The sequence below is a fragment of the Myotis daubentonii genome, chromosome 8 (assembly GCF_963259705.1).
Source record: "Myotis daubentonii chromosome 8, mMyoDau2.1, whole genome shotgun sequence".
Classification (NCBI taxonomy): Eukaryota; Metazoa; Chordata; class Mammalia; order Chiroptera; family Vespertilionidae; genus Myotis; species Myotis daubentonii.
Genome location: NC_081847.1, coordinates 39,013,018 through 39,085,106, shown reverse-complemented (window position 1 = coordinate 39,085,106; position 72,089 = coordinate 39,013,018). Strand labels below are relative to the sequence as shown.

The 72,089-nt window shown below is 46.9% G+C and overlaps 1 long non-coding RNA gene across 1 annotated transcript; it reads left to right on the top strand.

The window, feature by feature from the left end:
• Nucleotides 1-44,558: 44,558 nt before the first annotated feature.
• On the top strand, nt 44,559-66,913 carry LOC132239601 (uncharacterized). Its single transcript, XR_009454078.1, has 3 exons — nt 44,559-44,784; nt 46,295-46,460; nt 66,583-66,913. It is a non-coding gene; the product is annotated as an uncharacterized LOC132239601 (long non-coding RNA).
• The last annotated feature ends 5,176 nt before the right edge of the window (nt 66,914-72,089 follow it).

Below are 72,089 nucleotides of genomic sequence, written 5' to 3'. Positions count from 1 at the left end.
TGGGGAGGGGGCAGGCAGAGATTAACCAAAGAATTTATATGCATAATCCATGGACACAGACAGTGGTGTGGTGAAGGCCTTGGGTGGGGGGGAGGGGGTGGAAGAACCAGGTGGAAGTAGGCAATGGGGGAGGGGGAGAAATGGGGGACATCTGTAATAGTTTCATCACTAAAGATAAATTTTTTAAAAATCATTTTTTAAAAAAAGGGCTCCACAATTTGGCATCCTCCTGTGGCAGCAAGTAGCTGTGAGACACCTCCCCTCACTGGATCTGTTTCCCCATTTATAAAATGAAATGGTTGGACTAGATAATCCTTGAGTTCCTTTCTAGCTCTAGCATCTCCCTCAGATGCCCTGGTGCCTAGGGCAGTAATTGGGCAGGGAACATGATGACCCCAGGATCTTGGAGCATGGAGAAGTCATGGTGGTGGCTGCAGAACTCTTGAAGATGAATTTGGCAGGAACTGGCTGAGATGTTTTTCTACTGATGGTAAAATGTCCTGGCAGAGTCTGTACAGGTAGGTTGATGCAGGTGAGGGGTGGGATTGGGATCTCCCCCTCTTATGATCTCTGAGTAATGTTTCCTTGCAGAAACAGAATCCTCCAGGACTGATCAGTACCAACTAGATTCAGCCATTCATATCAGCAAAGTAGTTGAACCATCTTTCTACACACTGTCTTGGCAGGGCTTCCAGAAATGCCTCCCTGTATTCATTGTCACTGCCTGAAAGCATACTTTCCCAAAGCTTTCCAGTTCCCTGTCCAGGTGGCAAGTTCTCTGAGAAGGCTGTGGCCCTGACTCCATAATCAGCCAGGAATAGTTTCGTTCAGAATCAGAGCCATGAGGGGAAGACTTGTCCAAAATTGGGGCTCTGGCTATTGAAATAAAAATAATAATTTATTTTCAACATCATCTGAGAACACACACCCAAATTCAAAAGCTCTTTTAAAAGGTCAGTGAAGAGCTATGTTTCCATTAAAAACCAGGGAGGAAAGGAAGTGGATATTTAACAAGTATTTGAATAGGGAGTGTCCACTAAGCTAAAAAGCAACAAAATGACATCAAGAAAGCAGTGACAAACCAATTTGACTACATCAAAACTAAATATTTACAATGTCAAACAGAACCAAATATCACCAACAGAACCAAAAAGCAGAGTGGGTGAACTATTTGCAGATCCATAATGTATAAAAGGACAAATGCAAAACCTTAACAGTAAAAACACAACTAATAAGTATGTAGTTCATCTAAATAGTCTACAGAAGCGGAAATCGAATTGACTAAAAATTTTTTGAAAAATAATTTTATTAATAACTGAAGATCAACAATGAAAAACAATAAGTTTTCTACCAACAAATTAGGGGGGGAAAGTTTAAGAATACACAATGTTGATGAGGATACAATGGAATGGGCACTATTACTTAGTCATAGTGCTAGGTATTAAAAAATGATAATGCCCTGGCCGGCGTGGCTCAGTGGTTAGTGTTAGCCTGCACACCAGAGGGTCAAGAGTTCCATCTCTAGTCAAGGGCATGTACCTGAGTTACAGATTCAATTCTCGATCTCAGTCGGGGTGCAAATGGGAGACAATGATGTCCCCCCCCCTTTCGCGCGCGCATACACGCACCTCCTTTCCCCCCTCCCCCCTCCCTTGTACTCTCTCAAAGTCAATGGGAAAAATATCCTCAGGTGAGCATTAATAACTATATATGAAGATAAATATATATATATATGAAGATAAATAAGATGTAGTGCCCGCTCTTAGGCATGCAGTCAAAGAGGTAAGAAAGACACAGACAGATACTAAAATTACTATGTGTCGTAAGAAGATGGCCAGAGATACAGGACATGGGCAAAGCATGAAGTTTGTGTGAAGTTTTATGGGAGCATCCAGGGGTGTTCCTAGAGAGGTGCCTGGATAAGTAGTTTTCAGGTATAGGGCAGAGACACAAGTGAGAAGCATCATGGATGAATTTGTAGACAGTTCAGGATTGCCAAAACATGAAGTAAGAGGCAGGGATGAAGAAGGTTTGTCCTCATCACAGTGTCAAGTTTGTCTAATTGAAGAGTTTTGTCTTTTTCCTTTTGACAATGGAACCACTGAAGCATTTTGAGCAGGCAGGTGCTGTCGGAAGATTTCTGTTTTAGCGTAATTATTCTGGTTGCTTGAAGACATTTGGAGATTCAAAGGCCAATGAGAAAATGATTGCTTTGGTCCAGGTAGAGAAGGCAAGACCTGAATTAGGGTGGAAGCCAAGAGGATGGTGAGAAGGTAAAATTAGAAGAACCTGCTGACCAAGGATGCCTTCTCTGTTTCTATCTTGGGTGACTGGGAGAATACCCAGGAAAAAGAACAGGCTTTGGAGTGTGGCTGGAGGAAGATTAGTGAGCCCAATTTTGGACAAGTTGAGTAAAAGGTGGGCATCCAAGTGGATGTAGGTAGAGAGTTTGGATCCAGCAGGAAATTTGAACAAAAGATTTAGGTTGTGACTAAGAGTGATTATAGCCATGGGCTTTGGTGAGGTGGTCCTAAGAGAATTCAGCAGCTGAGAAGAGAAAGGGGGTCTGGACAGAGAACCTCTTCCCATTTAAGGGATGGATAGAAAGAAAGAAAAACCCACAGAGGCAAAAAAGGAAGTCACAGATGGAAAAGCACCTAGAGCCTGTGTAACATGGAAACCCAGGGATATGGAGCTATTCCAGGAAAGAATAATATGAAGACAAAAGAGAAAAGCCAGTTAGATAAGGACTGAGAGCCTACCAGATGGAGCAATTGGGGGCTGGGGGTAGGGGGGGGGCGGGGGGGGGGTGTTGCTAAATCCTCACCTGAACATGAGGTGGCAGAGGAAAATGAGAGTGAAAGGGGAGGGAAAGCCAGGCAGCATGGCCACCTGTCCTGGGGAGTTTGGGATAACTGGGGAGAAGTTGCTAGTTATGATTTGAGTGAAGGAGAATTTCTGAGCTGCATTAAGAGGAAATAAGGATAGACATGATAGAAGAGAGAGTGAAAGTGCTGTCACCTAAAGTTTTCCTGTCTGCATAAATCAGAGGCAAGATCAAAGGACATGGGGGTAAGGAGGGAAAACGTTCACTGGTGACAGTGACTAGGGCTATTGTCAAGCTGGAAGTAATATGCCAGTTTGGAGCTCACAAAGGAAGTGTGGGCATCTCCCAAGGGGGGGTGGATGGAGAACTAAGGATGAGCTTAAAGGAGAAGGTGCAGTTTGTGGAGTAGGGCCAGACTCCAAGCTAACTGGCATTTTAGGGATGGATGCAGAAAGAGGATACTGCTAAGGAGACTGAGCAGAAAGGGCCAGAGGAGAACAAAAAGTGGGCATACTAGAAGCCCAGGAAAAGGAATTTTCAGAGGTCAGGGTGGCCACTGGTGGGCCAGATGCACAGAGTCGGGGAAGCAAGGGCATCTCCTGGATCTGGTCTTTGGGAATCTTTGCCACAACAACTTTGAGGGAGGGGTCAGAAGCCCACCTGAGTGGGGGATGGTATGGCTAAGAAAGCAGAAGGGAAAAGGGGGGACTTTGAGGGGACAGTGGGGTCAGAAAAGGTGCTTTTTCTTACACACTGACATTTGAAGGGAGGAGGGCTCTGTAAACCCAAGTTTGAAGAGCAAGAATAGGTAATGAAAGGAGCCCTAGAGCGCTGGGATTAAGTGCAGAAGTGAAGGGATTAGTTGTGTTGGTGGAAATGGACAAAATTGATTCAGGTACATTTTACAAGTCACCTGATCTCTATGTTCTTCTGGAGGCTTTTTCTCTGCCCTCTGGGTACTTAACTACAGCTCTAATTAGCAGTAGTTTTATCCTGCCTGTGTCCAGGGCCATGTCTTATTCATTCTTTGTACCTTTCGGCACCTAGCAACAGGCAGCTAGCTAGGTAGAGGCAGGATAATTACTTTCTGCTTGAAATCAAATGTTTGAAATAGTGGTTCAGAATTTTTTTTACCACAGAGATTTTGTAACAATTCCCAGGGAAACAATGAACAAGGGGGAAGGAAAAGTCAAGGTTGAGGCTGTCTGGATGTAAGGCTATCAGGACTTCAGGAAATATATTCTGCACTCCAGTGTGGACATAGCTCTTTATACTAGTAGTTTACATGGTGGGGTCATGACCATTATCTCATCTGATCATCCTAACCCCATCCTCCCACACCAAGTGGGTTACCATTAGCCCCATCTCCCAGGTTAGGAAGCTAAGGCCCAGAGAGGCAGATTAGAGGAAGAGAATGATGGGCAATGAAGTAGAAGAGGATTGGGGCACAATCTTAAATGCTACATTCAGGGTACCTGGTAGTGTCTCCTAAACCAGTGGTCGCCAACTTTTCGGACCTCGTGGACCACCAATGGTCCGCGGACCACCAGTTGGTGACTGCTGTCTTAGACATCAAATAATTCTATTTCTGTCATATTTGGACAGAACTCAAAATCAGGAGAGAGCCTTGGTCTAACTGGCTGAGCTCGGGCCTCATGCCACCCCCTGAGGACCTGGATGATGAGAGGCATAACTTGGAGGAAGAGCCTCTGTTGCTTCTGTGTGCGAGCAGTCTCATCCCAGCACAGCCACATAAAACAGGGAACAGGAAATTTCCCTAAAGTGTTACAAGAGGCATTAGGGAAGAATAAGGGATACTAGAAAGCCCAAATCCCCAGACATCCATTATAAGAGCTAGCCCAGAGGCAGGGAGGAGCAGTGTCCAGATAGGAGAGTGAGAGGCCTGAACTAGACCAGTGGAGATGGAGAGAAATAGGTCAGAAATTTGTAGTAGTTAAAAAACAGAAATAATTGGTGAATGATTCGCCATTAGGATATGAGAGAGGGTAATGACAAGGATGACTTGGATGACTGACAGGGTGAATGGTGGGGAGGCCCCTGGGATGGGGAACACAGGCAGCATGGGGAGCCAGTTTGAGGGGCAAGACAGTGGACTTAGATACAGCCAAGTGGTTTGGGTCACAGCCAGGTAGAGCCCAGCAGACTATTGGATCCACATCTAGAGGTCAAGAAGAGATTTGACCAGAAGTACCAGCCTAGAGCCATGCCCACTCAAAGAGTAATGGGAACCTTGAGAATGAGTGAGATCACCAGAGAGAGAATGGGATAGGGCCCTGGGCAGAATCCTGATTTACAGTGACATTTGAAGAACCAATCAAGGTGTGGGCAGGCAACTAAGGAGAAAGATGTGGCAAACAACTAGGAGAGTGGGTTGCCATGGCGACCAAGGTAGTGAAGAGTTTCAAGAAGAAAGTAATCAACACTGTCAAATGCAGCAGAGCAGAGAATTCCAATAAGACAGAATTTTCTACTTTGGATTTGATACTTAATAAACTTTTGGTGACCTAAATAAGAGCATTTTGGGGGAGTGATCGGGCATAGGCTGGAATAATGTTGAGATATTAGGGGGAGGTGAATCCACCACCAAGAGTCCTTTGAAAAGTCTGGAAGAAAGACTTCATGATGTGAGGGATGGGGTGGGAGGTTGAGCATAGGAGGCAGACATCAACTCCAACAAGTGATATGCATTCTTTAGTGACCAAAAGTTTATTCATTCCGTATTTTCTAACTTAGCACCTATTGTGTGCCTAACACTATGGATACTTGGGTAAATGAATTAAAGTAGACAGAATCCCTGTTCTCATGGAGCTTGCTTGGTTTAGGGGAGAAACACATGCATCAGATAATCACATAAACGTACCATTTCCAACATCGATAGGCACTCTGAAGGAAAGACACTAAGTGCTGGAGGTGTACAATAGGAGGACCTGCCCTAGGCTGACTCCAGGAGGCTCCCCTGAGGAGGTGACACTTGAACCAGCTTGTTAAGAAGGGGAAGGAGTTAATGGGACAGAGCAAATTGGGGGAAAGCACTCTGGGCAGACGGAACAGCCCAGAGTGAGGTGAAACCAGAGAGGCAAGCAGTGCTAGCTGTACAGAGATATGGAGATATACATAAGGAAAGCTGGGTTGAGACCTACCCTAGTATATCACTATAACCTGAGACTGGCTGTTCTATGGAGAAGTCATTAGGGCAGCATAGAGATGGAGACCAGTTAAGAAGCTTATGTCATTGTAGTGGCCAGGATCTGGACACAGTCAACATATTCTGATTAATCTTGGTGCTGGATGGAATGAAGAGGGACAGTGAGAGGAGGAGGTATTCAGGGTGACCCCTGAGTTTCTGGTGTGCCTTACTGGTGAGGTGGCAGTGCCATTCTCAGAACTGGGGAGCCCTAGAAAGGGACTGTGTCTATGAGGCAGCCCCCAAGTCTACCCCAGGGTGGTAGACAGCTGAGACTCATCCAAACGGAGGTAGGGAGGGAAGTGGCTGAATGCATAGATGCGGAGTACAGAGTGAGAAATTGCAGAGACTGGTTCAGAGCTCCTGAGGAATCCTGGGTGGAAATGTGAACTGAAGTGATGTCAGGTTTCTGGAGCATTCTGGGGCTGTGAGGACTGCTGAGGAAGAAGCCAGAACCTAGCCCAGGAAGCACCAACATTTGGGGACTATAAAAGGAAGAAAAAAACACCTTCCTAGGTTACTAAAAAGAAAGGGCCAGAGTGGTCTTTCAGTAGAAAGCTGAAATGGACAGCAGAGGGTATGTGCAGAGAGGTCACGGGACAAGGGCTGATTGGTGAGCCCCTCCAATGTGCAACTGCACAATCAACATGATGCCCCTGGAATTGGACAGCCTGGTGGCGGTGCTGATTGGCACCTCCCAGCGCCTATGAGAGACCTCTGGGGACCTTTACCAGAGGCAGCTTGGGAGAAGTATTGACTAAGGAGAATAAAGAGGAAGGAGCAAAGTCTAGGGCTTTTTATTTTTTAATCTTCACCCGAGGATATGTTTTTTGATTTTATTTTTTATTATTATTGTTAAATCCTCACCTGAAGATATGTTTCTGTTGGTTTTAAGAGAGAGGTAGAGAGAGAGAGAGAGGGAGAGAGAGGAACATTAATATGAGAGAAACATCCATTGGTTGCCTCCCATACTTGCCCCAACTGGGATTGAACCCACAACTTGGTTATGTGCCTTGACCAGGAATCAAACCTGCACCCTTTTGGGCTAGGACTTTTTAATTTTAATCTTACAGGAAAGAACAGCGCTGGCATATGAATATTCTGAGGGATGTGAGCCCGAGCGACAAAGCGATTATGGATGGAGACAATTAGTGAAATGAGCTCCCAAAGGACTGGGATCAAGTGTTGAGGTGGATAAGTTAGTTTAGGGCAATAATGTGTATTTGACTGGAAGGGGCAAAATTAAATTATTTACCTTTTAGAGAGTAATTCGATCTTCATATTCTTTTGGGAGCTTTTCTCTGACCTGTGTACTTACTACAGTGCTAATTAGCACCAGTTTTCTCCCGCCTCATGGCTGGAATCAGGTCTTAACTATTTTTTGTGTTTCTCAGCACCTAGCAACAAGCAGTAAGCACTTTGGGTGCTGAATCGGTATTTTCTGCCCTGGAATCAAATATCTGAAGTCAACATTAAAACTTTGGACCAAAAAGAATGTGTGACAATTCTTCAGAATGCAGTAAAGAAGAAAGACTTGGGATAATAAGTCATGGGTGGCGGGGGCTTGGGTGGGTGAGTGGAGAAAAAGTAGAGTTGGCTTCTCTCATCCTTGTAATCTCTGCCACTTCTGTGTTCTGTTTACACTCCCCATCTCATATGAACTTCACATCCCCCCACAAGACACAGCATTGCCCCATTTCATAGAGGAAACGGAAACCAGAGAAGGAAGTGCCTTGCTGACATGCAGCTTAAGTGGCAGGAGCTGGGTTCAGCACTCAGTCCAACCAGTATCACAATCCCCCTTCCCAGGACCAGGTTGAGCTCAAGAGGAAGAGAGACCTGCCGGGTCCAGGTGGAGATATTCCACAGGCACTTGCAGGAGGTTGGAAGTACAGTCCGACTGGAGACCTACCAGATATTAAAGCATCCTTTCAAACCACAGTGCTGGAATCTGCAGAACTGGCATCGGAGCAGGCTGCGCTCTTGTTAAGAAGCTTCCCCATCATGTGAATGATATATTCTATATTTGCATCTAAAATTCCTAAATTTTAATAAAATGTTTAAGTCCTTAATCCATCTGAAATGTATTTCCTTGTATGATGTGACACAGAGGTCTAATTTGGTCTTTTTCCAAATGGATAACCAGTAAGCACTATTTATTGTCCCCACCCCATTTTTTTCTCCCAGTTCCCTATGTCTAGACTCTATTCAGATCTGTGGATCTATTTGTCTACTACTAGGCCAATACCAGATTTTAATGAGCATAGCTTTATCTTGCTACCCAATATGGTAAATACCTCTCTCTTCCTGGCTCTTTATTCTTTTATAAATTAACCTTGGTCATATTACACATTTACTTTTTCACATACATTTTAGAATCAGCTTGTCAGAATACCATGAAAAAAAACAAAAACCTCCTGGTGGAATTTTGAGTGGGATTGCATTGAAGGGAGAAATAACATCTTCAGGATATCAGTTCTTCCCATCTATAAACATGGTATCTGTCTCCATTTAATCAGTCTTATTTGTTTGGTTTGGTTTTTAATGACTTTTAATAATGGTTGGTCGCTTTTGTCACATTTCTTAATAGATTTATGCCTGTGTACCCACCTTATCAATTTTGTTGCTTCTGTGAGTGGAAAAAGGTTTTTTTCTTTTTGTTTTCCAAGTTTTAATCAGTTTATTAATCATGATGCTTTATTCACAAGCACAAAATAAATGTACTTTGTCCCTGGGCACACAAATGAGAACACAGTACACATGTAAAGTAGAGCTAATTGGCTGGAAATGAATTAGAACTTGTGAATTAAATTTTAATTATACAAGTAATACATGAATATATTTCCTTATACATAAAATTAGAGCCTTACAGATAAAGAGGTTTCTTCTGACCTCCCACACCACCTCCTCAGGCCCCTCCCCCCATTCAGAGGTAGTTGTTCTTAGGCTTTTGCTGTTTACCCAAAATGTTTTCCTCTGCCCATTGAAACACATCTTTTATTCTCTTTGTGTGTGTGTTTGTTTGCACAGACATGGTGTGTACACGCTGGAGGTGTTGCTCTCAGCTTAGTGCACCCTACGGGACCCTGGTATAGCCTGCCAAACAGTACAGTGCTCCTTGCAGCTGGCAACTGGCGGCCATAACCGATACACCACGTTTGACTTCCTTGCTTCCTACGGATTGACTATTAAAATGTTCCCAGTGTCACTACATTAAGACGAAGCCGTTAAGCGCTTCCTTGGACATTGCCTGTTTGCATACATTCAAGTGTTTCTCTGAGAAATACTTAGAAGAGGAATTGATATGTCATAGGTATACACATCTTAAATTCTACTAGAGACTGCTAAAATGTTCTTCGAAGTGCCATAGTAATGGAATTTCCTGCTAGCAATGTGTGAGAGTGTCCATTTACCCAGGCCATCTCCAAATTCTACATTTTTAACCAGTCTGATGAGTGAAAAATAATATCTTGCTTTAGTTTGCATTTTCTGAATATACCTGCAAGGCTGAAATCTTCATGTGCGTACTATCTATTTATATTTCCTCCTCTGGATTGCTTGTCCATACCCTTTACCTACTTTTTAAAGATTTTTTGGTCTTTGTGCTATTGATTTTTAGGAGTTCTTTATGCATTTTGAATACTAATACCTTGTTATGTATATTACAAATGTTTTCTTACATTGATTCGTGTAATTTAATTGTATCTTTTATCTTAGAGAAATTTTACGTTTTAATAGATAAAAGACTGATAAATTTACAGTCTTATTTAAGAAAGCCTTCCCTATATCAAGGTCAAAAACATTTCTGTGTTTTCTTCTCTAAAATTTATAGTTTGCATACATGTATATATTTAAGCCTTTATTCTATATATAAAATAAACTCTATACACATGAATCTTAGGATCTAACTTTAATCCCTCCCTACCTCTCTAAAGATAGGTAATTGTTCCAACACCACTTATGGAATAATATATTATTTATCCACTGGTTTAAAATTGCTACCTTTGCCTGACAGTAAATGCCAATGCGAGTCTATGTCAGAGCTCTTTCTGGTCCACTAATCTATTTGTCTACTCCCGAGCTTGATAATATGCTCTGCTAACAGGCGAGACAAATCCCACCCTCTTTGTTGTTTTTGCTAAATTGCTTTGGTCATCCTTGCATGTTTGTCCCACTGCATGAATTTTAAAATCAGCCTGTCAAGTTCGAGAAAAATTTCTGCTAGGGTTTTAATTGGGATTACATTGAGTTTATGGATAACTTTGAAGAAAATTGGCATCTTTGTCATACTGAGTCTCCCTACCAATGCACATTGCTATATTTCTCAGTTCCAGTCAGCGTTTTTATCTCTCAGGGGTGTTTTGTGATTTTCTGTGGTCAAAGTCTTGTGCATTTCCTGATAAATGTGTTTCTAGGGTTATTATAGGTTCTGCTGTCAACTGAGAATAGGTCTCCCTCTCCCCTTATTTGCCTGGTCCTTGTTCCTTCATATTCCATTGCAACCCATTTGCTAATAATCCCTGTACCTGATTTGCAGACATACACGCAAAGTAAACGTTCTTTCTCCCTGAGCACAAACATTCAGGCACAGCCAAACAGAGAGCCGGTGGAGTTGGCTGAAAACAAATTAGAATCTTTTCCAATTATACTTTAATCAAACAAGTAAAGGGTGAATGCATTCACCTTATTAAAAGTAGAACAATATGAATATAGCTAAAGTTTTTTTTGGCCACCTGAGATCCTGGTTCCTTCCCCTTCCACAGAGGTGGCTGCTGGTTCAGTTTTATGTATCACCCTCCACACAGTACTGATGGAGGCATTTCAAATAAATAATACCGCATCATAGGTATTGTACTATATCCTGCATTTTTTCATTCAATCTTATATTTTTGAGATCTACAATGTTAGTGATATAGCAGCTCTTATTCCCGCCTTATAATAACTGTTAGTACCCCTTCACATGGCTGTACCCTGTGTTCCCTTTATTAGCATGCACAGACCCTGAGGGGTTTTCCCCTTATTATGAAGAATGCTGCTGGGAACAGCCTCTTGAAATGTTTCTATGAGATAGGTACTGAGAGTGAAATCTGGCCTCTCTGTTGTCCACTGTTTTAGTTTTATTAGACATGGCCCAGGTTGGCTTCTGAAGTGGCTGTGCCAATTAAAACTCCTTCCACAAGTAACTATAAATTCATATGTTTTCCAGATCATCGCCAGCTTTTAAGGTTTATAGCTCAAATGGGTAAAAAAAAAAAAAATGCTTTCTTCTTGGTTTAATTTATATTTTTCTAAGTGACTGGTCATTATGTGTTGTCCTCACAGGTTTCTGGCCATTTATATTTCCCCGTTGGGATCATCTGTGCATATCCTTTGTCCATATTTTTTCTGAGTTACCTTTTTTTATTGATTTATGGGAATTCTTTATATTTCCTTAATACTCATTCCCTGTCCACTCTATGCATTGAACATAATTCTCTACTATTCTGAACCTTGTCTTTTAACTGAACAGTATCTTTTATTATAGAACTTTTAATTTTTATGTCAAATGTAGAGTCTTGCCTTAAAAAGGCCCTCTGTTAACTAAGATCACAACCATTTTTTCTATATTTTTTTCTAAAGCTTACATAGTTCTCTTTCTTGTATTTATATTTGGCATTATTTTACAGTTTTCACATTTAAGATTTTACTGTATATGAAGCTTATTTTTAATGTGATATTGGTGTTTAATTTTCATAAATATCAAAATTGATAACCAATTTTTTTCAATGTCACTTATTGTATAATCCATCATTTCTGTGATTTCAAATTGCTACCTTTGCCTGACAGTAAATGCCAATGCGGGTCTATGTCAGAGCTCTTTCTGGTCCACTAATCTATTTGTCTACTCCCGAGCTTGATAATATGCTCTGCTAACAGGCGAGACAAATCCCACCCTCTTTGTTGTTTTTGCTAAATTGCTTTGGTCATCCTTGCATGTTTGTCCCACTGCATGAATTTTAAAATCAGCCTGTCAAGTTCGAGAATAATTTCTGCTAGGGTTTTAATTGGGATTACATTGAGTTTATGGATAACTTTGAAGAAAATTGGCATCTTTGTCATACTGAGTCTCCCTACCAATGCACATTGCTATATTTCTCAGTTCCAGTCAGCGTTTTTATCTCTCAGGGGTGTTTTGTGATTTTCTGTGGTCAAAGTCTTGTGCATTTCCTGATAAATGTGTTTCTAGGATTATTATAGGTTTTGCTGTCAACTGAGAATAGGTCTCCCTCTCCCCTTATTTGCCTGGTCCTTGTTCCTTCATATTCCATTGCAACCCATTTGCTAATAATCCCTGTACCTGATTTGCAGACATACACGCAAAGTAAACATTCTTTCTCCCTGAGCACAAACATTCAGGCACAGCCAAACAGAGAGCCGGTGGAGTTGGCTGAAAACAAATTAGAATCTTTTCCAATTATACTTTAATCAAACAAGTAAAGGGTGAATGCATTCTCCTTATTAAAAGTAGAACAATGTGAATATAGCTAAAGTTGCCTTTAGCCATTCTCTGAAGTCTGAGTTTCCCACCCTGTCCACAGTTTTGTCTCCTTCCATAGTATTAATGTAGGTATTTTGAATGAATCATCCCACTTTATAGGGACTTTAGTGTGAGCTGCATTTTTCACTTATTTTTTTATTTTAAGATATACTCATATTGATACAAATGGCTCTTGCCCAATCCTTTATTAGCTGCATTGTATTTATTCCCATGAATGTACCTCATTTCCTCTTCCCCAAGATCTACAGACATTAAGTTGCTTCCTTTTCTCTCCTCTATAAGCAGCACTGTAGGAAAACCGCCTGCACATGCCTCCACTGTTTTTCTAGGCTAGTGATTCAGAAATGGAATTTGGGGTCTCATGCTTTCCACATTTTTAGTTTTAACAAATATTACTAAAGTATCCTCCTTAATTTATGTACCATTTAAATTTCCAGCCAGAGGGTATGAGAAGGTTCTAATCTCCATACCATAAGCAGTTGTTTTAAATATTTGCCAATCTGATAGATGAAAAATTGGATCATTTAAAAAATGTATAATACCTGTTTGCTAGTGAGATTTTAATATGTGTATGACATTTGTATTTTCTCTTTCTGAATTATCTGTTCTTCTTCTTTTTTTTTTCCATTTAACTCTGTAGGATCTTTTGTTAGACAAGTTATCAATTTTGACATAATCAAATGTAGCAATCTTTTCCTCCATTCCCTTTATTTATATATCCTATTGTAGGCCTTTTTTACTCCTAAGGCTTAAATATATTCTGTATTCTTTTCTGATAATTTTGTTTTTATTTAGGTCTTTAATGCATCTGCAATATATTTTATGATTGAAATAAGATATGATCTAACCTTTCTCCAAACATAGAGCTGATAATTGCAGCACAGTAGATTGACTAGTACGTTCTTTCTCCATTGAGCTGAAGTGCTAGGGAGGTCTGAGGCCCCTGTTCTGTTTCATCGGTTTATATATTCCTGTCTGTACCAGACTATTTTATTTGCTATAACTTTATACCATTTTGGTATCATTAAATAAAATGCTCCATTTCATTGTGCTTCCTTTCCAATGATCTAATCTAACTATTACTGCACATTAAGTCCTCCACATGAATTTTAAAACTTGCCTGTCAAGTTCTGTGAATTTAAAGATCAATTTGGGGAAAATTGAATCAATACAATACTGAGCCTTTCAACTTATGGATACCGTGGAGCCCTACATTTATTCTGATCATCTAGTGTGTCTTTCAGCCACATATTACAGTTTTCTCCATAAAGAAGCTATCAGTTTCCTAATGGGTTTGTTCCTCTAGTTTGTATTGTGATTATGAAGGAGTTCTCTTCTCACCCCCTTTCTTGTTTTGCTTTTGCTTGTTACATTTTTCTAAATCTACTTACTAATTACTGTATTTCATTCATATACACACACAAAGTAAATGTTCTTTCTCCCTGGGCACAAACATGCCAGCACTGCCAGACACACAGAGCTGGCATAATTGGCTGAAAATGAATGGGAATTTTTTCAAATTAAAGTTTAATGATACCAGTGAAACATGAATATATTCTCCTTTTTAAAAACTAGAACATTGCAGATGAAGCTCAAGTCCCTTTTGGCCACCCACTGCCGCCCCATTTCCTTCTTTCTCCCGAGAGGTAGCCACTGTAATGGGCTCAGTGTGCACTTTTCTAAACTTTCTAAAAACTTGTAAATACATGGATAGGTACCCACAGGAAATAGATGGAATAGTTGTCTCAAATAATGATAATTTTGTCTTTTCCTTTCCAGTTTTCATTTATATTCAATTTTTGTATTTGCCTGGATTTGATTATCGTTTCAGCATAGAATGTCAGTATTATCACCCATTACAACATGAAAGTAAAGATACAGAAGTTGGGAGATACCAATGTAGGGAGGGGGTAGGAGGGCTGATGAGAATGGTAGTGGGGAGGCAAGAGCCTCTGTGAACACCAGTGGAACAGGAGTGAAGAGACAAGATGTCTTAAAATTAAACAGATAAATAGTTGAGGTACTTTAAAACTGTGTTGGGAGAAGCAGGAATGGAGGGACGTAGTTTCCAAGTGACCTAAAGCCTATCTGCCACGTGGGAGGGACATCAGTGGATCTCAGGAACTAGATAGAGGGTATAGCAGATGCTGTTCAGAGAACTCTTGTGACCCAATTTTGACTAGGATCTCATAAGGGGACATCTTCAGGCAGCACTTTCCTCCTGATTAAAGAAATAACCTGGGAGCTTTCTTGGCCCTGCCTCTTCCTTTCTGCTTAGGTGAAAACGTGACGCTTGGAGCTTTGACAGCCACCGTGTGACCAGGAGGGGAAGGCCGGAGATGCAGCTCTCTGCTGACCCAGAGCCTAGACACCTGAAACCACCGACTTCTGGACTTATCATTCTTTGAAATAAATAAACATTCTTACTGCTTAAGCCACTCTGAAGTGTTCTGTTAAATGCTAGTAAAAGCATTCCATCCAATACAAGGAATCTAAGATCTTCTTAGAGCTGGGGAGGTGACCTCAGGAACTCTGGGGTGACAGTTTGGGGGTGGGGAGAAGGCATAGATGGCTAGTCTTCATCAAACTTCTTCTGTCCTCTTGGATTTTTAAAAACTATATGTATGAGGCTTCCTGTCAAGATGGTGGCATAGGTAAATGCCATACTCGTATCTTCCCACAACCGTATCAAAATTATAAGTAAGCTTCTTCATTCAGAACTTCCTATAATCTAGCTGAATGGAAGTTCTACAATTAGGGATTTAAAGAAGAAACCATAACCCTGGCCAGTGTTGGAGCATAGGCAACCAATCAGTGTGTCTCTGTTACATAGATGTTTCTCTGTCTCTCTTCCATGCACTCTAAAAATCAATGAAAAAGTATTCTCAGGTGAAGATTAACAAACAAAAAGAAACCATATCAAGACTGGTAGGAGAAGCAGAGACATGGAATGGGCAGATAAAAATTGGTAGAATTATCTAGGCTGGAGAGGTCTCCACTGAGAAGTGATGGGTCCTAGTCCCACACTAGGTCCCCAGCCCAGGGTTCCAGTGCCAGGAAGAGAAGTCCCCATAACTTGGTTATAAAAACCAGGGGGATTGTGAAGGCTGCTGGAGTCCCAGGCAGTTCCTCTTAAGGGTCCATGCATGGACTTACTCAGACTCACTTCCTCTGATCTCCAGTGATGGGGCAGCAGCTCAAAAAGCCCCAAGGATATATAGGGAGGAACTGAATTGTCTGGCATCAGGGCAAGAGCTGGAGGGGCAACTTTATGCCAGACTGGTAGAGGCCATTGTTCCTTTTTCTGAGACACCCCCCTGCCACACGCACACACAGCTGGAAGGTGGGCACTATATCTGAGACTCCATCAACCTGGCTCACACTGTTTGCCCCACCCTGGTGATTCCTTGCCCCAACCTATTTGGAGATCCACCCAAACTGTTTTCAGTGGCTTTTCCATATGAATGGCCTATTTTGGCTCATATTTCAGACTCTCCTAAAATCTTTCAAGCAACAGCTGGCCTCAGATTGCCCCATACCTCATGTTAAGTGGCCCCAGGCCTGGCACTAGCAGCAGCCGGCCTTGGTTCACAACATGGCCTTACCTGGGCACCTTCAAGCCCAACACTAGTGGCAGCCATCTGCAGATCACTCTGGAGCTCATTCAAGATGCCCCAGAGCAGAACACGATAGTGGCTGACTTTAGCCTGCACCTTCTGGGAGGCCCCAGAGCCAGCACACCCAGTGGACAGCTTCAGACACATTGAAGTACCACACAACCATCTCCACAAGAGACACACTCAAGATGTGTGGTGGTTTGTTATATAGCATTATCATGATTGTAGTCATCTGATGCAAAGACTCTGTTTGACTGACTCAGCAGGCACCAGAGCCCTGCTCTGTGAGGCGGACCCCTGCACAGCTGATCCTCCATGGTCAATGATCACAGCCAGTCCTTGCATCTGATTGGCGTGGGGTAAATCCCTCCCATTGACTTGCCAACAGCAATCCAGGCTCAACTACAAGATGAGGGTGTATAGTCCTACCCGGTTTGGCTCAGTGGATAGAGCATTGGCCTATGGACTGAAGGGTCCCAGATTCGATTCTGATCAAGGGCACATGCTCGGGTTGGAGGCTCGATCCCCAGTAGGGGGTGGGCAGGAGGCAGCCGATCAATGATTCCCTCTCATTGATGTTTGTATCTCTCCCTCTCCCTTCCTCTCTGAAATCAATAAAAATATTTTTTTAAAAAAAGGGGAAGGTGTACACAGCCCACCTGGGGGGTTCACTTCAAGTGCCCTGCTTGAGTGATCAGGGAGGCTGTGCCACTGTACTCTACAGAATACCTACTACATAAGGCCACTATACCAAGCCAGGAGATGTAGCAGCTCTACCTAATACATAGAAACAAATACAGGGAGATTGCCAAAATGAGGAGACAAAGAAAGATGTCCCAAATAAAAGAACAGAACTAAATTCCAGAAAAAGACTAAACAAAATGGAGACAAGCAACCTATAGATGCAGAGTTCAAAACACTAGTTATACCAATGCATAATGAACTTAATGAGAACTTCAACTGCATAAAAAAAGGACATGGAAACCATAAAAAAAAGAGCCAGTCAGAAATGAAGGATATACTAACTGAAATGAATAATAATTTTCAGGGAATCAACAATTGAGTAGATGAGGCCAAGAATCAAATTAGTGATTTGGAATATAAGGAAGCAAAAAACACCCAATCAGAGCAGCAAAAAGAAAGAAAAAAAATGAGGGTAGTGCAAGGAACCTCTGGGATAACATTAAGCATACCAACATTTCCATCATGGGGTTGTCAGAAGGAAAAGAGAGAAGGCAAGAAATCGAAAACCTATTTGAAAAAATAATGACAGTAAAGTTCCCTAACCTGGTAAAGGAAATAGACATATGAGCCCAGGAAGTGCAGAGAATCCCAAACAAGAGGAACCCAAAAGAGGCCCACACCAAGACACTTAATAATTAAAATGTCAAAGGTTAAAGACAAAGAGATAATCTTAAAAACTGTAAGAGAAAAGCAGTTAGTTATCTACAGGGAGCTTCCATAAGACATTCAGCTAATTTATCAACAGAAATTTTGTGGGTCAAAAAGGATTGGCATGAAATATTCAAAGTGATGAAAAGCAAGGACCTACAACCAAGATTACTCTACTCAGCAAAGCTATCATTTAGAATTCAAGGACATCTAAGAGCTTCCTAGACAAGAAAAAGCTAAAGTAGTTCATCATCACCAAACCAGTATTACATGAAATGTTAAAGGGTCTTCTTTAAGAAGAAGGGGGAAAAATGGATTAAAATATGAACAATAAGATGGCAATAAATACATAACTATCAACAATTGAATCTAAAAAACAAAATAAACAAGCAGAACAGAAACAAACTTATACATATAAGATGCAGAGAACATTTTGTAGTTGCCAGATGGAATGATCAGGGTTGGGAGATGGGAAAAGTTGAAGAGATTTAGAAGTACAAATTGGTAGTTACAAAATAGTAATGAGGCATAAAGTACAGCATGGGAATGTAGTCAATAATCTAAACTAATAAAAGGGTAATATGCTAATTAGACTGGATATCTTCCAGGTGACCTTCCAGACGTCCTACTGGACAAAGCCATGGTGGTGGGACTGATCAGAGGCAGTTAGGGGCTATCAGGCCTGCAGGAGAGAGCCGTTAGGGCAGTGGTTCTCAATCTTGGCTGCACATTAGAATCACCTGGGAGTCTTTTTAAAATCCTGATTTCTGGGCCTCATCCTCCAGAAATTCTGTTTCTTTGTTACTAATGTTGTGGCTCCACCCCATAACAAAGAAACAGAATTTCTGGAGGATGAGGCCCAGAAATCAGGATTTTACAAAGATTCTTAGGTGATTCTAATGTGCAGCCAAGGTTGAGAACCACTGCGTTAGGGGGATCAGGCCAGCAGGAGAGCAGTTAGGGTGATTAGGCTGGAAGGCAGAGGTGGTTAGGAGCCAGCAGTCCCGAATTTCAAGAAGGATATCTGACAGGTCATGGATTGGAGAGGGTGCAGGCCGGGCTGAGGGGAACCCCCCCACCCCCATGTATGAATTTTGTGCACCGGGCCTCTAGTATTCTAATAATTATGTGTGGTGTCAGATGGGTATGAGATTTATTGGGATGATCACTTAGTGAGCTGTATAATGTCTAATCACTGGGGTGTACACCTGAAACTAATATAATATGGTATGTCAACTGTAAATAATTTTTTTAAGCCAACCCAAATTGGACCCAGGGCCAGAAGGCTGGCCCAGAAAAATCCAGCTAGATCAGCCAAGCCCCAGCCAACCTCAAAACTCATGAGCTGAATAGATGCTTTCTGTATATGCTGCAAGATGTGTCGTTGTTTGTTATGCAGAATTATCATGATCATAGTCATCTGATGCACAGGCTTTGTGTTTGACAATCTTTTGGAAGGTTGCAAACTTGAGTTTAGTTAGGAGACCAGAGATCACATTTTTAAATAACTCTAGTGCAATAACAAGGTATCTAAGTTGTTGGGACAAAAATATTTCCTCAGAGAGCCAAAGATCATTTTAAAGGAGAATACCCCTCTCTCTGTTTCCAAGGAGTGCCTTTATCTTTTAGTGACAAACTCATAGTTCTGGAAGGATTTCTTCTTGATCCCATCCAGTGATGATTATGACAGAAAATAGTCTCTTTGTCTGGATACACATTGAAGGGAAGTTTGGTTAAAAATAAGTGTGTTAAGAAATGAATAGACCAATACAATAAATTGTTGAAAAAACTAAATAAATAGATAAACAAATAAATAAATACTATATATTACATGGAAAATTGGTCTTTTAAAAAGCAATTCTGATAAGTATATCAAGATGTGAACAGTGATTGCCTCTGGGTACTTTAGGTACTTTACAATTACCTACAATGGTCACAAATTGTCTTTACAATTTAAAAAAAAAGAAAAGCCAAACACCCAGGTTCTTAGGAGATGACCTATGACAGAGGTAAGTTTTGAGCTGAGAGTTTAGAAGAGACTGCCAGGTGAAATCCTAAATGGGCTTGGATTCAAAGAACTTGAGAGTCGGGAGGGGAAAGGGAGCAGGGAGAGCTGGCCTGTATCTCATCTCTTACCTGATCCTGAGGCCAGCAACATCCACAGGGTGTTAGGGACAACGGTGAGTCCAGCGTGTGTGGGGCACACAGGGCTGAGGGCATGGATGCAGCAGGAGATGGAGCAGTGACAAGTCAGGCTGGCCAGTACCTGCAGGGCGTGTGTGTCATGCCAAGTAGTTTCCTAAGGGTAATGAGGAACCAGTGCTTAAGCAGGGAGACAGGTGTGATCACATTCTCACTTAGTCACTTTTCTTTGCCAACAAAAGAAGCTCAACTCAAATCAGCTCAGTCAGAAAGAGAGCTTGGTTGGCTTCCATAACCAAACCACAGGCCAGGCTAGGTGGACCTCCAGGCCCCCTGGGGCCAGGGCTTGACAGGCAGACCCACTCTCCCTCATTTCTATGCCTCCACACCCTGCTGCATACCAGCCTCACTCTCAGGTTTGTGGCCAAACAGAGACCAAGGTGTGAGTACCAGAGTTGGGTTAAGCTGTTTCACTAAAGTCAGTGCTTCTTGCTACTCACTATTTTGGCTGATTTCTCTGCCCTCAGTGTCCTCATCTGTGAAACAAGGGGAGTAGCAGCTCCAGCCTTAGAGTGTTGTCACGGTTAAAGGAGATAACGCCTGTAAAATGCTCAGCTCAGGGCCTGACATGTAGTAAGTGCTCCAGTGATGTTCATTATGAGCTCTCTGTTCCCAAGTCAAAAAATCTGGGGAAGGACTCAGCCTAAGTCAGGGATCTCATTACCCCAGTCCAATCAGTGATGGACAATAAGATGGATTATGTAATAGGAGAATTCCATTCAAAACAGGTAGGTTGAAGTGCAGAATGATTTTCCAGGGGAGTTGGCACTGGTCTAGGTCAGTGGTCGGCAAACTGCGGCCCCTTGAGTGTGGCTCTTCCACAAAATACCACTTGCGGGCACGCACGTACAGTGCAATTGAAACTTCATGGCCACACTCAAGGGGCCAAAGAGCCGCATGTGGTTCGCGAGCCGCAGTTTGCCGACCACTGGGCTAGGTAAAGAAAATAATGGATGTATCATGTTATCCCTCTGGCTGCCTGTAGAAAAGGGTTTGAAAAGGGCCCCACAAGCCTGGAAGGAGGAATACCTAAGAGGTCACCACAGTTGTCCAGGTGAGAAGTGATGCACAGCTGAGCTAAACAGCAGTGTGGATAGAGAGGAGATGGATTCAAGAGAAATTCTTGAGGTAGACATATGGGGCATGAGAGATGAGAGAATGAAAGGTTGAAGATGGCCCCAGGTTGCTGGCCCAGAAGCTACCCTAAACAGAGCCTTGCCAAAATATAGCTTCTTGTTTCTCCATACTCTCACTCTTATCACCACTGCCACTCATTTCTGTTCAGTCGCACAAATTTAATGTCAGTTCAAGGTAAATGCAGCCACATATGGACTTTTCCTGTCTGGCCTGAGTACGGTAGATTCTTTTGTTGTTGTTAATCCTCACCCAAGGATACTTTTCCATTGACTTTTAGAGAGAGTGGAAGGGAGGGGGAGAGTCAGAGAGAGAGAGAAATCAATGTGAAAGACACGCATCTACTGGTTACTTCCCTCGCTCACCCCTTGCAGCTGAGGTGCATGCCCTTGACCGGAATCAAACCTGGGACCCTTTCGTCCATGAGCTGACGCTCTACCCACTGAGCCAAACCGGCTAGGACTGTCCTAAGTAGATTCTTGGTCCACTTCCAGCTTCTCTATTTCCCGCTGGTCCTTTTCTCACTGAGGGTGGTCTGTGTTCTGGGTTCTCCTATTTTGCCCTGGCACCAGGGTTTAGATCTGACCCTGATCATCAGGATCTACTAGTGTCCACTGAGATAAAACACCCGGGGCTGAATCCTTGTCCTGACCTCAAAGCATTTCGAACTCCACCAGTTACACTCACCCACTTCCCTATACCCTCACCATCAGTACTTTGATATGGGTGCACACAGGACCCTGAAGAACACCCACAGGCTCATCTGTCAGACATCTCCTCCCAGCAGGGCTCTCAACCTCTCAAGGCCAACCTGGGAGGTTTTGGTCTCTTGGGGAACACCGTAAGAGATCTAGTATATACTATTAGTTATGTCTCCATATGACTCCCCTTCTCCCACTAGCTGGTCAAGACAGAGTCTGCATTCTTCCCTATTTACTGCTCATGGCATCAATTTCAAGTTCTGAGTTCCTTGGGTTCTTTTCCCTTTACAAAAGGTCAGCAACCACAACCAAACTCCCTGTAGGATTCAAGAAACTATTTTGAAACTATTGGCTGTCTTACTCATTACATTCATGCTACAACAATACCAACCATTTCCCAAAGCTCTGACTGAATCAGGAGAGAGTGACGATGATAGCTAGCCTCCAAAGATAGTCACCATCTATTCCACCACCATCACCACCACCCCCCACCTTATTGTATACACATACTACTCCTCACGTCAGGAGGTGGAGTTTACTTACCCTCCCCATGAATCTGGGCTGGCCTTAGTGACTTTCTTGGCCAATAGAATGTAGAATGTAACAGAAGGGACATCTGGGACTTGTGAGACTCGGTCATCAGCAGCTTTGTAGCTTCTGCACAAGCCTCTCAAAGCATTCACTCTTGCAACACAGCTGCCATGCTGTGAAAAGTCCAATCCAAGTGGTAGATCCACATGTGGGCACACTAGTGAACAACCTCCCTGAGCTCCCAGCTGACTGCCAGCTATGTTAATCAACCTTCTTGAGCAGGAAGCCCAGTGGAGCCTTCAATGAGTCAAGCCCAGCTGCCATCTGACTGCAATTGTTTGAGACTTTAAACAAGAACCGCCCAGCTGACCCCTGTCAAACCCCAGAACCATGAAAAGTAATAAATTGTGTTTTTAAGCCACTAAAGTTTATGGTCATTTGTTATACAAAACAGTGATGGGCAAGTTAGTGGGCAGGGCACATTGAATAATATATAAAATATTATCCTACTACACGACATTTTAGTACACCATAAAGTATAGTCTGGTAAGTGCAATAATGGAACATAGAGATGCACAGAGCTTTCCAGAGGAGGAGAGCACTGACTTGGAATGAGGAGGAGAGCACTGGTCTGACCTGGAATGAGCAAGGTTGAGGAACTGGAAGGACAATGAGCAAAGCCCAGGAAGTGAGGCTTGAGGGCATTTGGTGTTTCTGGAATATGAGAGGAGGGAATGGGAAGAGTGTCACCGAAGAAGAGGACCGAGATCAGGCCCTCCATACTACAGTCAGTGGGTGCTATTGAAAGTTTTTACACCAGTGACATGTCCAATTTGTGGTTTGGGAAAACCACTGTAGTAGCCAGTGTGATGGCTAGATTTGGAAGTTTACAGTCTCTAGGGAGGGAGACCAATTAAGATACTATGGTCCAGATAAGATAGGATTAGGTCTGACCTGGAGCAATGAAAGGGGGTTGGCCAGAAATCTTTAGAAAATAAAGTAAAAAATGTTTGATGATTATTGGCTGTTGGGGTGGGAGTGAGGGTAGAGCCAAGGGTGAGTCGTGTGTGTGTGTGTGTGTGTGTGTGTGTGTGTGTGTGTGTGTGTGTCAGAGGGAGGGGGGGCAGGAAATTCAGTGGTTGGTGAGGAACACAGCGTGGGGGCCAGTTTGAGGGTGGTAACAATGAACCCAGTCTTGGATGGATAGAGCTGAAGGGCCTGGGGGCACAGCTATGTAATGCCCAGTAGGCAACTGTGTCCCACAGCCTGAGGCCCAGGAAGAGATGTGACTGGAGGGGCCAATCCAGGGATAGAAAGGAATGGGAACCCCCAAGGAAAATGCATAGAGAGAATGGGAGAGGGCTTGAACAGAATCCTGAATTACAGCGACATTTGAGGGGCTGATTAAGGTGTGGGCGGGCGACAAAGGAGGGAGAGGGAGCCGGGAAAGACCAGAGAGATGAGACAAACAACTTGGAGAGGGGGTTGCCATGGCAACCAAGGTAGTGAAGAGTTTCAAGGAGAAAGTAATCAACGCTGCTATATGGCCCGAATCTCAGAAAAATACAAAGCAAAGTCCTTTGAATTTAGCAATCAGGAGGCTATTATGAATCTTGGCAGGGGGGAGGGGGGAGGAGGTAAAAGCTAGTTTGCAGGAGGCAGTAGAGTGAATGGGTGTAGGAGACACAGACCCCTCCTTAGAGAAGGTGGGTGACTAGGGGAGGAGTTGGATGGCAGGGAGAAAAATGTGGGTGATCAAGGGAGGATTTTTTAAAACAAGAGACCCTAGAATTTTCTCATCTTGAAAGAGGGCACCAGCAGAGAGGGAGAGGATGAAAAAAGGAACAATGTGTGAGCTGGGATCCATCCTCTGAGTCCAGTTGCAAGGAAACACGTGGCTATGATTGCAGACGTCTCAAGTGAAGCGGGCAAGACAGAAAAGATTCCCTTGTGATGCCCTTTCCAGGCCTGAAAACCTTGTGGAGAAGGTTGTCTACACTGTCAAATTCTGCAGGGTGGTTGACACTGATAAGAAAGTGAAAAGGTACATTGAATTGAGTAGCTAGAAGGTCATTTGATGCCTGTTCAGATATTGTGCACTGGCTCCTTCAAAGCCATTCTCCATCTTTCTCCATCCTGTTCTGTGCCCTGGGTGGCTGACCTTTACATCACTCAGTCTCCTTGCCCTCTGGTTTTAGTTGAGTTTGACCAGTAAAGGAGCCAGCAGGAGAGTAGAGGAGGGAGGAGAGTGAGGTTCCCCTGGCTGTCTTCCTATGTGCTGTGGATCGGCACTAACTGCATTCCTTACTATGGCCACAGGTGGGGTCCCTTTCTTAAAGCCACAGCTTTCTCCTGAGGAGCTGAAAACACACACCCTCTTCTCATCTCTTCAGTCCTAGAAGTGGTGATGGCTTTAAACTGTTGCTCACCCCTGGGTCCTTCATCTTTTCTGGAACCCCTCACCACTCTGGCTGCTCTGTGGGGTTATATTATTGGTGGGAAGAATGGATTTAAGGAGACCCTTCACCCGAATAGTTCTTTCATTAAATTAGTTTCAGTTAATTTTTTTGAGTACACCACTCTCTTTCTCATCAGGATCCTGACTGAATCAGTGAACTTGTTTCATCTAAGCACTGGGACCAACAAGTAAGAGGTACACAATGCTGGGCCCAAACAGACCTGGTCTCTGCCCATATAAGCTGCCAGGCCAGCAAAACAGCCAGATATTTATCAAGAGAATAAAGAAGTCCATAATTTTAAACTCTGATAGGTGCCATAGAGAAATCTTCCTAGGCCAAAAAGGTAACATTTGAGAGGAGTGGAAGTTGACTAGGAATGAGGAGAGTATTGCCCATAAGGAAACAGCTCGTGTGAAGCTCCGTGGTGGGAGGGTGGTGCATTCCAGAAACCAAAAGGCCATGATGGCTGCAAAACTTATTGGTAAGAACAATTTTGACACAAGTGACAGAGAATTCAGCTGAAAAACATTTAAACAGTAAGAAATTTATTATGAAAAGTCCCAGGAGAGGCTGTTCCTCTTTCAGTTCTCCCGATCATTAGCATATGGGCTCCTACCCCCATCATCACAAGATGGCTGCAGACACTCCAGGCATTGTATCCATCATACAATGATGGATCCAGAGATGGATAAAAGGAAGTGATTCTTTCTTATACTTCTTTTTAAGGACTAAGAAACCTTCCACAAAAGACCCCACCACCTCTCATTGGTCAGATTTGTATCAAATGCTCACTCATAAAACCAATCACTGGCAAGAGAAGTGAACCTGACCACTGTGACTCAATAGATCAATCTATGTCACTTGGAGAGTGGCTTCTGTTAGCAAGAACCAAAGAGAAAAGACTTGGCAGGAACCATGTCTGGTGGAAGGAATGTGATGTATAATGAGGCTGAATTGATCAAAGTTGATCTTTCTTTAAGAGCCATTGAATGGGTTTAAGTAGGAGGTGGGCATTAAAAGGATACATATTCTGGGGGGGGGAACACTTTGGCTGCTCTGTGAGGTTAGATTATTGGTGGGAATAATGGATTTAAGGAGACCAATTATCAGGTAACTGCAGTGGACCAATCATAAGATGATGTAGACTAAACTACTGATGATGACGGTTAGAAGGTAGATCAACCAACTTCAAAACAGATGTGGCAGGTGAAGTAGGAGGAGGTTGTAGGGTGACTATCAAGTGTCTCTCACTATAGCATATTGTCATTTTCCTAAATAAGAAATACCAGATGAGGACAAATTTGGGAAAGGAAGTTTAGGAATTTGAATAAAAACAGATAGTGAAGTGAAGGGAGAAAAACAAACTAGGAGTTTCATTTGGATCATGTTGTTGAGATATCTGAGATGTTGGTAGATGGTTGACCATCGGGTTCTGGAGCTCGGAGCAGAGCTCTGGACTGCAAATAGGAGAGTGTTCATTAGAGAAAGATTAGTGTGTTGGTCTAGAGCTCAAAGGCAGTTAGGACGGGACTCTCTATTTGGGGAATCAGCCCCCAGGAGGTAGGCAAAGCTTAGGGGAAAGGTGCACAGTGAAAGAAGAGGCCAGAGACCAATGAACATGGGAAGCAGAGTCTGAGAAAGAGGAGAAGACAAGGGAAGTGGGATCTCAGAGGTCCACGGAAGAGCATTTCCAGAAATCAGAGTGGCCACTGGTGCACAGGAGTCAGGGGAAGTGAGGAAATCTCCTGGATCTGGTCTTTGGGGACCTTTGCCGCAGCAACTTTGAGGGAATGAGGCAGAAGCCGATCTGGGTGGGGAGAATAAGGGGTCTGACTGGGAAAGCAGGAGGGAAAGGGGTACCTGGAGGAGGGGACAGTGGGGAAAACACTATTTCTTACATGCCGACATTTGAATGGAGGAGGGCTACATAAGCCTGAGTTTCAGAGTTTGAAGAGCAAGAACAGGTAATGAAAGGAGCCCTCGAGTGGTGGGATTAAGTGTAGAGGTGAAGGGATTAGCTGTGTTGGTGGAAAGGAACAAAATTGATTCATGTACATTTTACAAGTCACCTGATCTCCATGTTCTTCTGGAGGCTTTTTCTCTGCCCTCTGGGTACTTAACTACAGCTCTAATTAGCAGTAGTTTTATCCTGCCTGTGTCCGGGGCCGTGTCTTATTCATTCTTTGGACCTTTCGGCACCTAGCAACAGGCAGCGAGCTAGGTAGAGGCAGGATAATTACTTTCTGCTTGAAATCAAATGTTTGAAATGGAGGTTCAGAAAATGTTCTTTTAATCAAAAGCACAATGTGGGAACTCTGAGGGAGTGAAATTACAGGCAAAAGAAGCTGTTAGGATAGGTGAGGATGGAAGGGTTGTGGGTTTGGAAATGTTACCAGATAGTTTCATGGCTTGGCATCAGGAGATGTGCTCAAAGAATGTGCACAGGAGTAGCGTGGGACTTCTCCTACCAATGCTGGCCTAACTCTTCATAGGTGACAGTGCTGCCCACTGGGCCTGGCGCCATTCCCCCACCCCTTGTTCACCGCTGCCATTCTTTTCAACAACCCCCTATTGCCCAATCCAAAGGATGCTTTTCTCTCCTTACACTCATTGGGCCCCATGGCAGCATTTAACACAGCTGACCACTCCCTCCTGAAAGCATCTCTCCTTGGCCTCCATGACACCAAGATTTCCCAGTTAACCTCTACCCTCACTGGCCACTCCTCCACCCACCATGTAGGTGTTGGGTTCCCTCAAGACAAGATTCCTGTCTGAGCCCTTTCCATCTTCCTCTGTATTTTCACCCTGGGTGGTCACTAATGACTAGTTATGTCCCCCTGCCCCTGCCCTCTCTAGGTTGGCATGCCCAATTTTCCAGCTAACAGCTCTACTTGAATGTCTTTCATGGACATCCCAAACTTCCCAGAGCCAATCAGAATGCTAACTTCTCAAAACTTTTACTGCCCTCTTGTCTTTCCTTTTCTGCAAAAGAACCAACCTTCAACTCAATTTCCCAAACCTGGCCCTTGAGAGTCATCTTTGAGTCTTTCCTGCCCTCACCCCTCCCACCCAAATCCAGGGAATCCTGGCACTTCTGTCTCCAGAATCTGGCCCTTCCCTTACCCTACTGCCACCGCCTGGTTCCAGCCACTTCCCATCTCCCATCTCCTTACCACAATAGCCTCACAGCTTTCACACAGCAGTGGAGACTTCTTAAAACATAAATAGGATCGTGTCATTTTCATCCATATCACCAGCCTTCAGGACTTCCTATTGCTCTGAGAACAATATCCAGTGTCTTTCTCAAGGCTCCCCTGATCTGTCTGTCTGCCTTTTAATTCCCCTTGGATGCTCCAACTCCTGTCCCCTGGCCACAAGCTAATGCTTTCAGTTCCACAAGCTCATTCCTCTCTTACAGCCTTTGCTCATGTTGCTCCTCATCCCAGGAAAGCTCTCCCTACCACCCAACCCTCCTCAGCCTTTTAGCCTTAAACGTCCCTCAGAGAGGGTCTCCCCAGATACCTGTCCAGAGCAGGGTCCCTCCTCATTCCTTCCTCAACATTCTGTTCATTTCCCTCACAGGTTTTGTAATAACTTTTTGGAGTTGCCACTTTTCTCTGGTTTGAAGGGATTCCCCCTAGAAGAACCCCCACTCTTACTCTTCTGGAAGCTCCGTGAGGCCATTTCTTCAGAGACCACTTCTTCCCTGACCACTCTGGTATTCCTTCACTTCGCACACATTAGCTGATGTTCTCTACCTCATTTGGTCATGGAAACCCCATTTTACAGGAGGGGAAACTGAGGTGTCCGGAGATACAGTGTCCGGCTGGCGGGGGCAGTGGTCAAGCCCAGATCTCCTGACCCTCTCTCCAGATTTCAAGGCTGTACCCACCCCTCGCCTGCCCCTATGGAGCTCATTGATACGATTGGACTTCCTGGGAGAATAGCTAGAAAAGTGTGTACATGTGGGAGCTGTAGGACACCCCAGGTGAGAGACCAGAAGGAAGTTGGATGTGGAAGACAGATGCTTGGCAACCAGTCTGGCATGAAATAGAGATCTCAAGGGCTCTAATCCTAATTAAGATATTGCATTTTAATATAAAACAAAATAACATACATACTTTTGAAAAAAGAAAGACATCTCAATGCAGTAGAATATGAAGCTCTAATGCAGATCCCCAGAATATCAGCCCTTGTGGCCTCTGAGGAGCCATCACAAATGAATGAGCAATGGAAGGATTTGGGAAACAAAAAGCAATTTTTACCTCCTTTTATGCTAACCACCGAAATCAATGCTAGGTCATTTAAAGAGTTCAATGTAAAACAAACAAACCAAAAAGCAGCAGACTACTAACTAGAAAAAAAGATGGGGATGATTTATCATCCAAACTGTGATTGAGAGCGGCCATTGTAGCTTTCACAGCAATAGAGAGAATTATAATGGTGAATACAAATATAATTGACTGTGGGAAATGTAAAGCTTCTCTGTGTGGAAAGTTCACATAAATTAAACATTCACAGAGGCAGTAAGAATTTTCATAATGAAATGTTGGGGCAATAAAAGGAGGTAAGAGTCCATCTATGAAAGATGAGGTTCAAAATGCAAATTCAGTTGCAAATGTTGAACTTGTCATAATAAACTAGATGCAAATTGGAATGGAGAGATGCCACTTTGGGCCCTCGAAAGAGTGCTACAAACGGAGAGGCTGGCAGCCCTGGGGGCATGGGACCTCTCCTGCCCAGCTGGCACGACTGTCAAGTGGCAAAGCCTTTCCAGAAGGCAATTTGGGTAAGACGGTGAAGAGTCCCAAAAAGGTTCATACTGTTTGACTCGGAAATTCCATTCACAGGAAGTGCATCCCAGGAAAATCATCTAAAACCTGCCCAAAGATAGGCACAGAAAGGTCTGCACTGTGGCTTTATTTCTAATAGCTAAAAAGAAAGGGAGGAAAAACACAGGAAGCTATAAAAAAAATCTCCAACTACAGAAGAATGGCTAACCAAATTATGTTTCCTTCATTAAGTGGATTATTAGGCAGCCATTGAACATTATAATTACAAAGAATGTTGACTAACACGGGGAAATGTCTAGCATATAATCAGTGTAAAAGGATGGTACAAAATAATACATATAATAAAAGCTTTTATTGTAAACAAATGCATAAAAAGGACTGAGAAGAGATGTGCTTTTCAGATGCATTTTCACGTAACACAACCGTGGGTGTTGGGATTCTTGTCAGGATTTTTCTGTTCTCCGTGCTGTTCCTCTCCATATTTTCTACAGTGTTCAGGTATCACTGTTTTTATGGTAATTTATTTCAAAAATTCAGAAGAGAACAAGAACAAAATATGCAGTACACTGACCATCCAAGATCATGTGTTACTTTTTTAACAGGAAAACCAAGAGAAAAAGAAGAAAAAAGAGGCCGATCTTACTTAGAGGAATGATACCTGCATCGGGCAAGTTTTGAAGGGAGGAGGAGGATGGGCAAGAAAGAAAACAGTCCAGCGAGAGGCAGGTTGCCTGGGTGGGCCCCTTTCAAATGACTGAGGAATGGGGAGCTTTGAGCTCCTGGGAACTAATGCCCATCATTTGAAACGCCATGCCTAGAATATGGCAAGTTTCCTTCGGACATGGATCTGATCCTGAACTCTTCAGTTCTGTGGGTAGTGTGCCTATTTCGGACCATGCTGCTTAATCACTGTTGCTTTCTCAAATGCTACTTACTAGGGCCAATCAGTCCTTTCCCTCCTCCTGTGTTCCCATCTCCTCTTCTATATGACCTTTAGAATCAGCTTATTAAGTTCCATTACAAAATCCTGGTGGGATTTTGATTACGAAGGCATTGAATTTGTACATTAATTTGGAGAGAACTGACATCCCCACAATATCGAGTCTTCAGGACCCTAACATTTCAAGGGTGGTTGATTCACCGGCTCTGATTAATGAGACTGGGAAGGAAAAGTCGTCATAGAGATGGGTTAAAAACAAGGAGAGGGTGTTGTCATGGAAACCAAGAGAGCCGAGCATTTCAAGAAGGCGAGAGTGATCAACAATATCAGACCCTGCAGAGAATTCCAATAAGACAGGGATGGAAAAACACCCACTGAAGTTGGTAATTAGGAGGTTATCGGAGCCCTCAGCAAGAGCAGTTTCAGGGGTGAGATGGAGCAGAACCCCGACCGCAGTGCCTGGGGATGATAGATAGTCAGCAAAGACGCCCAGTTTCACTGAAGTTTAAATAATTAAATTTAGATAATTAGAAAAGTTTCAAGAAGGATTGTCTTGGAGCTAGAGTGGAGTGTGAAGTCAAGAGAAAATTTTCAACTCAATTTCAAGGAATGTTTTTTTTTAACACCTTCTATGGGCTGGCCATTGGGGAGACCGTGTGAGCAAGACAGACACATCCCTGGCCACACAGAGCTAATAGTCTAAAGGGGGAAACAGACATGAAGCAAGCCATCCCATGAATAAATGGATAATCATGAAGAAGAGGTGCATGGTGCTGAGATCAGCAAGGGGACCCAGAGTCAGGGAGGGGAGATCTGCTCACGTGTCCCAGGCGGGATCTTAAAGAAAGAGTGAGTATCAACCAGGCCGAGAAGAATCAGGAAGAGCAGTCCAAGCAGAGGGAAAGCACAGACAAAGGCCCTGCAGAGTGTGATCTGGGAAGGGAAGGAGGCCAGTCCACAGGCTGGGGAGGTTTGGGGCTTTCTCCCAAGAATGAACAGGGTGGGGTGTCTTTGGAAAGTTAAAAAATGCCGATGGCAAATTCCTGTTTGCCTGTTGAAAGTATCACTCCGGCCTCTGGCGAGGAAAGGATTGTAGGGGGAGGGGGGCTGCAGGGACACCCTGGAGAGGGCAACTTCCCATCTGCCATCCAGACCAGGGCTGGGAGTGGCTTGGACTAGCACGTTGGGGGGGGGGGGGGGCGGAGTTGAAGAGAACTGAGAGGATCCAGGAGCCATTGAGAGGTCAGGTCTCCAAGACCTGGGCCTGGACTATGGAGGGGGTGAGTGAGTGCTAGTGAGCTGAGGAGGAAGACCCCAGGCATCTGTGTGGCTGGTGGTGTCTTTCCATGAGACACAGGACTCTGGAGAAGCACCAGACTTTGAACAAGAAGAACAGTCTGTTGAGTGTGCTGAGGATGGAGTCATCTGAACTTCTGGGTTCTGGAGCCCAGAGGAAAGCTCAGGCTAGAGATGGGGATTGGGAAGGCTTCAGGAGCAAGTAGGGGTGCAGGGGGTGTGGAAGCAGCTCAGGAGATGCTGATATTAAGGGATAGAGCATGGAAGACATGAGCAGAAGGTCATGCCCGGCAGAGCACCAGCGCTTAGTGAGCTGGATATGGGAAACAGGGGCTGAGAAGGAGGAACCAGAGGGGAAAAGAAAGAAAGGCTAGCTCCAGGAGCCCATGGAGGAGAGCTTCCAAAAGTCAGAGTGGCCAGTGGTGGGCCATGGGCAGGGGTGTCGGGGGTGGGTACTGTGAAGCTGGCCTTTGGGAACCTTTGCCAGTTTTTTGCAGGAGGGTGTGCAGATCAGGAGTGAGGGTAAAAGGAAGAAGGTAAAGGGTGCAGAATTTTTCATTTGGTTTGGTTTTAATGAAAGGGCAATATTAGCATATTAATTTTCCCTAGCGGAAGGCACCTGTGGGATATAAGCCATTGCAGAACAGAAGCAATTAGCTAAATGAGGCCTCCAAGGAAATGAGGCCAGTGGCAAGAGGCATCCATCCTGGGCAATAGCGTGCATCCAGCTCCCGGGAGAGAATTCAATACTTGGCCTTTAACTGAGTAACTTGCATCCCACTTTCTTTCGGGAATTTGTATGTGACCTTTGTGACTTAACCACGTCTCACTGTAGCAGGATTTTTCACCCTGCCCATGGCTGGAACTCTCTCTCATTCATTTGGAATCATCCCCAGCCTGGGGCAGCCAACCAGAGATTGCTGAATAAAACATTTTCTGACTTGTTCCAAGTTGTACTTAATGTCTGAAATGGAAGGTCAAATTTTTTTAATCAAAAAGAGTTGATGATCAATAGAACAATCAGACAAAAAACACTTTTGGGGCGGGGAGCTGCCAATTTCTGCCTGGGAGAGTGAAGGAGGAATTAGGAGCATTTGGGGGGATGGATTAGGTGGTTGGCACTTTTGCCATGCAAGACTTATGGGGACATGAGGGAAGGAGATAGAATCAGAACAACCTACCGTAGTGTGGGCACAGGCCTTTATATAGTGGGTCATAGCCATTGTCTCCTGTGATCATTACAAAACCCATGAGGCAGGTAGAGATGGGTAGCCCATTTTACAGGCAAGCAGAGGAGGAAGCTAAGACCAGCCTGGGGCAAATGGGCTCTGGAGACCTCAGAGTGTGCTCATGGCTGTTCTCCTTGCCTCTGATTCCAGAATCCCAGCACCTCTACCTCCCAGGATGAGCTCTGACAGGAGCCTCCTGGTCCAAAGTTGATTGTGGGAGAAATCAAGTCCAGAATTAGAAGTAAAAGTTATGAGAGATGAAAGTAGAGTTTGTGGGTCTTCAAGAGAAGACTTTCACCAGAGGGCTTCCTGGAATTCAAGGTTTGACCAGTCATCCTGAACATCAACTATAACTCAGAACCACATCAATGAGGCCACAGTGGCTGGGTGCAAGTTCAGGCTCCAGGACTTGGGGACTGCCACATGTTCACAGGCAGGATCACTATGCTGCTCAGCCACACCGGCAGGATCTCTCCTCTCCTGGGCCCATCCTCATGTGCTAGCAGCCACAGACATTGTCTCCATGAGTCATGTATCCTCTTAGGTTTCCCTGGCTTCCCTGGGCCTCAGCCCACCAGTCCCCTATGGGTGCTCTGACACTCTCCGATGCTCCCTAGCCCCCCACAGGTTGCTAGAGACACTCAGCCTGTGCTGACTTTGATGTACCTCGTTGGACTTAAGACACTTTTCATTTCATGTCATACTGCAATAATAAGTTCAGATGGATTAAAGACTTAAAGCTCTGGATCCCCCAACTTGTCTAGATCCCCATCATATTCTTCCTTGGGATTCAGCTTAGGGGCTGGGACCTGAGCCTCTCCTGGGGACCCAAGCAATGCCAAAGCTCTGGTCAATCCCCTTGGATTTCTCCACTTCTGCCCACAGGTTGAGCTCATTGTCCCTTCATGGGGCCCAGGCTCTGACGTCATTGTGAATTGCCATGTTAGTCTATTGTCTATGCATAAACTCTCTGTCCTTCCCTTAGCTTGGATGTCAAATCCTCCCAGCCCTGTGGAATCCAGAATCTTCTTTCTCAAGCCAGCTATAAGTCTCATTCTCTAGTCTCCCCTGTAGACGAAAGTGTCATAACTATTGTCTGTGCTGTGAACTTACCAAAGCCCACACAGGAGCTGAAAGCCAAGCCAGGGACTCTTCCTAAGGCCAGCACCCGAGAGCAGCCCCCAGGAAGCTCGGGCAGTGAGTGGGTGGAGAGTGCATTACAGCCACACTCAGTATATGAGAAAAGTATCACCGTACCCCACACGGTTACTGAAGTAGTGAGAAAAGAAGGGATTAGTCAATTAAAGGTGCTTGAATGATCGCTAAGCTGTTTGGAAAGCAAATCCACTTCATTTTTCATTTCATGTCATACAGCAACACTAAGTTCAGATGGATTAAAGACTTATATTAAAAATCATACTCCAATAAAGCAGAAGCAAATATTCATTCAAAACTCCGGATGAGTGTTACCATCTAAGCCGAAAAGCAAAGGAAGCATTCACAAAGAAAAGAAAAAGGAAATAGGTTTTAAATTTTAAACTTAACTATATGAAAATTGAAAGCAACCTGGAGGATGTCATGCAGAGGGTTAATATCCTTGGCATTTAAGGATCCATACAAATTGAGTTTTAAAAATTCAAATCACTGCTGGGTAAATGCGGAGGGATAGGAACACTCAATTAACAGAAGATTAATTTTTTATGGCTTATAGGTTGAACCTATTTTCCAATATCTAATTATTTTTTAAAAAGTAAATTAAAACAACAGTGAGATAACACTTTTTGCCCATCATAGAGTGCAGGAAAAATTTTTAATGAGAACACCCCATGCTGGCCAGGGTGTGATGAAACAGGCAAGACTGCTGATGGGAATGTAAATCACACCAGCCTTTGACCCGGTAATTACACTTACGGCACTCCATCAGAAGAAAACAATCCCAAATTGACAAAGATTTATGTACAAAGAGATGTGGTATGGCCTTGTTTTTAACAACAACGGTAGAAATAACCAGCGATCGGGAAAATGTTAAGCAAATTATTTTATATCCATTTAAATGGACTATTATTCATTAACTAATTGTGTCATTGGGGGGGGGTGTTTTGGGGGGAGGGTTGTTTTGTTTTTTTACAAAAAGCTCCAGAAAATTCTTATGATATAGAAGTGGAACAGCAAGTGAGAAATCAGGCCACAGATTGTATGCTAGCTATTATCTCAGCTCTGGAAACAAAGAAAAAAAATACATTTAATAAAAAGACTGGAATAAAATGTGCTAGGACCCTGAACCTAAGGGCATGGGACTCAGGATAAGTAAACTTTGATGGAGGCCAGGGAAGTAAATGGTCAAGCCCTGGAAGATGCACGTGAGGGTGGTTGTGTCAAATTCGAACAACTTTGTATCTGGAAGACAGGGGGAGTGGAGTTGGTCAGTCAGTAAGCTGGTTCAACCGGCCCTAAAATTCAAAGGCATTGAGCTCAAGGAATGGCATTCATTCAAGTCCATCCAGAGCTAAGGGTGGTGGGAAAGCAGGCCCTTTGAGACATGCTAGGGAGCTGAGGATTTATCCCAAGGGGGACGAGGCTCATGGAAGGTTTTAAGCTTTTCCTCCTACATAGATTGCAATATTCACAGTGACTCTCTCCTTTGCAAGACCAAAACCCAACTTAAACTAACTCAGACATTAAGATAAAAGTAAAAAAATAAAAAGGGTAAAACACCTAACACTATAAAACTTCTAGAATGAAACCTAAGGGTAAACCTTTGTGACCTTGGGGTAGGCAAAGATTTCTAAGATGTGACACCAAAAGCATAATCCATAAAAGAATAAATTGACAAATTAGACTTCATTGAAATTGAAAACTTACATTCTTTAAAAGACACTGAAAAGAAAAACCTCAGGATGGGAGAGAAATATTTGCAAGACAAAATCTGACGAAGGACTTGTATCTAGAATATATAAAGAAGTCTCAAAAGTCAAGAATAAGACAACAAACCAGAAAAAATGAGCAAAAGATTTGAACAGATACTTCATGAAAGAAGATACTCAGATGAAATAAACACATGAAAAGATGCTTAACATCACTAGTCATCAGGGAAATGCACAAAATCATAATTGCACACCACCTGTTAGGATGTCTAAAATTAAAGACTGCTCAGACCAAGTGTTGGTGAGGACATATATCAACTGGAACTCTCATACATTATGAGTGAGCATGTGCAGTGATACAAACACTTTGGAAAAGAATTTGGCAGTTTCTTAAAAAGTTAAACATACACTTACCACACGTTCCAGCCATTTTTCTCCTATTTACCCAAGAGAAATGAAAGCATGTGTCCTCCCAAAGACTGGTATGGGAATGCTCATAGAAGTTTTATTCATAATAGCCAAAAACTGAGAGGGAAAAGAAAACAAAATATCCATCAATGGGTGAATGGATATCTTAAAATAATTATGCAGAGTGAAAAGAAGCCAGACAAAATATGGGTATATGCTGCATGACTCCACTGTATAAAATTCTAGGAATTGCAAATTAATGTATAGTGGCAGAAAGCAGATCGATGGGGCTTGGAGGATGGAGGGAGAGGGAGAGGTGGGATGGGAAGAAAAGGAGAGATCACGAAAGAACACAGAAATCTTTTGGGTCTTGAGTATGTATACTTGTTTGACAGGTGCTGATTTCACAGGTGGATATATATGTCCAAACATACCAAACTGTACACTTTAAATATGAGCAGTATGTCATATGTATATCAATAAAGCTGTTAAATAAATACAAAATAAATGAATAACAATAACACATACATCATATTGGTGTAACTGGGTATCCTGGACTTTTCCCTATCTCTCATCTTTACATTCAGTTTCCCAGGAATCCAGGTGAACCCCTACCCTTCCTGGGCCAATACATTCCCCATTTGCCTAAGATGTTTCTAACTTGATTTCTGTTGCTTGCAACCAAAAGTGTCCTGGCTGTCATGGAGTTAATGCCTAGAGCAGCCGTGGGCAAACTACGGCCCATTTGAAATGAATAAAACTAAAAAAAAAAAAAAAAGACCGTACCCTTTTATGTAATGATGTTTACTTTGAATTTATATTAGTTCACACAAACACTCCATCCATGCTTTTGTTCCGGCCCTCCAGTCCAGTTTAAGAACCCATTGTGGCCCTCGAGTCAAAAAGTTTGCCCACCCCTGGCCTAGAGTGTGAGAATGCAAGAAGAGGACTGTAACCTCATCTTGGAGACCCAGAATGGAGGGGGAGGAGAGGTAGGAAAAAGATGCCTAGAGAAGGTGATACCTCAATTGATTGCTCTAGAACATCGGTTCTCAACCTGTGGGTCGCGACCCCTTTGGCAGTCGAACGACCCCTTCATAGGGGTCGCCTAAGACCATCCTGCATATCAGATATTTACATTACAATTCATAACAGTAGCAACATTACAGTTATGAAGTAGCAACGAAAATAATTTTATGGTTGGGTCACAACAAGAGGAACTGTATTTAAAGGGCCAGAAGGTTGAGAACCACTGCTCTAGAAGTAAGGACCAGGGTATAAGAGATTGCCAAGGTTCCTGGGCAGGGGGAGCATGTTGTGAACAAAGCCGTGGAGGACAGGAACCATGTATGATTGGAGGCAGCTGGGTGCTCCTGGAGTTTAGGATGAGATAGGAACATGCAGGAAACAAGACTGGAAAAGTCAGCTGAGCAGTGCATACCCTGTTAAGAAGCTCGAGCTTAACCCTGTGGACAATGGGGAGCCATGGAAGAGTTAGGAGCAGGCATGTGCCATGGACAGATTTTCCTTTTGTGGGGATCTCACGGGGACTTGGAGAAGCAAGTGGACCATAGAGGGGTCCTGACCACAGTCCAGGGTTGATTTTGAGGGGCCTGAAAACACCTTGGGGAGATGACCAGCAGGGAGTCGGGGCTATGAGCCTGATCCCCAGGAAGACCTGGAGACATGGAGTCAGAGTGATCACCGTGTCGATGGCCAAGGTTTAGGAAGACAGAGATAGAGACTCCTGCCAGCATCTGAGGACCTCCACCGCCATTTCAGGTGCTGGCAGAGCTGGGGCACCCACCAAAGCAGCAGAGAGAAGGAAATGTCTGTGGCCATGTGAGCAGAGCTGAGAGCAGGTTGTCATGGAAACTAAGCTAGTGAAGTGTTTCTAGGAGAGAGGGATCAGCAGGACCAAATGTAGCAGGAAATTCCAAACTCATGAAGGCTAAAATTTTTCTTTTAATTTGGCAATTAGTAGGACATTGATGAGCTTAACAAGAACAATTTCAGGAGGTCGTAGGCCAGTGGGGGGGGTGAAGACAGAGAGAAATTTAGGAGGTGAAATGGACCAGAGTTGGTGATGGGGGAGGAAGAAGAGCAGGAGGAGGGAGACACTGCAAGCAAGACCCCCAGGTTTCCGGGGTTCCGAAGGGACCGGATGGCAGCGGAAATGCCGCTGGGGAATTGGGTTTCCAAGGGGAAGATCAGGAGTTCATTTGGGACATTTTAATCTAACAAATACATTTTGGCCTTGTCAACGTGCCCGACTCTGTTCTAAGAGCTTTATTTATACTAATTCACTTCTCCTTAACAACTGTCCTATGAGATAGCTACTACCTGCTTTATGGCCATTTACACAGGAAGAAGCAGACACAGAGAGGTTGAGAAACTTGCCCACAGCAAGGAAAGAGTAGAATACAGATTTGAAGCCAGGCAAACTGACCGTGTAAGGTGTGGGGGTCCCAAGGGAAACAAATGGGGGTGTCAAGGAGGCAGGTGGATCGAGGCTCCTGGCTAGGGGTGTAAGAGCAGTCCCCACACAGGGCAGGACCCTGACTTGCCTCAAGCCCGTGCTGGTGGGGGTGTACACTAGGGTCACTGGAGCCAGGAGGGGGTGTAGCTTTAGGGATGGTGACACTGGGAGAGGGTCCAGCCAGAGGCCGGGGTCACACTGGCACTTAAAGGAGCCCACCAGGAAGATGGAAAAGGCAGGGCCAAAGGGCAGATGCTGAAAGGAGGGTCACTCCAGAAGGCAGAGTAGACAACAGTGGGCAGTGTCCGAAGAGTTCAGGGGAAGTGACCTGGCCTTGGAGAGGCTTCGGGGGATCTTTCCGAGGGGAAGGTATAGGAACCCCGAGAAGGGAGGCAATAAGAGTTCGGCTATGAAAGAAGACGGGGGAAGGTGTGCTAGGAAGGAGGCAGAGTCCAGAAAGCTATTATTGTTTAATGGAAGTTGTTTGTTAATCTAAACATTTTTAATTAGAAAACACATTCCCACAGTTCAAAATTCAAATCCTACAAAGAATGCTCGGTGAGAAGTCCGCCTCCCCACCTTGCCTGCCCTCCCCCCCCCCCCCTCACCTAGGTCCCCTTCTTAAAGGCCATCAGCATATCCCTCCAGAGACAGCAAATACAGGTGCACAATGTGGGATTCTGTAAAAACGGAGAAAATAAATGTCAGAATTTTGAAGCTCTAGGGAAGGACGCCCTGCAGAGTGAGCGACGGAGCAGAGGGACACGCGCTGGGGGCACGGGGGTCCCGAGTGGCCATGGAAATTTAGTTTTGGACAAGAACACATGTTTCATTGAGTGCAACAAAATTAAATTGTCCTCCTGCTGCCAACCCCCTCGCAGCTCGGGCCTGGCAGCAGCTCGAATTCGGGGATTTGGTCCTGCCCCGCAGCTGGAAGCCAGGCCTGGCCTTTGAATCACCCTCCCCACCTGGCGACCAACCGCCTTAATCCCAGGGGCCGGCTGAAGGACGTTTTCAGACTTGAAATGAAATGTCTGAAATGCAGCTCAATCTTTTTTTTTTAATTATTGAAACCAATTGGAGTGTCAAAGGGACATGAATGGAACCCCTGGGGTGGAGGGAAGGGTGGCAGAGGCTGGGGGCGGGCAGGGAGGGGAAGGGGACAAGATGGAGAAGAGGCTGCACTCAGCTTTCCAAGGCCACTCGTCAGGGGAATGTGCCCCAGTAATCCCCGCCTCTATGGATTGAGGGAAGCCAAGGGCTAGGGGACTGGGAACCACTGTGTTCCCCAGTGCCTTTCCCCTGCCTCAATCTGCGACTCCTGACAGCTCATCTGTCTTGCTAAAATGTGAAGGTCATCCTTGATCCCACTCCTCTCACGTCTCTCCCAACAATCAGAGCCAAGTCCAATCTGTTCAGTCTTGCTGATATTTCTCAGACCCGCGCCCTCATCTCCATCCCCACTGCCTCCCTGGTCCAGGGGATAGTCTCACGCTGCCTGTGATAACCTCTGACCTCTTCTGCCCAGGCCCACTCTTGCTTAAAACAAGCCTCACTGCTTAGAACAACGAGTGGCTCCCCACTGCCCTTGGAATATTGCATCATGCTGATCCCTGCGCCCTTTCCAACCTCATTGCCAAACGTGAGCTGGGTGGGCCCACAGGATTTCTGGAGCCAGTGGCTCTGGGGACCAAGGAGGAGATGGACGGGAAGGGCTGAGCCATCAGTGTACACCCAAGTGGAGAGGGATGAGCAGTGTCCACCATGGTTGGTAACCAGGGGACTTGGTGGACTGGTCTAAGCTCAAATATAACCCAGAATGGGTGGCCAGGAGGGAGGAGACCGTCCATGAAGCTGAGGTCACAATAAGGGGAAGAATCAGGGGCCTCACCCTTCCTGGAATCAGGGAGAAAGCCCTGCAAGCAGACTGGGGAAGGGCCAGAGGGGCGTCAGGTGGACAGCAGGATGGTCTGCTAAGCAAGGGAGGCGGGTGTTTCCCAGAAGGTGGGAGTAGTCACCCTTGGGCTGTGAGCAGAAATGTTGGAATGAGGGCGGGGAGGAAAGAATGATGTCCCCTGGGCTTGGCTACTATGAAGCTTTGGGGGGCTCTGAGAGAGGAGTTGGTCAGGAGGGGGGATGGTGCACAACTGGGTGGGAAACCCCCGGAGAGGGAAGGGAAGTGAAGAGGAGAGGAGAGGCAGGAGCCAGTGCGACTTGTTCCCCAGGGTGAGGTTTTGAGTTGTCAGTTTTCTGAGAGGACACAACAAGGACAGCAAGCAAGCAAGGATGCAACAACTAGTGGGCAGATGGTGCCAAGGCTGTAAACAGAGGGATTACCATCAGATATGAATTACATTAAACAGGACCTAATTAAACTACCTTTCCTGGGTAACCGGATTGCATCTATGTCCCATTGCATGGGCAGCAGGGCCCCACGCGAGCACCAGTTTGTTGCATCTTGCATCGCGGCTGGGATCACTTATTCCTCATCTTCTCTCCCAACTGATCACTTGCAAATTCTGACCATTGGTCAGTAAAACCAATGAGTGCTGAATATATTGCGTTTTGTATAAAAGCCTAGAATACAAGCAATACAGCATACAGAGCTGAAGTGTACAGCTCAATGATTTTTTATTGTGCGTACACCCATGTAACCACCACCCAGATCAAGATACAAAACAATTCACCCCCCCTAGAAGGCTCCCTTGCACCGCTTCCCAGTTAGTGCCCACCGTCCAGCAGGAGTTACTATCCTGACTTCTATAACCAAAGGGGAGAGAAGTTGCTTGTTCTCGAACTTCACATGAATGGAATTCGAGTGTTCTCTGTGTCTGGCTTCTTTCACAAAACATATGTCTGTGGGGGTCACTCATGTTGCTGTGTGTAGATGTGCTCTGTTCTTTCCCACTGCTGTGGAGTGTTCCTTCCTATGGATATACCACCAGGGGATCTCTTTATCCATTCTCCTGTTGATGGGCATTTGAGTTGTTTCCAGTTTTCCATGATGACAGAGAAAGCTGCTGTGAACGTTTTCTATACCTCTATAGCAGGTGAATCTGTGCGCCCATTTCCACTGGGCGTAGCTCTAGGAGTGAAATTGCTGGGTCAGAGGGAAGGCATGTGTTTCGCGTTTGTAGCTATTGCCAAACAGTTTTCCAAAGTAATTGTACCAATGTACACTCAACAAAGTAAGGTTTTAAGTCCTGTTTATTGAGATATGATTTACATACAGGGATATTCACTCTTCTTGTGTACAATTTTGACAAATGCATATAATTGCATAACCCCCCAACATAATTTATATATAAAACATTTCTATCACCCCCCCAAAAAAAAAATTCCCTTATGTGCCACTAACCACTAGTCACCACTGGTCTGTTCTCTGTCCCTATACTTTCACCTTTCCAGGATGTCACAGAAATGGAATTACAGGGTAGGCAGCCTTAAAAGGTCTGGCTTCTTTCACTTTTCATAACACATTTGAGATCCATCCACGTTGTGTGTTTCAGTATTTGTTCCTTTTTCTTGCTGAGCACTGTTCCATTGTATGGATGTGCCACAGTTTTTGTTGTTGTTTTATCTCTTTATCAGTTGAAGGATATTTGGATCATTTCCCGTGTGGGGCAACTGTGGATAAAATTGCTATAAACATCTATGTAGAGGTGTTTATATGGACAAGTTCTATTTCTCTAGGGTAAACGCCCAAGAGGGAATTGCTGTGTTTTATGGTAAAATGTATGTTTAACTTTATAACCAACCATTTTTAAAGGTTGTACCATTTCACACTCCCACCAGCAATATTTGAGAGGTCCAGTTGCTCCTCATCCCTGGCAGCACTTCATATTGTTGGGTTTTGTTTTGTTTTGTTTTTTGTGTTTTCATTTTAGCCATTCTAGTAGTGGTTCAAATCTTCTGTCCATGTTTTTGTCAGGGTGACTGGGAGGGTTTTGGAGGAAGGGCAGCACATATGTGTGTTTCAGGGTTAACTGGAGGGGACCAGAGTGGATGCAGCTGTGCTCTGGGACCTGGGAGGAGCTTGTTGCATCCTCTAGGTGACAAGGACACAGCAGGGAGTGGCCCTGAGGCTGGAAGGAGTGAGAATCTGAATAGTGCTCCTTGGCTATTGTGTTCACTACTGATTTAGGTGAGGGTACCCAGAAGCAAACCAGGGGACAAGAATTTAGGTGCATGTGGTTTATAAAGGAAGTGATCCCAAGACTAACAGGTAAGGGGGTGGGGAAGCAGGACAGGAAAGGGGGAGGTCACAGACAAGGTCCCACAGAGGGTAGCCTCAACCTGATCCCACCGGGAGCTCTGCAGGGTCAGGCACACGTTTAAATTGCCCCTCCTGGAGGCAAGGAATCTGGGCTTGCACACTCACGCACCAGTCAGGTATCAAGTAAGGGATTTGGGGCACACAATGGGGTTGCAGGAGGGAGACATAAATCCCCATGCACTTCTGGCCTGTGGGGAAAGAAGCTCCTGGAACCTAAGAACAGTCCAGAAGAAAACAAGTGCTGGTGCTAGCTGTGGGACCCCAAACACATGGGCTCAGGGGCACAAAACACTGGTTAAAAGGGATTGGAGTGGATCTAAACAGAGCATCATCCACGATATCTACCACAAATGTTGCATCGCAGCAATTAGGACGGTGCCTGGCATCTAGTAGATACGCAGTAAATCCGAGTTGACTCAATGAGTGACAGAAGCCACTGAGATGGAACACTCAGGAAGAGCTGTTCAGGAAGGATAGAGTTTGGTTGGGGGCCTCATGACTCTGAAGTGGCAATGGGTAATGGGCAGTTATAACTAAGGGTCTGGCACTCGAGGCCCCAGAAGTGAGTGAAGAGAGGAGTGGGCTGGAGGGAGCCTAGAGGTTTAGAGCACAAGGAAAGGGGGTCACAAATGGTGAGGAGAAAGTGGCCAGACGGGGGAGGGAAACCAGGAGAGACTTGGGTGCTGGGGGAAACCCAGGGGCCACACATTTGAGGAAGAAGGCGGTCAGCAATTTCAGATGCTGCCAAGCTAAAGCCACTGGCTGTGACCCCAACAGCGTCCTGATGACTTTGGCCAGAGAGGTTTTCCTTGTCCAGAGGGCCTGGAGCAAGACCAGAAAGGGCAGCCAGAAACAGGCCTGGGGAGGGGGCACTTGGGCAGCAGGGGATGGAGGAGAAAGGGAGGGTGTTTTCAGAAGGAAGAAACAGGCTAGGGGCGGGGGGTGGGGGGTCCCCGTAGACAGGATCAGGCCAGGTGGAAGGATTAGATTTAAACAATACGTCAGTGTTGGGCTAAGCTGCCATTAATTAAGTGCTGAATTAATTAAGTCCTCAGCGGGTAACTTTATCCCCGTGTCCTAAATGAACCTTGTGGGCTTCCGAACGGCCCAGGAAGGGGGGGCACATCCTGCCTGGGGTCCTCAGCTGTTGTGCCACTAAACCATGGCCCATGTCGAAAGCCCCCAAGCGGGTGAGTGGGCAGGAGAGCTCCTGGGAACTGTTTGGAAGACCACCTTGGGGGTAGCAGGTGAGGATAGGGGGCAGGGATGGAGAACTTCCCCAGGAAGGAGAGGAGAGGGGTCTGTGGGAGGCAGGGGCTGTGGAATGGGAGCAGTTGAGAATTCTTATGGGTGGTGAGGAAGGAGCTGTGGAGAGGGGGAAATGGGAGGAAGCGGGTGTGAGGCCCAGGAGGAGATGGTAGGGGACAGCTGGCCTTAGACATAGGAGAGTGCTGGCAGATCACTCCAGAGTCATGAAGGAGGGGTGTGGTGGGAGCTGGTGCCCCCACAAAGGCCTCTGTGTCTCCATTGAGCCCAGTTGTCTGATCAGCCCAGGGGAAAGGGGGTGGGGCTGGGGGCTTGGGCAGAAAAGCTACTGCAGGAAAGGACAGAGAAGGAGTTTGGGGACCAATTGAGGGGTTGCTGAGCTGTACTTAAGACACAGCTGAAGTTAAAGAAAATTAATCTGTGTTGGCACCAACCAGCGTGATGATGTGATTTTTGCCGGCCGCCCTTGGCAGCCCAGAGACAGAATGGAGAAAACAGATGGTTTTCTTAGCTCCTGCTCATTCGCCTTCTTGTTTAATCTGCCCAACAACCCTAGCCAACTGAGATCTACAGAGGAGAAAACTGAGGCCCAGGAAGAGGAGACCACATTCCCAGATGTTGCAATAAGTGACGTAGGTCCCAGCCCAGGAACCTGGACCCACTGCTTGGGGCAGCCCCATGGCCCTGCAACCTTTTGTTGGCATGCGCTGTATTGTGTCAGCCCCCTGTTTCCAAACCCAAATCCTCACCAAGACAACTTTCTTGTGTGCCCAGAACTTCTTAGTTCAGCCTTGACCTGCTCACTGAAACCTCTCTGAGAGGGAACAAGAGGAAACAGAGGCTCAGAGATGACACATACTGGTCCAGGGTCACAAGGCATGTGAATCGGCATTGTTAAAGTGTCAGTTCTCCCCAAATTGAAGTATAGTGTCAACTGCAATCAATATCCTAGAAGGCTTTTTTGTGGAAATTGACAAACTGATCCTAAAACGGATATAGAAATGCAAAGAACCTAGAATAGTCTAAACAATTTTGAGAAAAAAAGAACAAAGTAGGAGAACATGCATTACCTAATTTCAAGACTTACTATAGCCTACAATAATCAAGACAATGTGGCATTGGCCTACAGATAAATGGAACATAATGTAGAGTCCAGAAATAGAACTACCCACATATAGTCAATCGATTTTTGACAAGGGTGCCGAGGCAATGGGGGAAAGGATGATTTTCCACAAATGGTGCTGGACTGATTGGAAACCCAAATTTAAAAAAAGAAGGGGGAACCTCAACTCTTACCTAATTCCATATCCAGAATATATAAAGAACTTTTACAACTCAGTAATAATAGGATACTGAAAATTACTTTTAAAAATTGGTATAGATTTGAACAGGCACTTCACCAGAGAAGATATATGAATGGCAGATAAGCACATGAAGAGATGCTCAACAGCATTAGTTTTTAGAAAATGCAAATAAAAACCACAATGTGGCTAAAATGAATGGCTAAAATGAAAAAGATTGACAATATCAAATGTTAGCAAGAATGTGGAACAACTGGAACTCTCATACATTGCTAGTAGGAATATATAATGATACAACCACTTTGAAAAACATTTTGGCAGTTTCTTATAAAGTTAAACACACACTAACCATTCAACCCAGAAATTCTACTCCTATATATTCACCCAAGAGAAATTAAAACCTATGCCCACACTAAGACCAGCTCTCAAAAATCATAGCAGCTTTGTTACTATAGCCTAAAACTGGGGGCAGAGTACCTATCTGGAGGAAGCTATGCAGAAAAATAACTCCAGAAATCTATATAAGGTCCCTTTGAGTCATTACGAAGTGCAAGGTTGGGCATGTGTTGGGTGAAACTCCACGAGGCCAGGCAAAGAAAGACTGGGAAGTTTTAAGCTGAACAATGCCCAGAGGTCACACAGGGTGGGGAAACTTCAAGCTGTGACTAGCCAGAGCTCAAATCCTTGGTGATCAGATAGGGCATTCAACCATGACTTAGTAAAAGGGATAAATTATTCCATGAGTGAAGGCTACTCTGAACCTACCCTAAGGGAACTTTAAAATGGACCTCAAAATAACCAAACCAACTAATTTAACTGCGTACCATTTCTTACAGGAAGACAACAAAAATCCAGACCAGCAGCAGTGCAACCTTCACAATATCCAGCATCCAATAAAAAATTCCTAGACAGGAGAAGGAATAGAAAAATGTGTTCCATAAGAACACATGAGAAAAGTCAGTAAATAAATTTTAAAAATAACAGAGATTGTGGAACTAACAGGTAAGAATGTTAAAGGGCTTTTCTCTCTACATGTTTGAAAAAGGCAATCTTTCTTCGAAGCAGAGGCAGCTCCAAACTAGGGTGCATGGCTTTGAGAACAGTCTCTTTGGCCTTCACTCACACTCTTAGCCAGATGTCCTCATGCAGGGTGTGCATCTTAAACAACCATGGTGACAGCCCTGCTGTCAATATTTTCAAGGAGCACCAAGGAGGCCAGTGTGGCTGGAGCAGCATGAGCAAGGGGAAAAGGAGGAGATTAAGGCAGTGAGTTAACAGGGAGATAAACTCTGTAAGGCCTGTGGGCCATTGTGAGGATTTTAGTTTTTGTTCTGAGTGGCATGGAAGTCATGGGAGGGTTTCAGCAAAGACGTTTCATGATTTCTCCAGATGTTAATGGAGGATAAAGAGGAGGGAGTGAGAATGGAGGCTGGAGGACCACAGAGAAGATGTCTTCAGTAATCCAGACACAAGATGCTGGGGCCAGGGCAGAGACAAGGGCTGAAGGGGTTGGAATTAAAGGGGTCTCGGAGCAGGGTACATGGATGCACAGGTCTGGGGCTTGAGCTAGAGTCAGCAGAAGGGGGCAGATGGCTGTGAATGACAGGAACAGGAAGAGTCAGAGATGACTTGGGCTCCTGGCTGCAGCTTCAGGCATGCAGTGATGCTCAGTGCTAGAGAGAATGGAAAGAGGAACACATTTTAGGCTATGAAGATGATTCAGTGTGTTTGAGGCACCTGTGCAAAGATCCGGCCGACGTTGGCTCAAAGTCTATTGCCTGAGAGAAAGGAAATGATGGAAGGGGTCTCAGCTGCAGGAGCAGTTGGGGGATGTCAGAGGGTGGGGGTTGAGTTCAGCTGGGAGTGTGTGGGAGTGAGAGAAGGAGAAGGAATGAGAGATAGGACAGACTCTGCCCAGAGCTAAGTATGCTGTGTACAGATGGATGGATGCACAGATAGACAAAGAGTCCACTAAAGTGATGGAGAGGGTGAGAGCCAACCCCAACCACACCTCAGAGAGATGTGGCACTCTTGCATGTTTACACATGTACACACACACACACACACACACACACACACACACACACACACCTTGAGACCAAGAGTGAGCAAAACTCCACAGCACACAGACTCATCAAGCTAGACAAAACTTTATCCCCTCCGCCCCTCATCCATGCTCCCAATCCTCCATCTCCAGGGATAGGAATCCCCACATCACTCTCTCCACCTCAATCCTTCAAGTTTGTGCAACTTCTTCCTCCAACATCTCTCATTATCTCCTTTGCTCCTCTTAGTTCCTGTGGCCAGTATGGTTGCCCTGGCAACAGCCATCCTTTTCCATTCTCTGTGGTCCACTGATGTTATGACTGAGCAGGGTACAATGAATGCACAGGTCTGGGGCTTGAGCTTAAGGATCTGAGAGATGGAGAGACCAGCAGAGAAACAAGGTTTGTTTGTGTGGAGGGAGTCTCTGAAGCCCTGGTGTGGACAGAGTGGGCCCGGAGAGAACATAGAGGGAGAGGAGTGAGGACACAGCCCTGGGACGCATGACAGGGAAGACTGGGAGGAAGGAAGAGGTTCTGAAGAGGTAGCCAGGGCAGACAGTGCACATAACACACAAACAGTGATGCTGAGAGTGACTTAGAGACTTCAGAAGTCCCTGTCACACCGTCTTCTCATGGGTGACAGATAACCGGTCTTTTTCCCCCCTGGACTCCTTAGAACTTAGCCGGGGTCTTTGATCCCCTCTCTTGAGCAGAGCACCCAGGTGCTCAATGGGTGTCTGTTTGGTGGATGGACAAATGGACGGTGCAGTCATCCACTCATCCATCTACATGATTCCCTGACAAGGCTGGGGGGTGGGGGCGCTAGCAGCCCCTTGGAGGGAGAGTTGGCACAGAGGGGGAACAGATGGGCCACATGTGGCTAAACAGGAGTAGTCAGAGACAACTCAGGGCTCCTGGCTACGGGACCACACCAGAGAGGCAGTGACATTCTGCATTAATGAGAACAGGAAAGGGGCTGGTTGGGGCCATGGAGAAGATAAGATTAGTTTGAGGCACTGTGGAGAGGCCCAGTTAACACTGATTGGCTCTGATCTATGGATCCAGAGAGAGAATGGGGTGGGGTGGTTCTAGGGTGCAGGAGGAGATTGGGGTGTCCTTACAGAGGGCAGTAGGTGTGTGCAGAGAGCAGGTGCAGAGTGAGAGGTCAGGTATCAAAGAAGGAGAGGGGGAGAGACAGGACAGACAAACAGACCCAGGTTGAGAGCTCACCAGGCATCCTGTGGACAGATGAAGGGATGAACCAACAGAAGAAGAGTCCAAGATAATGATGGGGAGGATGGGAACCAGCCCTGACCATGCCCTGGAAAGACATAACTCACACACATGCACACACCTATACACATGCACACATACCCAGAGACACAAAGAAAGTAAAACTCCACAAGCCCTAGAAAGAGAGAGAGGAAGTTGGAAGGGAAAGTGGCGGGCGCACACACACAGAACAAGAATGACGCACACACTCAAATCAAAATTCAGTAAGGCCCTCCGGAGAGTGAAGCGAGCGCACAGAGTGAGATGAAGACAGAGGCGGAGGTGTGGGTACATCAATAATCAAGTTAAAAAATAAAATGGAGAGGGGGTGGTGAGACCCTCAGGGAGACAGGGAGGCAGGCAGATGCAGAGATACAGGCACACGTGTGCATACACAGACATACACGGCAGATGAGTGAGCGAGGGAGGGAGGAGTGGGAAGAAGAAACCTGATAAAGAGCCTATGGAGAGGGGCACACTGTGGCTCATATGTCCACACAGAAGCAGACTCCAATTGTGACCCTTGGAGGGGGTGCAAATCAGGAGAGGGGAGATGAGGGAGAAGATGAGACAGAATGAAGGAGGGGAGGAGGGAAGCCAACTCACAGAGCTCTGGACACACAGTGTGAATGCTTGGACAGGCTAATAGACAGAAAAGAACCCGCATACTGCAGACTAATTCTGGGCAAGATGTCCTAACACTGGGGGAGGTTGGCTTCCTGGAGAGTGTCCATGACCCTGCTCAGCAGAGCTCTAGGAGGGACAGGCCCTTGAGGGAGACCACTGGGTAGCAGATAGAGTAGCGGGAAGCGGGAGGATGAGGCCTGTGAGCATGGTCACAGTGGCGCATGAAGGAAACAGAAGAGGGATAGCCCAAGAAGTGGGAGTCAGAAAGTAAAGGGGTCCAGACACCAGGATAGACCCCAGCATTCAGAGGCCCCAGATGGGTGAGGAAGGTGAGGGCAAAAAGGGTCGTGGTGTCTGGAAGCCTTGTCTAGCCACCTTGGTGGACACAGAGCAGCTGCTGTGGGAAGCTGCCGAGGACGATGGGTTGGGGAAGGAGTGGGTGAACAGCCAGAGCTGAGTCCCTCCCCAGCTGTTTAGTGGATGGAAAGAGAGAGGACAAGAGGCAGACAGGAACAAAAGGTCAAGGGGTTCTTCAGGTGGGAGGGAGGTGAGCATGTCCACCTGCTGAGAGAGCCCAGGGGAGGAAGGAAGGGAACAGCTGTTGCCAGGGCAACCACATTGACTGAGAGGATGGAGAAGATGGGACTTCAGAGGAAGAATCAGTCATAGGTGGGAGGCAGGTAGAGGAAAATGGGCTAATCTGTGTTTTCAGCCCTAGATTTGAGAAATAGGGGCAACACAGAGCTGGCTGAGGACCTGGTAAGTCTGTGATGCTGATGGGGTATTCAGTGGGGCATGTGGTTAGATGCATGGTGCTTCAGCAGAGGGGCCCAGAGGGACCCAGAGATGTGGGGGCCTCTTTTTCTTTCACATACACAACCACACACACTGTGATGCTCAGGGTAATACAACACTGGATTCACTTACCCTCATATCCTCATTACAGATGGCTGCTTCCCATGGACCCAGCTCCACCAGAAAGTAGTATGGATTTGGGATCTGTGTCCTCAGTAGAGCACCCAGTAGGTGTCCAGTGCATGTTTGTTAGAGGATGGATGGATGATGGATGATGCATGAATGGATGGATGGATGATGGATGAATGGATGAATGGATGGATGAGTGGGTGAAAGAAGGGAAAAATGGAAGGATACCAGATGGATAGGTGGATGGAAGAATGAATAGGATGGTTGGTACAGGCCTGTATTCAGGGATGAAATGACGAGGCCTGAGCCATGAAAAAGCTGAGGAGTTGGGCTGGGGTCTTGGATAACCACTTGGAGGGAGATTCAGTAGGAAGGGGAGACAGATAGGCACAGTGGCAGGAGAGGGAGATCAGAGATGACTCCTGATTGCTGAGCCAGGTGGTGATCCCGTGCTAGTGAGTTCAGGATATATTTGTTTGACCCTGGGAGGTGGATCACTTGGGGGTGATAAAATGCCCTGAGACACTCTAGGTCTATATTTGTTTCAAATCTGAGGCTGTGGTCAGGGGTTTCAGCCAGAGGAGCAGGGCCAGGGAACAGGGGCCTGATCTGAGGGCAGGGGAGGAGGTTGTAGAGACAGAGATGAAGGGACTCAGACAGACCATGCCTGGATCTCTCTCAGTGAGCACTGTGTGCAGATGGGAAGATGGATAAACAGATGAGGAGTGTATGAGAGTGATCTTGACCATGCCCTGGAGAGAGAAACACGTTTCAGACATGTATTTACACACATGTACACTGACACATACACACTAGTACACACAGTGAAACTGACATAAAGTTAGAGAAAATGCCATAGAACCAGGAAGAGAGGACCAAGGGGATGGGTGGCAGGGACACAGTGTCACTGGGGATACTCATAAGGCATGGGATCTGGAAAATAGTAGGTCACTGGGAGGTCTCCAAAACCACAGTGGGCTCAGGACCAAGCAGGGAGAGCTGCCTTTCCCTCCCAACTCCTCTGGGACAGGGGAGGAGAATGGCAGGAGCTAGGTGGGAACAAAGGGTCCAGGAAGAAAATTTTGTTTCTGGAAGAGAGGTGAGGTTTACCTGGATGCCAGAGGTTGCCATGGGGAAGAAGAAGAGAAAAAGGACTCTGAGGGAGGAGGTCATTGGGGGAGGAATCAGCAGAATTGGTAGGAAGGTGGGAGGTGGGAGGTCAAGGTATAAGGAGGCAGGCTCTAGATTTCTTACCCCCAGAGATGGGGCACTGGGAGCATGAGTGCGGGATGAGAAGATGAAGATGTTGATCCTGTCTTGCTTGCGCTGCTGGGGCTGAGGAAGGCACTGTGGACATGTGAGTCTAGTGCTGCCTCGGTGAGGCCTGGGTGAAATAAAGCCACCATTGACATGGTGGTTGTGGGAGGGGGAGAGGGGGACCTCTGATGGTGACATGGCCCCAGAAAGAGAGGAAGGAGAAGGACACAGCTCTGGACCCACTGATGCCAGTGTAACAGAAGGATGAAAAGAGGTCCAGAGAAAAAGGGACCAAGATAAGAAATAGGTATATTCCTACCTTCAATTGTTCTCTCTCTCTTTTTCTTGTCCCTCTTCCCTCGGGTGCACACACATACTCAGAGCATAATGCGCAAAGTGATAAGAAGATGTGGCACTCCTCTCTCATTGTATCGCTATCTTCTCATGATGTGCTAACTTACCTGTCTCCCTCCTGGGTCCTCAGCAAAGAGCCCAGTGGATGCTCAGTTAGGTTAGAAGGATGGAATGGCAGATGTATGACTATGATCCAGGCATACGATTTGTCTATCTGAGCTAAGGGGATTGAGAGGGGGTCTTGACTCACACCTTGGAGGAAAACTTGGCAGGAAGAGGTGGGGGTGGGGCGCAGGTGGGCCATGGAAAGGCAGGAATAGGAACAGTCAAAGATGACTTGGGGCTCTTGGCCCTGGGTGGCAGTGATGACCATCAAAGATGAGAATGGAGACAGAAACACAACTAGTGGGCACAGAAACAGTGCAATGGGATTGAGGAGCTGGGTAAGGGCTTCCTCAAGCTCAAGGCTATGACTGGAGGGGAAAGAAAGGTGGCCTGCAGCAGGCATGGGTGGGGGCTAATTAGAACAGAGCACAGTGACCGAGCGCATCCAAGGAATGTGTGTGGAGTGAGTAGAGAACCTGGGACAAGGCTTTGGTGGGGGACGAGGTATGAGAACAAAAGGGAGGATTGGAGGAGAGGAGGGGAGACAGGACAGACAGACACTGAATTAATTAAGCAGTTTATGGGCAGATAGAAGGGCAGACAGATACACAGGCAAGGAGAGTAACAGAGACGGTAGGAGAGACTCCATTCAGATGAAAAGATGTGGCCCACACATGTTCACACATGGTGAGATGGAGCAAAGGAAGGACGTGCGTCCTGGCACCCAAGAGCTGGCGTGTGTCTGTGGATGCTGGGTTGTTGAATGGATGGATGAATGGAGTAACTTATGGAGTAAGAATAAAATAGGATAACAGAACTAGAAAGAGAAAAACTCAGGCGTGAAACCCCTTTGCCAGTCACCTTCCAATAACTGAGACTTCCTATGGGAAGAGGGGGTGGGAACCAGGATCAGGGGGATCAAAAAGAATTTCAGGGCTTTAGAGCAAAACTCCACAGCTCCCAGAAGAGAGGGAGCGGCGGGAGAAAGGCAGCCAACCCAGCACACACACACACACTCACTCACACACGCACACACGCACACACAGCATGAATGACGCACAGCCTCTGAGCAAAATTCAATAATTCTCCTCCGGAAAGAGGGAAAGAGCAGAGATGAGCAAGACACAGTCAGATACAGGAAGCGAAGAGGGATTATATGTCAATAAGAAAGTTGAAAAGAAGCGGGGGTGGCAGGACTCGCTGGCAGACAGATGGGGGCAGGCCGAGATGCCGGTGCAGGCCCATGTGTGTGCACATGCCCCTCAACAGGTGCCCTCTCAGGCCAATGGATGTGAGGGTCTCAGCTCAACAGAAAGAAGCTGGGCTGGCCCTGACCAGTTTGGCTCAGTGGATAGAGCGTCGGCCTTCGGACTGAAGGGTCCCAGGTTCGATTCCAGTCAGGGGCATGTACCTTGGTTGCAGGTACATCCCCAGTAGTGGGTGTACAGGAGGCAGCAGATCGATGTTTCTCTCTCATCGATGTTTCTAACTCTCTATCCCTCTCCCTTCCTCTCTGTAAAAAATCAATAAAATATACTTTTTAAAAAGAAAAAGTCTGGGCTGCAAGCACAGTAGAATATGGCCAAGGTGTGAGTGCCCCCCTGGCCCTTGGAGGTGTGGAACTGGGTAGGGGGAGCAGGTAGAACAAGTGGAGGAAGGTAGGGAATGGTCCTGGGTAACACTGAGATGCCACAGATCATGGAGCAAGAGGAACCTCCAAAGGAAACAGGAGAGAAGCCCAAGAGGTGGAAGGAAAACCAGGACCCTCATTGGCCCTGGAGCTAAGGGAGGAACAGGGGTCCAGATGGCAGGGCCAGTCCCCAGAGTCAGGGGCCCCTATGGACAAGGGAAGGGGAGGAGAGAAAAGGCCTCCTCATTCTAGTTGGCAAATAGTGGATCAGTGGAGGCCTCGATTGAACACCATGATGGGCTCATGGTCAGCTGCAGGTGGTCACAGAGGGGTGGGAAAGGCTGAGGAAAAAGTCAGAGCCTAGCCCTGGCCGGTGTGGCTCAGTTGGTTGGAGTGCCATCCCAGACACTAAAAGGTGGCGGGTTTGATTCCCAGTCAGGGCACATACCCAGGTTTCGGGTTCAGTCCCTGGTTGGGGATCAGGTGGAAGGAAATCAATTGATGTTTCTCTCTCTTCCTCTCTCTCTCTCTCTCTCTCTCTCTCTCTCTCTCTCTCTCTCTCTCTCTCTCTTCCTCTCTCTAGAATCAATAATTTTAAAAAACTCATAGTCTAATGTTCCCTCCCAAGTTCTCTTGTGGACTGAAGGAGAGAGAGGCAGGAGGAAGATGGGAACAAAAGGTGAGCGGAGGGAGGTGAGCATGTTTGTCTCTGAAAAACCCAGGAGAGGGAAACATGATGTTGCCAGAGCAACCACACCGACCAGGGGTGATGGAGAGAAGTAAAGGGGATGATGGGGTGGGGGGAGATGGCAGTTTGGAAGAAGAATCGGCAAAACTTAAAGGTAGGAGGCAGGAGAGAGGAAGGGGACCTGGATTTCTGTACCCCAATGGGGAAAGGGGAACATGGGATGATATATAGGAACTCAAGGATTTTCTCTCAGACTTAGTGAGTCTGAAAAGCTGGTGGGACCTGCAAGTAAAGAAGAAAGATGTTTAGATACATAGCCTGGGGTGTAATAGGAGGGCCTGGGTGAGCATCGGCATATGTGAAGGGATCCCCAAATGTGGGTAGCAAGGCCCAGGGAGAGTTAGTGGGTGGAGGAGCAGAAAGAGAACATAGCCTGGGGCACACTGACACTGGAGGGATGAGGAGGAGGAAGGTCTGAAGAAGTGGGTGACACAGAAAGATCACACACACACACACACACACACACACACACACACACTGAATGTGATGCTCAGATACCACAACTTAGGGAGGCTTTATCACCCCCTCATCTTCTCATAATGTAATAACTAGTCTGTCTTACCCTGGCCTCTTGAGTTTCTTCAGCATCTAGCATGGGAAGTTGGGCTCTTTTCCCCTCAGCAGAGCACACATCACTACTCCTCTGTGTTCCACTTGCATTTATTGACTATCTACCGGATGGATGGATGGATGGATGGATGGATGGATGGATGGATGGATGTTATCCAGGTTCAAGATCCTGAATCCTTGATGAGGCAGGACTGAGGAATTAGGCAAGGGTTTTGATCAGTCTCTTGAGGGTCACTTGGCAGGAAGCAGGGACACATGGGGTCATGGGTGGCAGAGAAGAGAGTTAGCAATGACCCTGGGCTCCAAGCAGGGAAGTGACATTCAGCACGAGTAAGACCAGAAAGAGATGGCCGTCTGGGTGCAGAGATGACGTGGTGGTGCTCTGATGCTCTGGACTTAAGCCGCCTGAGGAGGGTGTTGGCTCCAGAACATAATGAGGGACGTGCACATGGGGCGCATGGGCAAGATGGTCCAGAGGACACTGCAGAGTAGAGAGCGTGGGACACAGGAGGGGACCTGAGCCCCAGCACTCCATGTGTGAAGGTGGGCAGAAGTGGAACCATAGGGAAGAACATGAAGTGAGGCAGGAAGGACAGACAGACCCTGACCCAGAGGTATCTACCCTCTCCCTGTATGTATGGTGGGTGGATGGGTGGGTGGAAGGATGATGGACAGTCAGACAGACAGATAGGAAGACAGGTGAAGCAGGACAGAAAATGTGAGAGCTAACTGTGATCCCAAACACACATACATACATGGTGAGATGCAGAGTAAGAAGAACTCCACAAGCCTCAGAAACAAGAGAGAAAGCTGAGGGCAAAGGCAACACACACACACACACACACACACACACACACACACACTGCAGGGATGACGCACAGACAGAGCAACGTTCAATGAGGCCCCTCTGGAAAGCGGGAAGAAGCATGGCTGAGATGAAAGCAGAGGCAGGAAGGGTAGGGGGTACCTTAGAGAAAAGTTTTAAAAGTTGAAGAAGGGGAGGAGAACCCTTATGGAGGCAGGAGGTGGGGTGCGATGCACACACAGGTAAGCACAGACACAGCCAGCCAGGCCCAGTGTTGAGAGATGCTCACCAGTGTTTGTAGGTAGACAGATGAGGGGACTGAGAACACAACCTGAGGAAGGCCCAGAGAGAGGAAGACCCCAAGTGACACAGGGTGCTGACAACTCCTGTGGCCCTGCAGCTCCATGTCCACCCTCCTCCTCTTTCCTGCTGTAGGCCCCCATGGGGCTGAGCCCCACCACTACCACCCCGCTTGGCCAGAGGGGACCCTGAGTTGGGGAAGAGAGAAATCAGCTTATTCACTCTCCTAGAGCTCAGGCTGCTGTGTCCCTTTACACAGTTTTGGAAACTTCTCCCAGTGGTGACCGCAATTCACTGACACTACCCTGGGGTTCCTGCACCAACCCTCATGGCTTCCTGCACCCCCCTCACCCCCATACCTTTGCAGACACTCCTCAAACTCCCTTCATTTGAGGAGACCTACGCTGTATGTGTAAGGCCTTAGTGTGTTTTTTTGTTTGTTTTAATATATTTTATTGATTTTTTACAGGGAGGAAGGGAGAGGGATAGAGAGAAACATCGATGAGAGAGAAACATGGATCAGCTGCCTTCTGCACACTCTGCACTGGGGGTATGCCTGTAACCAAGGTACATGCCCTTGCCTGGAATCGAACCTGGGACCCTTCAGTCCACAGGCTGACACTCTATCCACTGAGCCAAACCAGCCAAGGCAGGCCTTAGTGATTTTTAAACAAATACAATAGGTCCTTATATCACTTGTGGAATTAAAAATCATTTTCAAAAAAAACAGATGAAACAAGAAGGGGAGAAAGAACAAGAGAGGAGAGGAGGGGAGGAGAGCCTCAGACACTGCCCAGCCTCCCTCCATGCAGACCCTGAAAGAGGCAGGCTGGGCCTGGGGAGAGAAAGACGCCCGCCAGTGCTTGGCGCTCCCTTGGTCCAGCAGCACCGTAGGGAGGCTGGAGCAGGAGCTTGTCTGGGAAAGATGGAGTACCCAGGCCTTTTTCTCTGCACATGGTGGGCGTTCAGAGAAGGGGAGTCTTCCCCATGCCAGTGCCCTTGGGGTACAGGCTCAGCAGAATGGCCTGAGCCAGGCCAGGAGCTCAGTGGGGTGAGGGAGCCTCCGAAGGAGAGGGGGGAGAGGCAGGAGCCAGAACAGGGCCCCGAGGAGGGAGCACCGAGACCCACAGAGACGGGTGGGCAAAAACCCTCCAAGGAAATGGAGGGGGCAGAAACCAAGGAGGTGGGGCGGAAACCAAGAGCCCTCTGTGTCTACAGCACTAGCCCCCAACATCAGGGCCCCCAAGGTGGGTACACAGGGTATGAGGTGTGAAATGGACTGGCCAGGTCTGTCAATGGGCAGATGACAGGGGCATCCCAAGTGCTAAAGGGGCTTCGGACAGGGGTCCTCAACTTCGGAGGAAGTGCTGGAGGGGGAGGGAGAGAAGTGACCAGTGCCTAGGATTCCCTCTGCTTGTCTGTGGACAGAAGGAGAGAGAAGGCAGGTACATGTCTTCTCAGGTGGGAGGGAGGCCATCGAACCCACCTGCTGAGAGGACCCAGGAGAAGTGGAGAGGACAGCCGTTGTCAGGGCAACGACATTTGCCATGAGGATGGGGGAGAGGGAGAGGCATTGGGAGAAAGACTCTGGGGAAGGGATTGTGAAGAACTCGGGGCAGAGGAGGTGGGGGCAAGGAGCGAGGGCCAGATTTTTGGCTCTGGAAATGGGGAAGGGCTCTGGTTGGAGGATGAAGAGTTTGGTCCTGGCTTGATGAGTCTGCAATGCTGGTGGGACCACTAAGGATAGCCAAGGAGGGAACAGTGGATCTGTAGGGCTGGGGCCTGAGCCTAAGGGCGTGTAGCAGGGACTCTGAAGTGAGGTAGCATCTTGCAGAGGGAGCCCTTGAACCCCCAGGAGTGGAGGACGAGGACAGGAAAGCTGGGAGGGAGGGAGGCGGATGAGCAGGGTGCAGCCATGGGGAGCAACAAGGCTTTGGGGCCTGTGTCCTCAGCAGAAACCCAATAGGTTCTCAGTGCAAGTTTGTTGGCTCGACAGATGGTCCAGGCATCAAGAAGCTGGTGACTGAGCTGTGACAGGGCTGATGGGATTGGGTGGGGAGGGGACTACTGAGCAGCCCCTCAGAGGGAGGCGTCACAGGAACAGGGGACAGGCGGGGGCGGCAGGAGATGACTCGGGCTCCTGGCTGCGAAGCCGCAGGTGGTGGTGATACTGAGCACTGATACGAAGTGGAACGTGCCTGGCGCTGTGGAGAAGATGCACGGGTTTGAGTGCAGGGGCCCAGGCTGTGCGAGCTGAGTCAGTGGCAGGAGGGGGAGAGAATGAGTGGGGCCTGGAAGCAGGAAGACCCTGGGTGTCATTGCAAAGAAGGACTGTCCAGGGAGCTGGCGAAAAATAGGAGCAGGAAAGACCCACAGCAGAAACCTGGGGGCCCCATGATGTGAGGGTATGTGAGGGGTCAGGGAAGAAAAACAGTCAAGACATGTGTTTTGGACAGATGGGCAGGAAGATGGTAGAAGGTCACTAGAGCCCGGGACAGGTAGCTCAGTGGGTTAGAGCATGGTCCTGATACACCAAGGTTTCGGGGACAAATACCTCTCTCTCTCTCTCTATCAATTTTAAAAAAAATTTTTTGTTTTAAAAAAAAAGAGTAACTGGAATATGACAGAGAGTGTGGCACCCCAATTGTGACCCTGCCTCAGAGAAAGAAACGGAACCCAAACATGTGTACACTTGCACAGGGCACAGACCAGGAAAAAGTGAAAGAACTTTACAAGCTTGAGAAGAAGAGACAGAGAGCTAAAGAGGCGAGCTGTGTGCACACAGATACACACACACACACACACACACAGCAGGAATGACGCACAAACTCAGAGCAATAATGAATAACGCTTCTCAGGAGAGTGGGAAAGAGCTTGCTGAGGGAGAGAGATCAAGACAGAAGCAAGAGGAGCGAGATGATGTGTAAATTAAAAAGTTAGAAAGTAATAAAGAAGCACGAAAGGTGGGGGCTTCAGGGACAAGCAGGCAGGCGGAGAGAGAGAGGCATACACACACTCTACGCAGAGCCTGAGCCCTGCTGGGGAGCAGGTAGATGGAGGGAAAGATGGGAACAAAACCCAAGAAAGGCCCCAGAGAGAGGAAAGCTCCTCAAATAATCCAAGTTTGATTGTGACATCAATTTCCTGATGGAATCTTTACTAATAAACATGCAGAGCAGGGAACAGAGCTAGGGCCAAGGCCAAAAAGGACTGGGAAATGACGAGGGAGGAACAGTGAGGGAATGAGGCAGGGAGGAGATAAGAGTTCTCAAAGGCCCCCAGGAGACAGATAAACGTGCAGATCAGGTCTGGGTGCCCCTAGAGAAGAGGGAGCCATTAGAAGGCACCACGGGTTGAGCACAGCCTTACCTGTGCTGGTGAAAATGTAGAAACAACCCAAATGCCCATGCTTGGGGGAGGGGCTACATTCACTCAGCACAGCCCTCTGCGCAGCAGAGGAAAAGAATCGACTGCAATCTACCTTCTCCTAGGGAAAGGGCCCTCAGGGAGCCGTTGAGCGTAAGAGCCCACCGGAGAACAATATACACAGCGTGAGGCAATTTCCTTTAAAAACAAGAACAACGCTGTATTCTGAATACTGTTTACCAAACCGTACCTGGCATTTTCTGGAGGAATATAGATGCCTCCGTTTCCAATCGGCCACAGGTTTTTGTCCATTGACTTTGAATCTCGTGACCTTGCTAAACTTTTTAAATAGTTCTAGGAGCTTTTGATGTAGATTCTACAGACGTTTCTATGCAGATAATAATTTCTCTATTGAGACAGTGCTGTTTCTTCCTTCCCAGTCTGTGTGTTCTTTTATTTCTTCTTCTTGCGATATTATTGCACTGGCTAGATTTTCCAATATGATGCTGAATAGAAGTGATAAAAGCGAATGCCTTTGCCTTGCTCCCCATCTTAGGGGGAAAGCAGTCTTTCACTCCTGAGTATGACTTCAGCTGTTATTTAGGAGTGCGAGTGCATGTGCATGTGCGCGTGCGTGTGCGTGCGAGTGCGTGTGTGCGTTGTGCATGTTTGATGACTTTCTTCCCACTGATTTGATAACCATAGGTCCTTCTTGGGAAAGAGATTGGGAATCAAATGTAGGATGAGTGGGGACAGTGAAGAGACTTTAGTTTCATATGTGATGTTTTAATCTTTCAAGAAAACACTTCAAACTAGAGTATTTGCTTATCATTGGTGAGACTGAAAAGTAATTTTTATTTAAAAAAAATGAGAGGGGTGGCAGAAAAAGGAGAAAAGGACCACTGATAAAGAACAAGGAAGAAGAGGAAACCCACAGACATTCCATCTGTCTGTCCATCCCTCCTCCTGCCCCAGTTGCAAATATTCCCTAGTCTGCCCCCACGCTACCCTCCCCGCCCCCCCCCCCATGCTGACACCCAGAGAAGAAATCAGTCTGGTTCCGTCTGGTGGGGAGAAGGGCACCCACCCAGGGATGAGCTTCCAGGACAGTGGTTGCCAACCTTTCGGACCCCACGGACCACCAGTGGTCCGCGGGCCACCAGTTGGCAACCGCTGTTCTAGGATGTGAGGGGATATGATGTAATATGGAGAGAGAGAGCCCATCATGAGTTTCATCGAAAAATGGGTTTGGAAGGAGAAAGAAAAGAGGCCATTATAGCTTTGCTGACAGTGAGGTGGAGCCCGTGAGACATCAGGCAGATGGATGTGGAAAGAAAAAAAGAGACCTCAGATCTAGCAAATAGGAGGACGGTAGAGAGCTTTGCCCAAGCCTCATGGTGAGCACAGAGGAAGTGGGGTGGCAGTGCTAAAGCTGAGGGCTAATCTCCCGAGGTCTTCTGAAGATGGGAGGAGAGAAGGGGCTGGGGTAAGAAAGGGCAAGACGGAGTGTTTCTCCACGAGTTAGAGAGGAGGAAGCACGTTCCCCACTGAGAGGAGCCTGGACAGAAGGGAGAGGATGGCTATTGGCAGGGGAACCATGTTGGCCATGAGGAGAGGGAGGACCACGGGGGAAGACTAAAGAGACAAGTTGGAGGAAGAACTGGCAAAAAGAAACAAGGAAGGAATTAAATTGGAGATAGAGGGCAAGGAAGAAGAGAAGGTGATGGCTAGATCTCTGGTCTTAGAACTGGAAAGTAGAAACAGGCAGAGGTAGGGACAGCGAGGAGCTTTTTCCTGCCTTGGTAAGTCTGTGGTCTTGCTGGGGCATCGTGTGGCCTGAGGAAGGATACACATGAGGGAGCATCTACATGGATGGGGCATCTCTGAAGCCCTGAGCGGGGACAGCATGGTTCAGGGGAGTCAGGGAGGACAGGAGCAGATTGCAGCCCTGGGGGAGCCAATTTTGGAGGGTTGGAAGGAAGAAGGTTCGAAGAAGAAGCCAAGGACAATAAGACAAATGTCACCCCCAAACACACAGCTAGTGGCCACAGTGACGTAAAGTCTTGGGAAGCCCCTATTGTGCATCAGGTGGGGCAGTGATGACTGGTCTGTCTCCTCCGGGTCTCTGAGCTCCTGCAGGATGTGGGCTGGGTTTGGGGACACTGGGTGCTCAGGGCAAGTTTGTTGGGTGGACGGATGGATGGATGGATGGATAAATGGTTGGATGGACAATGGATGCAATGGTCCAGGCTTCAGTTTTCCAGGCTCGGGCCCAGGCTGAGTCAGGGGCTGATAAGAAAGTGGAGGGCGAGCGGGTTTGAGAGGAAGATTCTACAGGAAGGAGAACAGATGGGCTGTGGGTGGCAGGAGAGTGAAGATAGAGATGACTCGGGGCTCCTGGCTGCGGACCCAGGCAGGCAGTGACACTCAGCGCTAATGAGAACAGGGAGAGAAACCCATTAGAGGTGCGGAAATGGTGCGGTGAGCTTGTCATATGCTGGGTTTGAAGTACCAAAGCCAGCTGGGGATGGGCTTTGAATTTTCAACTTGTGAAAAAAAAGGGAGTCTGGCCTGTAGGGCTGTCATCACGGAGGACAGGATGAGCTTGTATAGAGAAGGAGGATGGGATGCCTGATACACACACTGGAGGCCCAGGTATGAAGGCAGGTAGAGGGAGAAGAGAGGAGATAGTAGTCAGAAGACAGTCGTGCACAGCACACACATTCAAAATGGACTAGCCCAGGTCTTGGCATGAAACAGGTATTTAATAAACCTCTTGTGGATGAATCAACAAATAGATGGACAAAGTATGAATGACAGTGACCCAGAGTCTGGGAACTGCCCCAGCCCAAGTCTCAGAGGGGAAAACTCAAGAGACTGACAGATTCTCTCTCTCTCTCTCTCTCTCTCTCTCTCTCTCTCTCTCTCTCTCTCACACACACACACACACACACACACACACACACACACACACACACCATGAATGGCTCAAAGACTCAGAGCAAAAATTCAACAAGACTGCTTTATAGAGAAAAAAAGGAATGTGGCTTTGGAATGAGATAAAAACAGAGGCAGAGAGGGAAGGGGAAGGGGACCCTCAGACAGACAGCAGAGACAGATACAGGCATACTGGACACACACACTAACATTCTCTCTGATTGGCACGGAATCTGGAACTTGTTAGTAAATGGATGGATGGATGGATGGATGGATAATGGATGAAAGAGTAATCCAGAGATGAGAACAAAACCTGGTAAAGGGCCCAGAATGTAAGTGATTCACATATATCCACACACCCATCACACATCTACACTGCCTAGTATAGCATCTACTACAAGGTATTTAAAAATGGAATAACTGAATAAAGTAATAAATTAACAAAGGAGTGAATGAATGAAGCAAACCCAATTTCAATCAAAACCCAAAAAGGGGGAGACAGAAGCATGACCCGCTGTGAGACAGACAGACACAGATGTGCACTCCCAGCATGGTGTCAATCCACACACACAAACACATGCATACACAAGACGGTCCACTCAAAAAGGGAGGACCAACTCTGTGAGGGCTCAGGGGGAGGACTCAGAAGCTAGGAGAGAATGAAGAAGAGAGCACAGTGGAGCAGGGCAAGGAAGCAGAGAGCTAGAGTGAGGGGCACAGGGGTGAGAGCTGTGAGGGAACAGACTTGGTCACCAATTGGGTTCATGCATGCAATCCATGAGTTTTATAGAGCACCATTATATTCCAGATACTGGTGAATGAACAAATTACAGCAGGGAGCAGAACAGACTCCACCCCTGCTCTCCTGGAACTGACCTTCCAGTATAGAAAAAAGGTTAAGAAAGTTAAGGAGATAAATTGATATTGATAAGAACTAAGAGGAGGTTAAAGCAGGGCATTGAGACAGAGCCTGAGGTGCAGGGAGGCAATATTTCAGAAGGGATGATCAGGAAAGGCCTCCCAGAGGAGGTGGCATCTGAGCTGAGAATTGAGTGACAGGAAGGAAAGAGGCAGCCCTGTAAATTTCTGGGAGAGGAGTCTTTCAGGCTGAAAGAACTGGCAAGGGCGAAGGCTCTTAGGAATGAGCTCAGTGTATTTAAGGGATAGCAAGGAGGCCCGTGGGGCTGGAGCTGAGTGACAGGGGGAGAATGCAGTTGTGACTGGAGACATGAGAACATGACAGACTTTGTAGGAGATGGTACAAAACTTGGGTTTTATGCTCAATGCAGTGGGAAAACACTGGAGGGTTTTAAGCAGGTGGTGGCCTGATCTAATTTGCAAGATCCCTCTGGTTCTGGGTGGAGAATGAATTGGACACAGGAGTAGAAGCAGGGAGATCAGGGAGGAGGCTGGGCTATTGTCCCAGAGAAATGTCAGGGTTTTGAGTGAGGGTTGGAGCAGCTGGGGTGAAGAAAACAGAATGGATCTGGAATTCTTTGGGAGTTCAGTCAGTGTGACTTACCAGCGGATTAAGTGTGGTTATGCATGAATAATAAGGCAAAAAGAGACTCCAAGATGACTTCTAGGGTTTTAGAGTGGCGTCATTTACTGATATAGGGAAGAGGAGAGGGGAGATGGAATGCTTTCAGCTTTGGACATAGTTGAGTTTGAGATTCCTGGCAAGCATTCAAGTAGAGATGTTGAATGAACAGTGGAATCTGGACTCCAGGGAGAGGTAGAGTCTGGGAGACATCAGCCAATAGAGTAGGTCAAACAGCTGAACTGGATGAGATCGCCTAAGGAGAGTGTGTAGATGAAGAGAAGGGGAACATTTAGAGGTTGGGAGAAGTGGGAGGATCCAGCAAGAGAATAATAAGGAAAATCAGAAGAGTGTCATATCATGAAAGCCAAGCAAAGTGAATGCTCTGAAATTTAGGAAGTGCCCAACCACATGTGACATTGCTGATGGGTCAAGGGGATAGGGACTGAGCATTGACCATTGGGCCTGACAAGATGGAGGCCACTGGTGATCTACACAAGAGCAGTGTCAGTAGCAAGGTGATGGTGAAAGGCTAGTTAGAGGTGTAAAGAGAGAATTGTTGGGGGCTGACTAATAAGGTCTTGTTGAGATCATCGACATGCTTGAGTAAATGAGATGGGATGGCAGCAGATGGTGGATGGGAGTAGGATGGCTCGACATTGGCATTCCAGAATTGGACCTCTTATTGGGTGGCAAGGTCAAAGATGTGATCATGGTTGAGGTCAGTTGGAAGACAAGATTTTCAGCACTTGGGAGGTCAAAACTACAGTGTTGGCTGTACCATCCACGTGGGTGGTGATGTCATCAAAGATGGCTACAGGACTAGGAATAGAGGAAGACAGACCAGGAAATGCTCAGTGATTGAGAGGATACAAGGAAAGATTGGCAAATGACCACCCCAATAAGAAGTATTGGTGGATTGAGCAAAACTGAGTCAAGAGTGCTATGGGGGTACCACCCTCCATGGTAGGGCACATGGTGGTCTTATTTACCAACTGTGGACCCAGCATAAGGAGCACATGTCAGGAAAGATGCTGAGGCCACTTTGGGACCCATGGAGTGGCAGGTGCCTGCGGGACAGTCCAGGTAGAAGCAACTAGGAAATGACTGATCATACAGATCTGAGGATCAAAATCATGATTAGGCAGAAGAGGAAACTGAAGTCATCAGTATTTGAGTTGCTCCTGAAAACAGTGGGCAGAGACCAGCTGAAGGGAGAAATGAGGAGGGCTGGGACCCAGTCCTGGGAATGAGGGCGGGCAGCATGTCAGGAGTGAGGCCCTTGTTTTATGTTTGGGTGGTAGTTATGCCAGTTACTGAGGTGAAGAAGGCAAGGCAGGGGCCAGGCTTAGTGGGTGGAAGTCAAGGGCTCATTTGGAGCACATTCAAGTTGAGTTACCTTAGACTTCCACATGGAGGTGTCCACGGGGCAGGTGGACATAGGGGTCTGGAGTTCAGGCCCTGGCTGGAAGTGATCAGAATAAGGCTTGCTGGGTTTTCAAGTCATAGCACTGAATGAATCAAGATTCCCAAGGAAGTAAGGAGAGAGAGAAACAGGGAGAGGGAGACAGAGACAGACAGATAGACATCCAAAGACTAGGCCATAGGCTCACCAATATGTCAACACCTACATGGGGTTCTCCAACTTTTCTCCAGTGACCAGTCGTGGGAGGACAGCAAGAGGGTGCAGTGGAGGCTGCGAACAGTATTGAAATGCTGCTGGGAGTTCAAGCAGGACAATAACTAAAATATAAACGTCCCTTAACTCTGGCAGCTTGGAGGCCTCACTGAGACCCTGGGGAGCCAATTGCAGTGGGTGGAGGGAGGGGCTAGTGTGCTTAGTAGCCCCAAGCTTTTCTGAGAAGGGTGGAGAGAGATGGGGCTGTAGTTGGGGGAGAGTAGGGGTCAAGGGAAGGATCTTTTCCTGGGATGGGAGAGATTTGCTTGCTGGCTGGAAGGACCCAAATTTTTTTTTCAAAGTGTTAAAATGTACTTCCAAAATGTTAAAAAGTACTGCTGTAGAGACAGGGAGGCGGGAGGGCGACAAGCGAGTACTGAGAGGATGAGAAAGAATGGCGTACCCACTGGGTCATTCATTCATTCAGTCAGAAAATCTTTAATCACAGCTACCCATTTAATCTTTAATAACAGCTACAGATCATGAGCCTGACCCTGCTGTACAGCTTTTCAACATTCATTTAATCCTCGTAGCACCCCATGAGGAACATGCTGTCAGTGGCTTCGTTTACAGGCCAGGGGACTTGGAAAGGTGACAGTTGTTTGAGCAAGAAGTGGAGGGGTGAGCGCAGAGGTGGGGGAGAGGGAGGGAGCAGGGGCTACTGAGGGGCCCTGGAGGGAAAGTCAACAGGAAGCCGGACAGATGTCTGTAGGCTCCAGGCTGCAGCTCTCCATGGGTGCCAATGAAAACAGGAGGAAAACATGTTTGGGGGCTGCAGAGGCAAGGTGGTGGGTTTGAGGTATCTGTGGCAAGTGTCTTACCCTTGCAGACTGCAGGGAGGGACTGAGGGCTTCAGCCCAGGGAGATGCTCAGGCGGAACAGAAGATACAGAAAAGGGAAAGACTCAGGGTCCTTTACACTTTACCATAAAAATGCTTAACACATGTCCCCTTAAATCACTTACAGGGTGACTCTGGAGCCAGGCAGGCTGGTTCAAATCCCACCTCCACTACTGGCTGTGTGACCTGGGACAAGCTACTTAACCTCTCTGAGCCTTGATTTCCTCATCTGTAAAATGGGAATAATAGTATCTATAATTATATTGTACAGATTAAATGAAAAAGACATATAAAACCTTTAGGATAGTTTCTGGCATGTGGTAAACGCTAGTTAAGAATTAGCCGTTGTTTTATTTTGTCTCGGTCTGCCCTTGGACACCTGCAGCCGTTAGAAAGGCAGATATTAAAAAACACACACAATGATGTGACCCGAGATTTGTTTTAAGGGCCCCACTATGAGACGGCCCAGGGAGGGAGCCACTTACTAATAGGGAGCCAGGAAAGGCATCAGCAAGGAAGGGTCGTTTGAGCTGGGCCTTGAAGAATGCATACAAGTTCTCCAGGTGGAGAAAGAGGTCATTCGCTGTTCCAGACCATCTCCAGCATCCCCTCCCCTCTCAGGTGCCTCATTTGTGCCAGCCCTGTGCCAGGTGGGTGAGGCCAAAGCTCCAGAGAGCTGAGCAGCAGGCAGGCTGGCCCTCATGTCACTCCTCCGATGATAGCTGCTCAGGGGGAAGCTGTGGAGCCTGTGGAGCAGGGATGGGGGAGGGAGCTGGGGCAGAACTTCCTGGGACTTGGCGAAACTTTCGTGCTGTACACAAAGGGATGTGTACACCTGGGCCCAGCACCGAGCCTGGAGCCAGGAAAGGAAGTGTGTATAGAAGGGAAGAGAAGAGGGAGGGAGGGAGGGAGGGAGGGAGGGAGGGAAGGAAGGAGGGAGGGTGGGAGGGAGGGGGAAGGGAGGGAGAGAAGGAGGGAGGGAGGGAGGGAGGGGCAGATGAAAGGAGCCTACAGAGTTAAGTGTGGTGTGATTAGCTGCCCCAAGAAGAAAGGGAGGTGGCTCCAAGGTAACCAGCCTCTCTGCCTGCCCTGTGCTAAGCATTCTTTACATGAACCATCACATTTGAGCCTCAAAACTCTTCTTATCCCCATGTTGCAGCTGAGGACACTTAGGCTCCATCACTTGCCTGCTAGTAGGATGTGAGCAGTGTCAGGACCAAAGTCCAGAAGCTTATCTAGTGCGAATGGTATGAAGCAGAGGCAGAGTAAGATGGAGAGGAGAGCCCCGGACGCAGCAGGGAGAGAGACAGTAAGACACAGAGGGGCCGGGTGGAGACAGCTGAGCTCTCTGTCCTGGGCCATGGGGAGAGGCTGCGAGAGTCGGACTGGCCACCCCTGCTGCCTATGAGCCCCGTCCTACTCCCCAGCCCCCAGCCCCTGCAAGGCTGAAACAGGAGGGAGCCCCCTCCATGCCCAGGCCCTGGTCCCATCTCCCCCATCTCCCAGCTGCACCAGAAACACTGCCCAGTTTCCTGCTTCCGCTAGTGGTGGGAGCTGTGCCCTCCACCCCACCCCCAACACGCCCCAGGTTCTTCATTCTTAAGGAACCTGAGGACAAAGGGACAGGGGCAGGAGAAGGGATGGAGAGACTCAAGCAGGCACCCAAGACCTTCGGTCCCCTGAGTCCCGAGGGAGGTGGCAAGAGAGGGAGGGAAGGGAGGGGAGGGATGCAGGTCTTTTTGGTGTCTGTCTCTCTTTCCTCGCCTTTTTCTTTCTGCTCATTTTCACACACACACACACACACACACACACACACACACACACACATCTGATAAAGCTCCAGAGAAAAAATAGGGAGGAAGGGAGAGAGGTAGGAGACTGTCGGACAGACAGACCGACCTCCCAGACCAAGACATTCAGACAGGCTGACAAAGTCCCAAGTGGGGGCCCCCAAATGCTTTTGAAGTAAGGAAGACGTGAGAATAGAGTGGAATTAAATCTTCAAGAGAAAAAGTGCACAGATACAAGGAAAAGATTCTGTAAAGACAGCCCCCCCCCCCCCAATGTTAACGGAGGCTGCTCTGTCTGGGAGGTGGGATTAGAGAGGATTTTCATTTTATACTCTTCTGCACATTCTTCCTGGTATGTTCCACCTTCTCTGCAGTGAACATGTATTACTTCTGAAACGAAAGGAAAACAATAAATGTCATTTCTAACGGAAAGAAAACATCCAGAGAAGGGGAACAAAGCCAGCCAAAGCCTCGGAGAAGCAGCGAGAGGCGGGGGTGGGGGGCGCGCGTATGCACACTCCGCACTCGCACACTCACACACACGCCCACACACACACCTACACACAACTAGCACACATGCGCACGCACACGCTCGCACACCCTCACTCACACACTCCTACACTTACACTTACTACACACACACACACACACACACACACACACACACACACAATCCCGGTCTTTAGATTGAAAGCATGAGCAGCCAGAGTGAAATTCCAGAAATCTCCAAGGAGGGAAGCGGGTGGAAAGAGAAGAGAAGAAAGAAGAGGCAGACGGGAAGTCCGGAGGTGGGGGGACGACACCCTCACCCCGACCTAGCACCGGGCCTGCCTGGTGGTTGTGGTTATCACTTTAATGGGAGTTTCTTATTAAAAGGTAATAATTCAGTTTGTGTGGCTGGCAGACAATTTAGAAAATGCGATGTTCTCTTTTTTGAATGAACAAAAACCTTATGAATGGGAGTGACCCATGGAGACAGAGGGAGAGCAAGCTGTGAAGAAACCAAAAAGGGAATCTAGTGAACACACACACACACACACACACGCGTGCGCGCATGCACATGCACATGCACATGCACACGCATACGCACAGCGATGGGCAAAGAGCAAGATGGCAATTCAAAACGACTGCAGAGAGGGAGGTGGCAAGCAGACAGGCAAGTGTCCAGGGAGCCAGACACACAGACACCGCGCCCCCACCCCGACATGCACCCCAGGAGCTCACAGACCGGGGGAATTCAGTGAGACCTGAGCCACAAGACGGGACACGCTGCCCCACAGACACACGTTCCTGGCCCCTTGCCCTCAGAAGGGGCTTTATGAATGAATGAAAGTGAATGTGGGTGGGAGCCCCAGGGTGAGGGCAAAACCCAGGCAGACAGAGCAGAGGCACTCAGAGAGAGACTAGGGAAAGGGACAGGGACAGAGAGGAACAGAGTGCGAGACAAAGAAGAGAGAGTCTGGGAGGGACACACACACACACACACACACACACACACACACACACTTTACAATCCAGCTCGGTCCACTGCCTCCTCTTGGGAAACAGTACTGACAGGGACATCTATTGCCCTCTCCCTGCTTCTCTGTGTGTTCTAAACGCTCTATCATAAAGATGGATGCATTTCTTTTGGGATCAGGAAAAGAACATGTGCCCTGGAAGAAAAAGACAAGGAAAAATAGTACAGAGAGTGAATAGAAAAAAAGGAGAGAGTAAATGGAGATGAAGCCACAGAAAGCAAGCAAGGGGAGGTGATCAGACACATTTGCACACACGCATGCACACGCACGTGCACACACACACACACACACACACACACACACCCGCCTTGGACCCTGGGTCTGCGGGGAGAGGCAAGAGAAGTGGGCCGATTGAGGCACAGAGCCCCAGACCTCCAAACACACCCCACTCACACAGGGAAGACAAACTCCGGAAGGAGTCTGGGGGTGCTTTTCTTGATCATCTACTGTGTATAGGCCCCTAGGGTTAGGTTGGGGCTCCAGCCTGGTCCACTGGAGCCCACGGCAATTGAGCAGCAATTGGGGCTAACCCAGAGGCCTGGGCAGAGGAGGGTCCCCGAGCCCAAGAGCTCAAAGCAGGGCCCTGAGGGAGGAAGAAGAGTTTGCCAAACAGATGGGCAGGGAAGAAAGTGGGCCTCCTCACCTGGCAGGGGCAAAGCTCACGCACAAGGACAAAGGCCTGGAGAAGCAGAAGTATATGAAGAGAGAGAGAGAGAGACAGAGAAGCAGAGAGAGACAGAGAAGCAGAGAGAGGGAGAGAGAAGCAGAGAGACAGAGAAGCAGAGAGAGACAGAGAAGCAGAGAGAGAGACAGAGAAGCAGAGAGAGGGACAGAGAAGCAGAGAGAGAGACAGAGAAGCAGAGAGAGAGACAGAGAAGCAGAGAGAGACAGAGAAACAGAGAGAGACAGAGAAGCAGAGAGAGACAGAGAAGCAGAGAGAGGGACAGAGAAGCAGAGAGAGAGACAGAGAAGCAGAGAGAGACAGAGAAACAGAGAGAGAGACAGAGAAGCAGAGAGAGACAGAGAAACAGAGAGAGGGAGAAGCAGAGGAGGGGCAGGGGCAGGCAGAGCCTGAGTATGCGAGCCTGGAAGACTCTGGAAGGTGGCTGTGTTCTTTGCACAATACGAAGTTATCAGGTTTAGGGTTTGGGGTGAGTTGGTATGTGATGGGGAGCAGCAGCACGGAGAGCACAGGGGAAGCCATTGGGGAGGGAGAGTAGTGGCGAGATTGAGAGCTCTGAGGGCACAGTCCAGGCATCTACTTGGCAGTTCCCTGGGGTTTGGGGGTGGGGACTGGGCTGATGACCTGAGCAACTAGGGGAATTGTATGGGGACCAGGCTTCAGGAGGAGCTTGCTGGAGTCTGCCAGATATGGGGGGTAAGGATCCCTCGGCACCACCCTCAGAAGGGGGTGAGGCTACAGCTGGGGTACAAATGTGAAGACAAAGTCCCCAGGTAGTGCTCCTGGGAGCCCTGGCAGGTTAGGGGCAGGCAGGGGGAGAGAAAGAGACCCAGAGGTGGAGACACACAGAGAGGTAAAGACACACACACACACACATACATACTGCTGGCCGGGAGGAAGAGGGAGAAGACAGCCTGAGCGAGGAGGAAAGAGGGAGGGAAATACGTGGCATGGGACACAGTGTCGGGCATGGGCACATCTGGAAAAATCGAGGAGAAAAGAAGGAGAGGCCAAGAGAAAGAGAAAGAGGGAGAGAGTGGCGGGAACAGAGAGATGGAGACAGAGAGAGTGATGGGGAGAGAGGAGCAGAGACCCAGAGATTCAGAGACAGAGACAAGAGAGAAGGGAAGTGGGAAGCAACGAGCAAAGGGGGTGCCCCTACACCCCCTCTCCGTCTCTCTCAGAGCCAGAGTAGATTTCAGTTCCGCCTTAGAGACAGGGAATGGGCTAGACTAGAGGAAGGGAGGGAGAGGAGAGTCACACACACACACACACACACACACACACACACACAGCCCAGCGCAGGAGACTGGAGAGGGGCGCTGACTGAATAGAAGGATGAATGCTGGTGACTCAGAATGAACACAAAAGCAGGAACCCGCAGAGAGAGGCCTGGGCTGGGGGCTCTTGCTCTCTCATTGTGTGTGTGACACGCTTGAAGAATGACGATGACAAGGGCCCCGGGCCAGAGCAGAGCGAAAGCAAAGATTATAGTTACATAAATTATGTCATGTGAATTTCACCTCAATAAAAAATGTTTTTAATTTTTTTTAAAAGTAAGAATTTACCAAGTAGGCAAGTGAGGAAAGGGATTTCCAAGTGGAGGGGCCAGCCCATGCAAAGGTTTGGCCCATGTAGAGGC